General features: G+C 38.8%; 5 protein-coding genes across 5 annotated transcripts; 2 read left to right on the forward strand and 3 right to left on the reverse strand.

Annotated features, from left to right (window-relative positions):
- The first annotated feature begins 2,039 nt into the window (after positions 1-2,039).
- On the forward strand, positions 2,040-3,409 carry LOC106082545 (uncharacterized). Its single transcript, XM_013245115.2, has 2 exons — positions 2,040-3,070; positions 3,189-3,409. Exons 1-2 carry the CDS (start codon positions 2,063-2,065, stop codon positions 3,339-3,341), a joined length of 1,161 nt encoding a protein of 386 aa, XP_013100569.2. The 5' UTR covers positions 2,040-2,062; the 3' UTR covers positions 3,342-3,409.
- An 8,321-nt stretch (positions 3,410-11,730) lies between these two features.
- On the forward strand, positions 11,731-12,926 carry LOC106082547 (gustatory receptor for bitter taste 22e-like). Its single transcript, XM_013245117.2, has 2 exons — positions 11,731-12,699; positions 12,774-12,926. Exons 1-2 carry the CDS (start codon positions 11,731-11,733, stop codon positions 12,924-12,926), a joined length of 1,122 nt encoding a protein of 373 aa, XP_013100571.2.
- A 26,903-nt stretch (positions 12,927-39,829) lies between these two features.
- On the reverse strand, positions 39,830-41,479 carry LOC106082531 (uncharacterized). Its single transcript, XM_013245097.2, has 2 exons — positions 40,406-41,479; positions 39,830-39,991 (listed from the first exon to the last, which is right to left on the reverse strand). The coding sequence occupies exons 1-2, from the start codon at positions 41,477-41,479 to the stop codon at positions 39,830-39,832; spliced, it is 1,236 nt and encodes a 411-aa protein (XP_013100551.2).
- A 2,911-nt stretch (positions 41,480-44,390) lies between these two features.
- Positions 44,391-47,919, reverse strand: LOC106082530 (putative gustatory receptor 59b). The gene is made up of 3 exons (XM_013245096.2): positions 47,871-47,919; positions 44,668-45,626; positions 44,391-44,552 (listed from the first exon to the last, which is right to left on the reverse strand). Exons 1-3 carry the CDS (start codon positions 47,917-47,919, stop codon positions 44,391-44,393), a joined length of 1,170 nt encoding a protein of 389 aa, XP_013100550.2.
- A 6,130-nt stretch (positions 47,920-54,049) lies between these two features.
- Positions 54,050-55,323, reverse strand: LOC131997690 (putative gustatory receptor 59b). Its single transcript, XM_059368974.1, has 2 exons — positions 54,301-55,323; positions 54,050-54,202 (listed from the first exon to the last, which is right to left on the reverse strand). The coding sequence occupies exons 1-2, from the start codon at positions 55,321-55,323 to the stop codon at positions 54,050-54,052; spliced, it is 1,176 nt and encodes a 391-aa protein (XP_059224957.1).
- Positions 55,324-56,223: the final 900 nt, after the last annotated feature.

Consider the following 56,223-nt stretch of genomic DNA (forward strand, 5'->3'; position numbering starts at 1 on the left):
CTTTGGATCGTTCAGTGGCAGGGTATTCCCTCCCACAACCCCCTTGAGATATTGAAATATTAAGTGCATTATTTTCATCACATGATCATTTTAAACTATCTGAATATTGCAAGTAAATCTAAGTCTATAAGAACATTGAAATAAATTGATTTTTTTACCTTAAAGGATATGTGATGAGTCTGTGAGCAAAAATACTTCACCCTCTTTCCTTTACTTGTTTAAACTCTCCGATAACTATTTCATTCATTAAGTGCAAATTGTGGCCACACAATTAATTACTTTGACTCCTTTTACTTAAATTTTTAAATAAATGCGTTGCCAAAGTTGTATTTAACCGTTGCCATTTATTTAAACCGCCAACGTAATTGTTCATAGCCACAGCTTAAGCAACAGACTGACCTTCATGCCAAAGAACACCAAGTAGGGCAACACACATCACACCACCACATACCCGCACCCCAACAGCGACCTCTTTTACCATACTCTTTCTCTCGCACATACCAGTCACCTCACAAACTCTTCCCACTAAACTCCCATCAAGGGCTTTGCATTCACAAACAACTCATGCTTAAGTAAAGAGCAACCAAAATTTGCTGTGCTTCTGCTTCTTTATCCTTTATTGAAAATAATTCTTCAATTTCATGGCTTTTCTTTAGGTAAAATTAATTTTCATATATATTTTGCACATCTCTGGAAAAATATCTTTCGATTTATGGCAATTTCATCAAAATCCATTCAGACGTTTGTCCGTAATATGTAACACAAACTCGCCTTGATAAAACCCATCTACTGCATATGACCTGTGGCTAAAAAATTGTTTGTCTTGTGCGCGCTTGCAAAACATATACAAACAACAACAACAACAAATGCAAATGCCTCGCACGCCAAAGCCGAGCCTTAAGAAATTGGCTGACCTACATGCCAAGCACATCACACCCCCACAACACCCTCACCTAAATAGTGAAACTCTTTCTCACACACATCTACCAGTTGCTTCTCTTACTCTCACTTATCTTATGCTCCCACAATATGGCATTGCATTGCCAAGCAGGGCCACGCACATTAAACCCCCACAACACCCTCACTTAAATAGTGAAACTCTTTCTCACACACATCAATCAGTTGCTTCTCTTACTCTCATTTATCTTATGCTCCCACAATATGGCATTGCATTGCCAAGCAGGGCCACGCACATTAAACCCCCACAACACCCTCACTTAAATAGTGAAACTCTTTCTCACACACATCTACCAGTTGCTTCTCTTACTCTCACTTATCTCGTGCTTCCATAATATGCCATTGTATTGGCAAGTAGGGCAACGCACATCACACCTCCACAACACCCTCACCAAAATAGCGATACTCTCTCTCTCGCATTATTTGTTTCTCTTACTCTCAACACTAATACTCCCACTTAAGGCTTTGCTTTCACACCCATTACGAATGCTTGGAAAAAAATCAACAACAATTTGCTGTGTTTATGCTTCGTCTTGTTTTTTTTTTTAATTAATTCCTCATTTTCATGGATTTTCTTTAAGGAAAATTGGTTTTCATATATATTTGTCGTTTCTTTGGAAAAAATAGCTTTCGATTGATGCCAATTTCATTAAAATCCTTTCAGCCGTTTGGCCTTAATATTCACCACAAAATTGTGTTTATGAAACCCTTGAATTAAATGCCAAACATATGTGGAGACCATTTTAATAACTTTGCCGGAGGAGGGGTTAAGTTACAATACCATTAAGCTCTTAGCACCTTTGAACTGTGACAGCTAATTATAATTGGTAGATACGCTTGCATTAATGACATTTGCTAGACCTTTCCATTATGGGAGTCATTCATTTTAATTAGCCATTATGTTGAAAAAAGCAGGAGAGAGGCTTTTATCGATAATCGAAAATTGGTTTCCAATGTCACTAATTAGTTGTATAAATATGTACACATAAATACATGCATTTCCTTGACAGGTACATACATGCCATTACCTTAAGAAATATGAATTATACTTCATTATAAGTCGTCTAAGTGTCAGTTTTTAGTTGTCTGCAGTAGAGAACCCATCATGTGGCATCATTTAAAAACTGTAAAAAACCACTGCAAACAAATCATCCAATTTTATCCGGTATTTGTAGGATTGACTTCGTATTGGCATGACTATCGCAATGCAGAATTTAAACGGAATACCATATCGCGTCTACTCATACTGGCAGTCAACATTATAGGATTTTTGTGGATAATTAACCATGATACAATGGCTTTAGTTACTATTATTAAATACGACATAAATAAGGTGATGATTTATGCAGTATGGAGCAAATTTATGTACATTATTCTGCCGCCCATTTTTGCTTTCGTGCAAATCCTAGTTTGCGACACCCAATTTGTCAACCTCAAGAAGAGGTTGCAAAGTCTGGAACTGCAATGCCGCACCAGAATTGTTTCCTGCAAAAATGTCGAAACAGCTCTACGACCACTCCGTTTTTTCAAATATTTTCTTGTGGTCTTCATGCATCTGATCATAGGCTTCTGGGAATCTCAGTTATTTGAAAAGTGGTTGCTGCTCCCCATATTCTATGTGAATATAATGTCCTTGTCGAGTTTTTGGCTGCTCCAATATTTTGAAGTGATTGCAAAAATATGCCGTCTTTTCTATTACCTCGACAAACATATTCGGCAATTGACTCAAAACCTTACAAATGTCTCTGATGACATAGATGATAACATGGAATATCGCATGTGTTCGGAAGTAATCTGGATAAGGCAAAGGCATTTTGAATTATGTCGCCTTTGGCAAGAACTTGAGGCAATGTGCAATTGGCAGCTATTCCTTAAACGCCTAGTAAATCTCGTTTCATGCGGAACGCACTTTTATGCTACAATGGTGGAAACCCGACAATTGGGCTTATTCAATGCATTGTTTTACGATGTTGCCGATTATGGGCCAAAAGTATTGGATTTTTTTGTTACCGATTATTTGTGTGAACTTACCAAAAACACCTTCAGCGAGCTGGAACTAAATATAAGGGATTTGAATATGGTGAATCCTGCCCTAAAAAAGCTGAGTCGAGAAGTAAGTAAAAGTTAAAGATTTATGCCTATTACAATACACAACACCATCTGTCAATACATTTTCTGTCTGTCTGTCTCTCTGTGTTAAGGTATATTCCATCTCTACATTTCATTTACAGTGTGAAGACTTTTCGTTATATTTGCGCTGCCGCCAATTGATTTCATTTAATTCCAATTTTGTGAGCCTGAATCGCAGAACCTGGTTTGGCATGATGGCTGCCGTTGTAACTCTATCGATTTACTTAATTCAGTCACATTTTATTGTAGCTTAAGGCACTCGTATAAAAAGAAAGGAACAACAAGTAAATGCGTGCTATGAACGGCCTGGCCGAATCAAATATACCTTCCACCATGGATCGCATTTGTCAAGTTATTTGAATGAGTTTTTCTTACATATATGAGCTATATCAAGTGCCAGCGATATGGATTGTACATGTCATGGCTATAAGAAGTCATAGAAAGAAACAACCTCCAAAATTTCAGGTAAATCAGGTAAATTTAGTCATGATAAAAAACTTCATGCGCAATTTGGATAAGAATTGCGCCCTCTAGAAGCTCCAGAGGTCCCGATTAGATCGGTTTATATGGCAGCTATATAAGGATATAGACTGATTTGAACCATACTTGCACAGTTGTTGGAATTAATATCACAACAATATGTGCAAAATTTCAACCGAATTGGATAAGAATTGCGCCCTATAGTAGCTGAAGAAGTCTAATCGGGAGATCGGTTTATACGACAGCTATATCAGGTTATAGACCAATTTAAACCATACTTGCCACAGTTGTTAGAATTCATATCACAACGATGTGTGCAAAATTTCAGCCAAATCAGATAAGAATAGTGCGCTATAGAAGCTCTAGAAGTCTAATCGGGAGATCAGTTTATATGGCAGCTATATCAGGTTATAGACTGATTTAGACCACACTTGGCACAGTTGTTGGAAATCATTCCCTAACGATATGTGCAAAATTTCAATAATGTGCAAAATTTCAAATTAAATAAGAATTGCGCCCTCTGGAGGCCTAAGAAGTCAAGATCACAGATCGGTTTATATGGCAGCTATATCAAGTTATCAATCGATTTGAACCATACATAGAACAGCTTTTGTAAGTCATAACAAAACACCTCATGCATAATTTCAGCTAAATCGGATGAGGATTCCGCCTTCTAGTGTTTCAAGAAGTCAAGATCCAAGATCGGTTTATATGGCAGCTATATCAGGTTATCAACTGATTTTGACCATTTTTGTATTCTACTCACGAAAACCTTTCACTTGAGTCCCATATTGTCCAGATTGGCCCATTTCTTATTTTGGGCTATGCTCTTGGAGCGACTTACTCCCTAATTACTTGAATTCAATTTTTGACACCATATTCGCATTCTACTTCCGTAAATTTTTCACTTGAGTCTCATATGGTCCCAAACGGTCCACTTAGATTTGGGGTGCTTTTAGTATTTTCGGAGTGGTTTTGGGCTTTGGACGGCTCTCATACTCTATTCTCAAATACCTCTTATTTGAGTCTCACACTGTCCCGATCGGTCCACTTTTGATTTTGGGCGCTACTTTTGTGGAGGTTTTGAACCCCCAGGTCCTCCTAAGTACTTGGACCCAATTTTTAATGCCATACTCATATTAAATTCCCCATTACCTTTCATTTGAGTCCCATATTGTCCCAATCGGTAAGTATGTTCTGCTGAGGGTTTTTGGCGGGTGGGGAGGCCCCTCAGACCCCAAGCAATACATTTTTATGTCAGATTTGTACTCTACTTTTAAATACCTTTCATTTGATACCCATATTGCCTAAAGTGGTAAAAGTATCCTCTTGGGTGGTGTTTTTGGGGGTGGGGGACCGCACCAACACTTGGGGCGCTATTTGTATGCCAAATTCGCAATCTAGTCTTAAATACCTTTCATTGGATACCCATATTGTCCCAATCGGTAAACATGTCCGTTCGGATGGGTTTTGGGATGGGGCGTCCCCCCTGGTTATTTGATCCCAAAATTTTATAATATTTTCGTATTTTATAATAATTTTGTGTTTATTACCATAAATCGGTGCACCCATCTACGAGATCTAGCGTTTTTGAAAATTGTTTTAAGAAGGGTCCGGTCCACCTTCGGATATCAAAACATGTAGTACCCTATTTTCACATGGGGGCTTAAACTCTACCATCTGTGAAAATTTCATGAAAATTGGTTCAGCCGTTTTTGAGTCTATGCGGAACAGACAAACAAACAAAGCGCGACAATTTCATTTTTATACCCATCACCGTAGGTGGGGGGGGGGGGGGGGGGTATACCTATCTAGTCAATCCGTTTGTGACATCTCGAAATATGATCTAGGATCCCATAAAAGATATATCGTCATGATCGTCTCGATACTTGGAGTCAATCCATATCCGTCCGTCCGCCCGTCTGTTGAAGTCACTTTAGATGGCGAACGCGTAAAGTTTGCCGCTTGAAATTTTGTACAGATACTACCTATTGATGTAGGTCGTTGAGGATTGCAAATGGGCCATATCGATTCAGATTTGGATATAGCTCCCATATAAACCGATATCCCGCTTTGATATCTTGAGCGCTTACAGGCCGCAATTTTTGACCGATTTGGCTGAAATTTTCCATTTAGCGTTCTGTTGTGACTTCTAAAAACTGTGCCAAGTACGGTTCGAATCGGTCAAAAATCTGATATTGCTCCCATATAAACCCATCTCCTAATTTGACTCTTGAGCCCTTACAAACAACAATTTTTGTCTGATTTGGCTGAAATTTTGCACGCAATGTTCTGTTATCACTTCCAACAACTGTGTTAAGTACGGTTCGAATCGGTCAAGAATCTGATATAGCTCCTATATAGACCTATATCCCGTTTTGACATCTTGAGCCCTTACAAACCTCAATTTTTGTCTGATTTGGCTGAAATTTTGCACGCAATGTTCTGTTATCACTTCCAACAACTGTGTTAAGTACGGTTCAAATCGGTCAAGAATCTGATATAGCTCCTATATAAACCGATATCCCGTTTTGCCTTCTTGAGCCCTTACAAGCCGCAATTTTTGTCCCATTTGGCTGAAATTTTGCATGCAATGTTCTGTTATCACTTCCAACAACTGAGTCAAGTACGGTTCAAATCGGTCAAGAATCTGATATAGCTCCTATATAAACCGATATCCCGTTTTGACATCTTGAGCGCTTACAGGCCGCAATTTTTGTCCGATTTAGATGAAATTTTGCATGCAATGTTCTGTTATCACTTCCAACAACTGAGTCAAGTACGGTTCAAATCGGTCAAGAATCTGATAAAGCTCCCATATAAACGGTAACCAGATTTGACTTCTTGAGCACTTACAGCTCCCATAAAACCCGATCTCCAGATTTGACTTTTTGAGCCCTTACAGGCCGCAATTTTTCTCCGATTTTGCTGAAATTTTGCATGTAATATTCTATTATGACTTTCAACATCATATAGCTTCCATATAAACGGGTCTCTCGATTTTTCTTTCTCGGTTCTAAGAAGCTTAAAATTTTGCTGGTTTGACAGAAGTTTGATATCTAGAATAAAATGATGACCTTCAACTAAATTTATTTTGTTAAAATTTTTAGCACATTCCATGATGGTGGGTTTCCAAGATTCGGCCCGGTCGAACTTAGCAAGCTTATACAATACTTGTTATATAATAGATTGCAACAACATTTACTAATTTTATTGAAATTGAAATTGGGCCATCATGTCCTGATATCTTAAAGCGTCATTTATTCGTTTGTCGTCAGGAAACTGTAAAATAATGATGATGTTCAATGCAAATCAATGCAATGACTCTATTGAAACATAAACACTTTCGATGGGAAATATGTTTGGGTATAGCCGAAAAACGATAAAAATATGTGGTTTGCAAGTGGAACACCCTTTCCAGCCATGGTGGCATCGCGCCAACGCTGAGTCCATATACAATTTATACCCACCACAATGCGTACCATAGTGGTGGTGTAATTGGCATACTCCCCCATTGTATTCAATGCGAATAATTGTATATACGAGACATTCAACTAGATGCCCTATGGCATCTACGCAGCATAGAAAGAATATCTGCTGAACAGCCACATATCATCTAATGATGGTTTGCGTTGTTTCAAATCAATCCTTAGGCAGCAGGTAGCAAGGAAAATGGGGAATTGATTCATTGTAAACTACCCGATGGTTGCTCAAAATGTTCAGCGGAAAACAACAAATGCCTACAGCAACTGTCAATTACTAAAATGTTTTTTTTTTTTTGGGAAAAAGAAGCGTTTTTCTTCCCAAAGTTCTTAAAACAATTTGTTTAATGCTTTGATAACATTGAAGATTTTATCGCCATCTTTTCGACACAAAGGCTAATTGGTGTTTGTATAGCCAAAAAGCTGAAGATAGGCAAATGTAATGTAAAGGCATAAATTAATTTTTTTTAATAGAAGTGAGTGAAGGTGAAGTGAGCATTTGTATTGACAAAATTCCTACTGTCGCTATCTACTGTCTTTAAACAAAACAAGTAAAAGGGTGCTAAGTTCGGCCGGGCCGAATCTTGGGAACCCACCACCATGGATTCTGTTAAAAATTGATACATAATAAATATATTCTTCATACAAAACTTCAGTTAAACCAGCAGATATTAAAGCTTCCAGGTAGAGAACAAGGATAAACAAGAGACCGGTTTATGTGGGAGTCGAATCGAAATCGAAGACATGTTCATTCGTTGCTGTCTCAACAATGACTGAAACCAAGAGAATAGAAACAAGTAACAAGTAAAAGCGTGCTAAGTTCCGCCGGGCCGAATCTTGGGAACCCACCACCATGGATTCTGCTAAAATATAGGAGCTATATCTGGTCATAGACCGATTTGGACCGTACTTGGCATAGTTGTTGAGAGTCATAACACAACACTATGTGCAAAATGTCAGCCAAATGGGATAAATACAGTACGGATGAGAACGAGTCACGTTAGGATGCGAACTAGGTACCTAGTCGCGTTAGGATGCGAACAAATCAGCGTTAGGACGCGAACCAGTTACCCATTAGCGATATAGTTCCCATATAAACCGATCTCCCGACTTGATTTCTTGAGCCCATGGATTTGGCTTAAATTTTTCACATAGTGTTCTGTTATGACTTTCAAAAACGGAGTTAAGTGCGGTCCAAATCGGTCTGTAACCTGATATAGCTCCCATGTAAACCGATCTCACGATTTGACCTCTTGAGCCCCAGGGAGCCGTAATTTTCATCCGATTTGACTGAAATTTTGTACATGGTGTTTTGTTGTGACACCCAACATCTGAGCCAAGTACGGATTAAATCTGTGTATAACCTGATATAGATCCCATATAAACGTATCTCCCAATAAGCATCAACGATAGTGTAAGGGGTATTTAAGCTATGTGCACTTCTTAACTAGTCGCTAGTTAAATGAAAATTTATTGAACCTCGCCCACCCAAGCAAGCTCCGCTGTGGCCTCTATTACAATACAAGGTACACAAATTTCCCTATATATGTAAACTTACAGATTTTTTTTTTTTTTTTTTTTTTTGTAAAATCGGCAAAGACCCAGATTGTCATAAACATGTCCCATTGAGAAGGTTTGGCAGCCCTTGAGGTACTTGGTCCAAAATTTGGATATCAAATTCATACTCTACTATGGAATATCTTAAAATAGGAACCCCAAAGTATCATATTATGGTTATAAAGGGTGATTTTTTTGAGGTTAGGATTTTCATGCATTAGTATTTGACAGATCACGTGGGATTTCAGACATGGTGTCAAAGAGAAAGATGCTCAGTATGCTTTGACATTTCATCATGAATAGACTTACTAACGAGCAACGCTTGCAAATCATTGAATTTTATTACCAAAATCAGTGTTCGGTTCGAAATGTGTTCATTCACCGTTCAGCGATGAGGCTCATTTCTGGTTGAATGGCTACGTAAATAAGCAAAATTGCCGCATTTGGAGTGAAGAGCAACCAGAAGCCGTTCAAGAACTGCCCATGCATCCCGAAAAATGCACTGTTTGGTGTGGTTTGTACGCTGGTGGAATCATTGGACCGTATTTTTTCAAATATGCTGTTGGACGCAACGTTACGGTGAATGAACACATTTCGAACCGAACACTGATTTTGGTAATAAAATTCAATGATTTGCAAGCGTTGCTCGTTAGTAAGTCTATTCATGATGAAATGTCAAAGCATACTGAGCATCTTTCTCTTTGACACCATGTCTGAAATCCCACGTGATCTATCAAATACTAATGCATGAAAATCCTAACCTCAAAAAAATCACCCTTTATATCCAGGTTCGTAGTTTACCTCTAAAACCTTCGCGATTTAGTGCCCCTTTGCCATGATCGAGGGTTTTAGAGGTTGCGATGACCCCCAAGGCATTGACACTTGATGGCATATTTCCATATAAAATTCGCTAGACCTTCCATTTGAGACATCATATGGCCATGATCGCGCCTTTCGTTGCATTACCATTAAAATCCCCGATACTATATGGACATACAAACAAAAAGAATTTTTTATACCCACCTAATCAGTCAGTTGCTTCTCTTATTCTCGCTTATCTTATGCTCCCACAATATGGTAATTGCATTGCCAAGCAGGGCTACGCACATTAAACCCCCACAACACCCTCACTTAAATAGTGAAACTCTTTCTCACACACATCTACCAGTTGCTGCTCTTACTCTCACTTATCTTATGCTCCCACAATATGGCATTGCATTGCCAAGCAGGGCCACGCACATTTAACCCCCACCACACCCTCACTTAAATAGTGAAACTCTTTCTCACACACATCTACCAGTTGCTTCTCTTTCTGTCATATATCTTATGCTCCCACAATGTGGCATTGCATTGCCAAGCAGGGCCACGCACAATAAACCCCCACAACACCCTCACTTAAATAGTGAAACTCTTTCTCACACACATCTATCGGTTGCTGCTCTTACTCTCACTTATCTTATGCTCCCACAATATGGCATTGCCAAGCAGGGCCACGCACATTAAACCCCCACAAAACCCTCACTTAAATAGTGAAACTCTTTCTCACACACATTTGTTAGTTGCTTCTCTTACTCTCACTTATCTTATGCTCCCACAATATGGCATTGCATTGCCAAGCAGGGCTACGCACATTAAACCCCCACAACACCCTCACTTAAATAGTGAAACTCTTTCTCACACACATCTATCAGTTGCTTCTCTTACTCTCACTTATCTTATGCTCCCACAATATGGCATTGCCAAGCAGGGCCACGCACATTAAACCCCCACAACACCCTCACTTAAATAGTGAAACTCTTTCTCACACACATCTACCAGTTGCTTCTCTTTCTGTCATTTATCTTATGCTCCCACAATGTGGCATTGCATTGCCAAGCAGGGCCACGCACATTAAACCCCCACAACACCCTCACTTAAATAGTGAAACTCTTTCTAACACACATCTATCGGTTGCTGCTCTTACTCTCACTTATCTCATTGTGGAATAACGGATGCTTTAGGAAAAAAAAACAACAACAATATGCTGTGTTTGTGCTTCTTCTTCTTTTATTGAAAAGTAATTCCTCATTTTCATGGTCGCTTTTCTGGAAAAATATCTTCCGATTGATGTCAATTTCAATAAAATCCATTCAGCCAAATTCGCCTTTATAAAACCCTTGGCCGTTTAATAATACCTACTATAATTCAATCAGGAAAGAAGAAGAAAAAAGAGTGAGTGTGGTGATTTTGTCAACAGATAGAAGTGGGTAAGAATTTCCATAGAAAAGTTTTTATAAATGTCCTTGTTTTTATGGAGTTTTTTGATTCTTTCTACAGAAAATTTGTTGAAAATTTGTCTATGAACCTTCTTCAATTAAGAAACAGCGGCAAACTTCGATGGGTAAATGCCCAAAAGTTATTTACTCGGTAAATTGGGTAAATATCCGGGTATTTACCCATTTATAGCAAAAAGGTGGGTTTTTTTTATTTTGTAGATATTTAGGGTATAAATCTTGATTTCTTGAACCTCGAGAGGGCTCAATTTTCACCCGATTTGGCAGAAATGTCTACAACGGATTCTCTCATGACTTTCAACATACGTGTCCAATATGGGCTGAATCGATCAATAGCTTGGCACAGCTCCCATATAAACCGATCTCCCGATATTGCTTCTTGAGCCCCTACAAGGCGCAATTCTTATCCGAATGGACTGAAATTTTACTCAATGACTTCTACAGTGTTCAGCATTCAATTCATTTATGGTCCGAATCAGACTATAGCTTGTTTTATTTTATCCTTTGTTTGCCTTAAAATGGATATCGGGATACGAGCTCGACTAATGCGATCTGTGGTGGAGGGTTTATAAGATTCGGCCCGGCCGAACTTAGCACGCTTTTATATGTTTTTTTTATATTATTGTTAGTCTTCTTTAATCGTTTTCCCCTATACCAATAACACGAAATTAATTATTTTAATACTCACTTTTTAGATATGCACCGGAAATGGCAGTGGTGAAGGTTTCTATTCAATCTTCCCCTTCAAGGTGTTTACATGAGTTATATAAGCCAATTTGGCCTGTCAAGCCAATTAACCATTGGCAGCCAACAGTTAGCTTTGTCCGCAACACAGAAAACGAAAAAGCAACATGTCGCGTGTGGCCCTTTTGTGGTTTGGCTTTCTTACCTATTTCAATTTCTACACCTGCTGCACCATTTTACGCATCGATTTGACAAAGCGTCGACTGAAAAATCCCAATCGTTTTATTAAGGCTGTGGTCTACTTTGGCAACATACTGCCCCTAGTCTCTATGCCATATTCATTGGCTTTGAATTTCGAACATACACAATTGTATGTGGCAAACCCTTTGGCCCTGTCTGCCCACAATGTCAATGCCGTGATGCGGTTCCTGGTGGTCACTGTAGTCATTGTTACTATACGCAATCGTGACGCAAGATTGACAAAATGGCTGGAGAAGGCAATGGAAATACAAGTGCAATATTTTGACCGTTTCAGCCAAGTGCCCAAGGATATTTCGCATCGCAAATGGCTCTATTTAAACAGCATAATCAGTGTGATCCACAATATCATTACCGCCATTTCAGCGTATAACGAAAGCAAAAAGAATATTCATGCTTTGGATGGGGCGGATTTAGATGGCCTATTTTGTATGGTGACGTGCCAGCACATGTATATGCTGCACCATGCCGCTTTGTTATGCTATATGCGTGAATGTCTTTCCACGCTGCATAATCAATTGCGCATAGGACAGTTTGATGCGGATTTGAGTTTCATTTACTACAACATTCGCAAACTTTTGCACGAGCTCAATGGCATCTATAATCCTGTCCTATTGGTGATTCATCTGTGTTTGATCATATCCAACTCTCTGGTGGGCTACGTGGTATTGCTGACCATGATGATACCCGAACTCAGCTCGGGATTGTTCCTCTACCTGTTTGGTGGTAAAGTCTATTTGTTGTTCCTGGTACACATGTACATCTACTACGAGCTATGCGATTCGGTGGAGAAGATGGTCAAGGAAACGGATGACATACTAAAGGAAATTTCTACTCCCAACACGAATAGCGAATACGATAAGCCTTTGGAGCGCCAGGTTAGCTCATGTTCTTCTTTAATGTATGTATGTTACCATACTTATTGTTGTTGTTTTCTTTTCTTTGCTTTCAGCTGGATATGATTGCCTTAACCAAGAGTTTGTATGAACGAGGTGTTAATGTCTGCGGTTTGTTCAATACAAACTTGAGCTTTCTATTTGCGGTCTTTGCTCAAACGGTCATGTATATCATTGTGCTCATACAAATCGATTATGCTAATCTATAAGCAAAAATTCTCTTATATAGCGAATGTAAAGAAAATATAAATGACAAGGATGAAATAAAAGCTTTGGGAAAATGTTCATAAAAATTTCCCATAGAAACGACACTACCATGGATCACATTTGTATAATGTATAAAAACGTCTATGCTACTGGAGCTCACTAAGGTTATAGATCGATTCGGACTATACTTAGTTTGCATGTTGGAGACTATTGGAGCAGCCATTGTGCCAGATTTCATCCAAATCGGCATGAAATCTAGCACTGGCCTATAGGCGCTCAAGAAGTACCCTGAAAGTAGTGTAATTGTCGCAGAAAAAAGTCTGTCATTACACAAAAACACATGCATTGGGAAAAAGTACAGCTAAATTAAGGAGAGTAGTTCACGCATACAGTCTTATTTTCATTTTGTGCACCACTGAACTGAAGTTTAGAGTTTAGACTCTTAAATTTAAAATTAAAATGATCTTCGCACTAGCAGACAAAAAAAACTTGAAAACATCAATATTTTTGTCAGATAAACCAATTTTCATTCAAAGATAGAATTATAAAAAATTATGTAGAGCAATTAACACATACAGTCCTATTTTCATTATGTACACCACGGTCTCTCTATTTCACCACGTTCATTGAGAGTCAATTTACACCACCACCACACACAATCATATGGTAGTAGTAGCATTGGCATGAAGGCATGTGCACCATTGGACTCAAGCCTCTCTAGTTCACCACGTTCAATGAGAGGCAATTTACACCACCACTACACACACACAATCATATAGGATTAGTATTAATGGCATGAAGGCAGGAGCTATATAAGGTTTGGACCGATTCGAACCATACGAAGCACGTATGTTAGATATTATGTGGAAATTTCAGGCAAATCGGATAAGAATTACGCCCTCTAGTGGCTCATGAAATATGATAGGAAGATCGGTTCATATGGGAGCTATATCGGGTTTAAGACCCATTCGGCCTGTATTTTGCACGTACGTTAGAGGACATAGAAAAAGTCACTGGAAAAATTGTCAGCCAAATCGGTTAAGAATTACGCCCTCTAGAGGCCAATCAATATGATCGGAATAGCGGTTTAGGCCGATTTGGACCATACTTGGTGCGTAAATTGGATAGGAATTATGCACGCCGTTCGGACTCGGCTATAAAAAGGTTTTCGTGCGTTCCACAAACAAATAGACGGACGGGCATATCTCAACCGAAATAATATGTCATGGCGAGAATATATATGTATACATTATGGGGTCTAAGACCAATATTTCGATGTGTTAAAAAATGATTGACGATATTGGCATATAACCCCATCCTATGGTGGGGTACAAAAATACAATACGTTTGAGATTATACGTGCCGATTAGAGTGCGCTCTATTCGTAGTTGATATATATAAAGAAAGTATTATGCTTACAGAAAGTTATGGCACATATCGTGTGATAACAGCTTAACCAAACATATCACAACTGACACATAAATAGAATAATGCCTAATGCCCATTGGTTAGTCCCCGAACCGACTAGGAACAAACAAACAAACAAACATGTAGAATAATTCATCACAAAATGTAACCTCACCTCTTAAAACAATCGTTTGTGAACACAGTTGTTTGTAGCACCCTCAATGCCCTTTCAAAGAACCATTAAGTTCAGACTTTTTTCACAGTTTGTTGATACAACAACAAACAACAACAATTAAACGAGCAATGTGAGCAACAACACACACACACTACTATTAGAACATGGGTATTCTAACAATGCCACGAAGGCATTTCACTCACCTTTTACCGAAGAGACACGACTATTAATTAACTGACCCGCATGGAGTAGGTCGTATACAACATGTGTATGGTGAATGTTACTCTCTTATATTATGCTAATTGGTCTACATAACGGTTTAAGGCGGTTTGTATTGTGGGAGTGGGGAGATAATTAAGGAGAATTTTGTTTTGGGAGTGGGGAGCACACATGAGAAACAAAGGTTTCATTCTCATAATTAGAAATATGTTGTGTTTACTATCTATTATCAGTTATGGGTGATTTACTTAAAAAAAGAGGTCTATTAGGGAAATTAAAAAGCATTTAATCCTTGCAGCGTTAATGAAAACGGCATTTAAATGAAAGCAGAGGTAAGGGAATTCTAAGGAGTTAGAGTCAGTAGAACGTCTGCTTTCAATCGTCTCACTATGAAATCGCAATTGGAAAAAGTTTTGGAGTGGTGCAAGGAAATCGGTAAATTTGTAGCCATCTTCTTTGGATTCACCTCCCATTGGTATGACTATGAAAAGAAAATTTTCAAACGCAACGCCTTTTCACGCTTAGCAATGATAGCCGTTAACATCATTGGTTTGGCATTGATGTTTCGTGGGGACTCGCGTTTTTTGTCAGCCTTTAGTCGGACCGATTTAAACCCGGCTATGAAAATTGTGCCTTGCAGCAGATTTCTATTGATAACACTGCCGCCTGTTTGTACTTTTGGGCAAATCATCTTTTGTGACCGCCAGTTAACCAACATAAAGAAGAGGCTGCAGTTTTTGGAAATGGAAAGTTTAACAAAAATTAGACGCTGCAGTGAAATCGAAGGAACATTAAGACGATTAAAGTTTTTCAAATATTTTCTAATTATCTTCATGTATCTGATGACAACATATGGAGAATCGGAATCATTTAAAGAGTTATCAGCCTTGGCAATTTTCTATGTAAACATTATATCTCTATCGAATCTATGGATGTTGCAATACTTTCTTGTAATTGCAAGAGCTTGCCGTCTGTTCCGTTATTACGATTTTCAAATTCGTCAAATGGTTAAAGAGTTTGAAAAATCCTTGCATGACGTCAATCAAAATATGGAAGATCATGCATGTGCGCAGTTATATTGGCTAAGATGTCAACATTCTCAATTAAGTGGCATTTTAAAGGAATTGCAGTCATTCTTTGGTTGGCAACTATTGCTGAAGCGTGTGATCAGCTTGATTAATAATGGAATGCTTATCTATTCAACAATATTTGAAACCATACAGTATGAGTTTATGTATGTGTTCACACACGATATACCCGATTACGTTTCAGTTATTTTGGATTTCTTTGTAACCGATTATGTGAGTGAGCTGACCAAAAATACTTTCAATGATTTGCAGTTAAGTTTGAATGAATTGACAGAGTTCAGTTATTCACTCAAAAAACTAAATCGAGAGGTAAGAGTCACTACAAACTTAAGGAAATTCTCAACAAATTTATTATATAAAGAAGAGAATTTTAAAATTTCATATCTGAATATTTTCCAAAAATGTAATTTAAATGAAATTTTTTAAAAGCGAAATTTTTTGAAAATTTTCTTTAAAATTTAATTCTTAGAATATTTTCCGAAACTTTGATTATTTATTAGAATATTTTCTAAAAACCTATCTATTTTTTATTTTCTTAATCTTTTCTCTACTTTCCTTTTTATTTTCAGTGTGAAGAATTTGCATTGTATTTGCATTGTCTCAAACTGAATTTACAGCAGTCCACCCACCTAAATATGGATCGCCAAAACTGGTTCGCTATGATGTCGGCTGCAGTAACAATAACGATAGTCTTTACACAGGCACATCTTGGTCAAAGCGTTTGAGGTAAATTACGATTGAGATACAAATATAAGAAACATATACTTCAAATAAACCCTCCATCGTAGTAAATTTCTATAATCAATTCATTAATCTTTCAATTGGAAAAGAGTATTTTCATTACCCTCTCCCTTGGAAAAGGGTACTTTCATTATCCTTTAAATTGTTATACCCTACACCACTACTGGATATAGCTCCCATATAAACCGATCTCCCGATTTGACTTTTTGAGCCCCTGGAAACCACAATTTTTGTCCGATTTAGCTAAAATTTATCACATAGTGTTACGTTATGACTTTCGACAACTGGGTCAAGTACGGTTCAAATCGGTCTATAACCTGATATAGCTCCCATATGAACCGATCTCCCGATTCCACTTCTTCAGCCCTTACAAACCGTAGTTTTTGTCATATTTGGCTGATATTTTGCTTGTAATGTTCCGTTATAGCTTCAAATAACTGTGCCAAATACGGTTCAAATCGGTGTATAACCAGATATACCTCCCATATAAACCGATCCCTCGATTTGAATTCTTGAGCGCCTGGAAGCCTCAATTTTCGACATGGTGTTCTGTTACGACTCCTAACAATTGTGCCGATAACGACTTAAATCAGTCAAGAACTTGATATAGCTGCCATATAAACCGATCTCCCGATTTCACTTCTTCAGCCCATACAAGCGCCGATTTTCATTTTCAATAACTGTGCCAAGTGCGGTTCAAATCGGTCTTTAATCTGATACAGCTCCCATATAAACCGATCTCCCGATTTGACTTCTTGAGCCCTTATAAGTAGCAATTTTTTCCGATTTTGCTGATATTTTGCACTCGGTGTTTCGTTACGACTTCCAAAAACTGTGCGATACTTTTACTTGTTTACTCCGGAGTCGGAGTCGAGATAATTTTCTGTACTCCGAACGTCTCGATTTTTTAATTTTTTTGAAATAGCAAGTTGTGTAAAGTTTAGCTTTTGTTATGCAAAATAATTTGGAACTTAGTCAATTTGCTTAGAATTTATATTGACCTAAAACAAATACAAATTAAGTACCTTTTTTGTCAATTTACTGACTTTTGAGTACAATACCAACATGAGAGGTTTCACACACCACTCACCTATGTAAATAAATGACAAAGCGCCTATTACCAACCAACACACATCCCCCATTGCCTCTTATTCTCCTCAGTAAAGCCATGCATTCCATTGAATAGTAAATAGTATAGCCTGCTCTTAATCAACAACTGAACAACTGAAGCCAACAAAATTGACACATGTATCGATGGAATGGAATGGCTCACGCTCATTGGTTAGTCCCCGAAGTATACACAAACATACACACAAATTCATCTTTCAATGTAACCTTATCTCTTAAAACAATAATATGGCTGCCCAACTCTAAGCCACAAAAACAACAACACACTCACAGTCTCTTTAACAGTTAGTTAATACAAGTATAACTACAACAATGTTACTCTTGCATTCAACCACCTCATCACACAATCATATGGAGGAGGCAAGGGTATGGTAGTAATGTCAATAAGGCATTTATTCCCATTTGGTATTATATCTGTTGGAAAAACAAATACAAATTGTGTACAAAATATTGTAGCAAATCATCACGATTATCAATTAATTGTACTACGAGGAAAACACCAAAAAGAGGGGCTGTACACAGCTCTCACCTATGCGTATATACATATGTATGTATAGAGTCTATTGCCTGCCAAAACTCATCGCCCATCGCATTTCAATTCTCACCACTGGTGAGAGTTTGCATTTTAGAATGGGGGAGCACACAAAATAAACAAAGGTTACGCTCTTACATAAGTCCTAAATTGGCGTTGTTGTTATTGTTGTTTCTATGTCTTGTGGGTGTTTTAGTTCAAAAGAGAGGTCTATTAAGGTAATTAAAAGGCATCTAACTACTTGCAGCGTTAATTAAAAAGATATTTTAATGAAAGCAGAGGAAAGACAACTCTAAGGAGTTAAAGTCAGTAAAACGTCTGCTTTCAATCGTCTCACTATGAAACCGCAATTGGAAAAGGTGTTGAGATTGTGCAAGAAAATTGGTCAATTTGTTGTCATCTTCTTAGGACTCACCTCCCATTGGTATAACTATGAAAAGAAAATTTTTAAACGCAACGCCTTTTCACGCTTAGTGATGGTAGCTGTTAACATCATTGGTTTGGCACTGATGTTTCGTTTAGACTCACGTTTTTTGCCAGCCTTTAGTCGAACCGATTTAAATCCGGCTATGAAAATTGTGCCTTGTAGCAGATTTTTTTTGATAACACTGCCGCCTGTTTGTACTTTTGGGCAAATCATCTTTTGTGACCGACAGTTGGCCAACATAAAAGAGAAGCTTCAGTTTTTGGAAATGGAAAGTTTAAACAGAATCAGCCGCTGCAGTGAAATCGAAGGAACATTAAGACGATTAAAGTTTTTCAAATATTTTCTAATTATCTTCATGTACCTGATGGCAATAACTTGGGAGTTGTATGTGTTTCAAATGTTGCCGGCTTTGGCAATTTTCTACATGAACATATTATCTCTATCGGATCTATGGATGTTGCAATACTTTCTTGTTATTGAAAGAACATGTCGTCTTTTCCGCTATTACGATTATCAAATTCGTCAAATGGTCCTAGAGTTTAAAAAATCCTTGCACGAAGTCAATCAAAATATGGAAGATCATGCATGTGCGCAGTTATATTGGCTAAGATGTCAGCATTCCCAATTAAGTGGCATTTTAAAGCAATTGCAGTCAATCTTTGGTTGGCAACTATTTCTGAAGCGTGTGGTCAGCTTGATTGATTGTGGAATGCTTATCTATTCAACAATATTTGAAACCATGTATTTTGATTTTAAGTTGGTGTTCACACACGATGTAGCCCATTATAGTTCAAAAATGTTGGATTTCCTTGTAACCGATTATGTGAGTGAGCTGACCAAAAATACTTTCAATGATTTGCAACTAAGTTTGAATGAATTGACAGAATTCAGTTATTCACTCAAACAACTAGATCGAGAGGTAAGAGTTACTTCAAACTTAAGGAAATTTTCAACAAATTAAATTTTTTATATAAAGGAAATTTTTAAAAAAGAATCAAATGTGTTAATTTAAAAAAATTTCTTAATTTTTATATATAAAATTTTTCATTTTCTAAAAATATTTCTTAGTTTTCTTTCCTTTACTTTTAAAATTCTCTCCATTTTGTTTTTCTAAAATTTTCTGAATAAAGTCCTGAGCCTCATCGTTTAGATTTTCCGAACATATTGTCACATCTAAAACCTTGTAACGTGGTTTTATCTACGGCTGAGGTAGGCCAGTAGTCATCCAGGTACAATTCGAAATGATGTTCTAAGCTCTTCGGTGCAGGGTGTTGGCTGGTGTCGGTTAGTGAGGCGCTTTAGCCGGGTAGGATGCGAACCAGTTGCCCAGTCGCATTACGATGCGAACTAGTTTCCTAGTCGCGTTAGGATGCGAACCAGTTTGGGTTAGAATGCGCACCAATTGCCCAGTCGCGTTAGGATGCAAACGAATCAGCGTTAGGATGCGAACCAGTTGCCTAGTCGCGTAAGGAAGCGAACATGTTTGCGTTAGGATGCGAACCAGTTCTCCAACCACGTTATTATCGTACTTGTACTTGACACAGTTGTTGGAGGTTATAACGGAACACTATGTGCAAAATTTCAGCCAAATCGGATAAAAATTGAGGCCTCCAGGGGCTCAAGAAGTCAAATCGGGACATCGGTTTACAATCTGTAGGATACGTCAGTCACCAGATACGCTATATCGGTGACAAAATTCAAATTGTCTTAAAGAAGTCTTTGAAGACAATGTCATGCTAGACATTTGGACTGCTGGGCTGTTTATACAATTATAACTACAACCATTTTACTCTTAGGGAAAGCATTAGACCACCACATCACACAATCATATGGAAGCCAAGGGTATTGTAGTATTGTCAATAACGCATTTCTTTTCATTTGATTTAATAGCTGTTAGAAAAACAAATATAAATTGTGTACAACATATTTTGCCAAAGAACCATATTTATCAATTAGCTGATAGGTGAGAATAACACCACCGTAAGTGATTGTACACAACTGACACCTATAAAAATATATGACAAAAAAGGCTATTAGCTACAAAAGCTTATCGTACATCACCTTCAATTAGCAAGCGTTCGTAACACTTAATACTCGTAGAAACAAATATAACCCACTCTAAGTGCCTCATTGGGCACATTGTTAGGCTATCCTAGGCATCTCAATTTTTCTCTGTTTATCTCAACTTTAATCTCTTTATTTATATAAGGGGTATGGATATCAAATAAAAACGTTATGCTCTATAATACTCTCTCTCTCTCTCTCTGTCTCTCATACACACACACATTGTGCTGATTGGTCAACATGTCTATTTGGGGGAGGGGTGATTGTGGGTATAGGTTTGAGTTATTAGTATGGCGAGACTTTGCGTTCTATGTTAAGGCTGTAAAAGGGGTGGGGGGGGGGGGGGGTGGGGTTTGGTTTATGAGAATAATAAAATATTTTTACTAATCGGCCAAGGTTTTAAGAAAGTCGATTTTGTAGTTCATATTACTGCCAAACGGCTGAATGGATTTTAATGAAATTGGTATCAATTTAAAGGGACAACATATAAGACTGAACATGAATATTGGTAGACATGTTTTTGGGCTTTGAACGATGAACTTCAATTTGATATTAAATCTCATATAATTCACGGTGGCTCATTATGGTGATTTTTTCTGTAAATACACATTGTAATTACTTATGAATTGTTTCCTCTTTGTAAATTGAAATCTAAAAGGAGAGAAAAACAAATTGTTACCGCTCATTCACATGCTTTATTGCAATTTTCATTTGGTAAATTAAAGCATTAGCACATAAAAATTAAAGAAAACATATACACACCTTTGGAAAAGATTCAAACTTTTGTTTTTTTGAGCCCCAGAGGTTTTCAATAAGGTCTAGATCCCATGATTGCGATAGGCGTTCCAAACTCGGTACAGAAAGCTCTTGGAACTAGAAACTTGGAAATTTGCATTTACTTTTGGGGTAAGGGGGAGGGTCCCCCCATCCGAATTCAAAAAATTAAAAAGCCAATGTTTCCTTCCAGATCAACCAACACAATCTGTAATCGGTTCAGCCGCTTTTGACTCTATATGTCTGTTTTGGAGAGTTTTGGTACTTAAAACCATATTTAATTTTTTAAAACCATATTTGTGTTCTACTTTCCAATACCTTTTATCTGATACCCATATTGTTCCGATCAGTCTACTTTTGATTTTAGGTGGTGTTGTTGGGGTAAGGGGGAGGGTGCGCCCACCCTTCCGATATCGAAAAATTATATTATTAAGTCTATATGTAATAAACAAAAAAAGGAGTGATTGGCTAATACGCCCATTTGGGGCGTTTTTTTGATGGATGGGGTGACCCCCTATACTTCGACCTCATAATCCACTCCCGAATACCTTTCATTTGAGTCCCATATTGATAGGAACGTTTAATTTGTGTGCTTGGAGGAACTTTAGGATTAGGGCGACATCCTGGCTACTTGGACCCAGTTTTTAAAACCATATTCCTATTCTACTCTCCAATACCTTTCATCTGATATCCATATTGTTCCGATTGGTCCACATTTGATTTTGGGTGTTGTTTTTGGGGTAAGGAGGAGGTGACCCCCCACAAAATTATTATTGTATTTTTTTAAAAAATCTTTTTAATTTTGAATATATTTTATAACATTTTGAGAAAATTTGATTTCTATAATTTTGGTTTGTTGTTGATTTCATATGTTTACAAAAATTAATACATTTTTCTTAACCATTTTCTTTGCTTACTTTCTTTTCCTATTTTCAGTGCGATGAGTTCTCACTGTATTTGCGTTGTCTTGAAGTGAATTTACAGCAGTCTGGTCATCTAAAAATGGATCGTCGAAACTGGTTCGGTATGATGTCAGCTGTAGTTTCTTTGGTGATAATTTTAAGTCAGGCATATATTGGTCAAGAATAAACTACCTCAAAAAAATATTTTTAAAATAAAAATCTTGATATATACCAAATAAAATAATAAAAAAATAAAATTTATATTGTAACAACCCAATATTTACAAGAACATGTTTAATGCCACCAATAACTCCACTGTATAACATCTCAATGTTAAAAATAACCCCTTAATGCACCTGCTCTTTTGTGTTATGTTAAACTCTTGTCAATGTTACTCTCTTTTTAATCCGTATCTATTGCTGTCTCACTCTCTATTGTTTTACATAATTTATACTCACTCTCTCTCTCTCTCTTTTCAAAACTCAATGTGATTGTAACCTCATGTACTCTCTTTTGCTCATTTCGATGGTTAAGTATAATGGTTTTTGCAATTCTTTCGAACACCTAGATTTTGTTGTCACTTTCAATGGTTTAAATGATGCTGTAAAAGAATTAATGATGATGTACTTATTAAGCAAAATAATCATCATTCTTGTCCGACTATTGGAGAATAAAGTTGAAAAACCAAAAATTCGCTATTTTACTTTGCAGGCATTTAAAATTAAATATTATAAAAATTAGCAAGGAAAATACTGTGATGTATTGCCTTAGTCATGTCTAGGCATAAAATTATAATTATGATATGATATCTTTCAGATGAGATGACACCACACAGGCTGGTATCTTTCAGATGAGATGACACCACACAGGCTGGAATAATGAGGTGCGATCTGTATGGTGTTCATGGTTGTCATGAGAAGCTTAGCTGCGAGCTACCTGTGGTAGCGGTGGACGCTGGCAACATTTGTGAGGTACTTACCATGTAAAACTTCTCTCCAAAGAGGTGTCGCACTGCGGCACGCCGTTCGGACTCGGCTATAAAAAGGAGGCCCCTTATCATTGAGCTTAAACTTGAATCGTACTGCACTCATTGATATGTGAGAAGTTTGTCCCTGTTCCTTAGTGGTATGTTCGTGGGCAAAATTTGCAATTTGCATGATGCTCAATATGGCAAGTCCAGTTACTGGCGCTTTTTAATAGCCAATGGCCAACCTGTTCCCATGGCGACCAGTCTTTTGGCTACCACAACAACATTCCATACCAAATTTCCTGCAAATACGTTGAAAATTGTAATAAAATATTTAAAAATCGTGCATATTATATGTATGGCAGCGGACCCTCCCCCTTACCTCAAAAATACTACTCAAGAATAAAAGTGGCCTGATCGGGACAATATGGACCTTAAATGAGAGGTATTCAGGAGTAGAGTAATTGGGTCCAAGTAACTGGGGGGGGCCGCCCCATCCTCCAAACCCCCTAAAATAAGTTTAATTTGTTGATATCGGAAGGGGATGGACCCTCCCCCGTAACCCCAAAAACACCACCCGAAATCAAAAGTTGACCCATCGGGACAATGGGTATCACGTAAAAGTTGTTGGAGAGTAGAAAACGAATATGGTATTAAAATTTGAGACTAAGTACCCATTGGGCCGCCCTAACCGCAAAACTCCCCCAAACAGACATACACAATCTGTGAAAATTTTTAGAAAATCGGTTCAGCCGTTTTGGATTCTGCGGAACAAACAAACAAACCGAATCCCATATAGTCATGATTGGTTCATATGCTCAATTGAGGCGTTGTCAGGAGATGGGGTGACCCCCTATAATGCGATCTGATTTTGTATGTCAGATTCGAAATCTACTCTCGAATACCTTTCATTTGAGCTCCATATTGAAATGGACGTCCAATATGTCTGTTTGGGGGAGTTTTGGGGTTTGAGCACCCCGATGGATACTTAGACTTAAATTTTAATACCATATTCGTATTCTACTCTTCAATACATTTCATTTGATACCTATATTGTCCCAATCGGTCCACTTTTGATTTTGGGTTGTGTTTTGGCATTAGGGGGAGGGTCCGTCCCCTTTCCGATATTGAAAAATTATATATTGTAGGTTATGTTTCCTTCCAGACCAATCTACACAATATGCGAACATTTCGAGAAAGTAGATTTTGCCGTTTTTCAGTCTATACGGAACAAACAAACGTGAGTTTTTGTGGGGGTGGGGCGAACCCCTACACTTCGACATGAATTTGTATGCCAGATTCATTATCTACTCCCGCATCCTTTTCTTTCATTTGTTACCCATACTGTCCTTATCGGTCCACTTTTGATTTTGGGTGGTGTTTTTGGGGTAACGGTGGAGGGTCCCCCCCCCTCCCCCCCCTTCTGTTATCAATAAATTATAAAGCCTATTCCTATTTCCTGACCATATTCGTACTATACTCTCGAATACCTTTCATTTGAGTCCCATAATGTCATGGTCGTCAAATAAACCTATTTTAAGGGGTTTTAGGGCTGGGGCGGCACCCCAAATACTTGGACCCAACTTTAAATGTAAAATTCGTACTCTACTCTTGAATACCTTTCATTTGAATCGCATATTGTCTCTATCGGTCCAGTTTCATTTTTGGCTTGTACTTTTGGGGGTAAGGGGGAGGGTCCGAACTCCCCCTACAAAAATGGTATATCGCTTGACTTACAGTATAACAATACAACTGCCTTTATCTGAATCCATATAATCTTAATTGGTCTATGAATTCACTCGGAGGGTTTAGGGGCATTCTTAAACGATTTTATTTGAGCACGATATTCTCATGGAGATTTTGGGAGTGGGAAGGCACCCAGGGTGGTGGTTGGTGGGTTAAGGGTGTACTGTGAAACCCAAAAACGTGGTCCCGAAAGTGAATATCAATTTGGTTCTCTACTCCCAAATACCATTCATTTGAGCCCTATATTGCAATGGTCGGTAAATATATATGTCAGATTTAGGGGTGTTTTTTGGGGGATGGGGTGGTTCCCCAGAAATACCATTTATTTAGACCTCATATTTCTATTGCTTTAAGGGGAGTTTATGGGATTAAGCGTCCCAATTAGTGGTTATGAAATTAGTTTTCCAATCTCAAATACCTTTCAATTAAGCCACATATTATCATGGTCGGTAAATTTGTATTCTTTGAGGAAGGGGCGGTGCCCCAAATACATGGTCACACATTTGGATATAAGATTCGTATTCTACTCCGAAATACCTTTATTCGAGCCCCATATGGGAAAGGGGGGTAGACCTCCAGAAAATTGGTCCCGAAAGTGGGTATACATTTTGCGCTCTACTCCCCAATACCTGTCATTTGACACCCAGAAGCTCTTAGCCCCAAAAATGATCAGCATCGTGAAATACTCTCAAATATCATTTATTTGTACCCCACATTGCCATTGGTCTAAAAATTGGATATCAAATTCGTTTTCTAATCTCAAATGCCTTTTATTTAAGAGGTATGGGCCCTAAAAACTATCAAGAGCGACCTCCACTCTCTTTAAGACCCAAAAGGACATGGTGAGAAAATACGTCCTATTTGGGGTTGTAAATGGTGTTGAGACGTCCCTTGGCCAGTTGGTGCCGAATGTTGATATCAGATTCATGGTCTATTCCCAAATACCTTTGGGAGCCCCATTTTTCCATAGTCGGCAAACATGTTCGGTTTGGGGGGTGTTTTGGGGGAAGGGGCGGCCACTCAGTGTCTTGCTTCTGAAATTATATATCAGATTCGTGTTCTACTCTAAAAAACCTCTTATTTGAGCCTCAAATTGCAATGGTCAGCAAATACTTCCTATTTGGATGATGTTATGGGGGTGTGGTGGCCTCATAGACACTTTTCCCGAATATTGATATCAGATTCTTGCTTTACCTCCAAAGACCTTTCATTTGAACCCCATATTGCTATGGTCATACATTTGTCCTCTTTGGGGGATATTCTCGGGGATGAGCGGCCCGCAAACACTTGGACCCACATCTGGATATCAGATTCGTGTTCTACACTCAAATACCTTTTATTTAAGCCTCTTATTGCGATGGTCAGTAAATAAGTCCAGTTTGGGGGGTGTTTTGGGGAAGGGGTGGACCCCCAGAAGATGGTCGTACATTTGGATATAAGATTCGTATTTTACTCGCAAATACCCTTTATTTGAGTCCCATATTGTCATGGTCGGTATATATGCCCGATTTAGAAGTGTTTTGGGGGTTGGGGTGGTCCCCCAAACACTTGGTCCGACTTTTGGATATTAGATAAGTTTTCCAATCTAAAATACCTTTCATTTGAGTCCCATATTGTCGTGATTGGTGTATATATATATATATATTTGGTAGGTTTTGGGGGTGGGGCGCCCCCCTACGTACCCTATCCGAAATGTCAAATTTTTGTTTGTAGGTTTCTATACGAGAGCACATAAAATTTCGCTTAAATCGCACCACCCATCTCCGAGTTCTAGCTTTCCAGAAAATTGGGGTAAGGGGGAGGGTCCGCCCCCCCTTCAGATTTCAAAAAATTTAGTACCCAATTTTCACCACGGGATCTGTGAAAATTTCAAGAAAATTGATTCAGCCGTTTCTGAGTCTATAAGGAACACACAAACAAGCAAACAAACACAAATTGCTGTATATATATAAGATTTTTCATATTTACAGGATTTTTTGCCAGAAAAAAAATCCCATAACCATATGTATAGGAATTTTGTCAAAGATCTTCTCCCCTCCTTATAACCAGACTATTATGCGAATTAGTTAAATTAAATTAAAGGCCAACCATATGGGGAGACTAATTTAAGGAGAAGGGGCTTATAGACAATGCCATTAAGCTCTTAGCACCTTTGAACTGTGACAGCTGAATATAATTGGTGCGTATGCTTGCCTTAAATCCATGTGACACACGTTCCTGTTTTCGGAGTCTTTCGAATGTGTTAATTAGGCAGTATATTGAAAAAAGTGGGGGTTAATCGATAAGCGAAAATGTTTTTACAATGCGACAAATTGGTTGTCTAAATAGATCTAAAAGATAGACAAGTTCTTGATAGTTAGTTAGATAAGAAAAAGGAATCGTACTTCATTATAAGTCTTCTAAGTGTCAGTGCTTAGTTGTCTGCGGTAAAGAGCCCACCATGTGGCACCATTTAAGAACTGTAAAAAACCACTGCAAACAAATCGTTCAATTCTATCCGGTATTTGTAGGATTGACTTCGTATTGGTATGATTATCGCAATGCTGAATTTAAACGGAATACCATATCGCGTCTACTCCTAGTGGCAGTCAACATTATAGGATTTGTGTGGATAATTAACGAGAATGCATTTCTTTTTGTTAAGACTTTTTATAAAAATCACTTAAATAAAGTGATGATATTGGCAATTTTGACCAAATTTATATTCATCATTCTGCCCCCCATTTTTGCTTTCGTGCAAATCCTATTTTGCGACACCCGATTTGTCAACCTCAAGAAGAGGTTACAAAGTCTGGAACTGCAATGCCACACCAGAATAGTTCCCAGTCAAAAAGTCGAAGCAGCCCTAAGACCACTACGTTATTTAAAATATTTTCTTGTGGTCTTCATCCATGTGAACATAAGCTTTCGGGACTTTTTTCTATTTGAACATTGGCTGCTGCTCCCCATATTCTATGTGAACGTATTGTCCTTGTCGAATTTTTGGCTGCTCCAATATTTTGAAGTGATTGCAAATGTATGTCGTCTCTTCTATTACCTCGATGAACATATTCGGCAATTGAGGCAAAACCTTACAAATGCCTCTGAGGCCATAGATGAGCATATGGAATATCGCTTGTGTTTGCAAGTAATCTGGATAAGGCAAAGGCATTTTGAATTATGTCGTATTTGGCAAGACCTTGAAGCAATGTGCAATTGGCAGCTATTCCTAAAACGCCTGTTCAATCTCATTTCATGTGGAATGCACTTTTATGCGACAATAGTGGAAACGCGATTTTTCGGCTTATACAATGTTTTGTTTTACGATGTTGCCGATTATGGGCCAAAAGTATTGGATTTTTTTGTTACCGATTATTTGTGTGAACTCACCAAAAACACCTTCGGCGAGCTGGAACTAAACATAAGCGATTTGAATATGACGAATCCTACCCTACTAAAGCTGAGTCGAGAAGTAAGTCGCAGCTTTATGCTTATTATTGGGTTACCCAAAAAGTAATTGCGGATTTTTTAAAAGAAAGTAAATGCATTTTTAATAAAACTTAGAATGAACTTTAATCAAATATACTTTTTTTACACTTTTTTTCTAAAGCAAGCTAAAAGTAACAGCTGATAACTGACAGAAGAAAGAATGCAATTACAGAGTCACAAGCTGTGAAAAAATTTGTCAACGCCGACTATATGAAAAATCCGCAATTACTTTTTGGGCAACCCAATATATAATGTACCATACTTTTTCTCAATACATTTTCTGTCTGTCCGCCTCTTTGTCTGTCTGTCTGTCTCTCTGTGTGTTAAGGTACATGACATCTCCATTTTTTTTTATTGCAGTGTGAAGACTTTTCATTGTATTTGCGCTGCCGCCAATTGATTTCATTTAATTCCAATTTCGTGACCATGAATCGCAGAACCTGGTTTGGCATGATGGCTGCTGCTGTAACCATATCGATTTACCTAATTCAATCACATTTTATTGTAGCTTAAGGCACTCAAATAAAAAAAGAAAGAAACCAAAATGGAATCATAGAAATATGAAGTTGTATTTCGACTCGACATTCTGATTCGATCTAGCCATGTCCGTCCGTCTGTCTGTCTGTCGAAATCATGATAGCCGTCGAACGCTTGAAATTTTACACAGACACTTCCTATTGATGTAGGGCAATGGGGATTGGAATTGGCCATATCGGTTCCGATTTGGATATAGCTCCCATATAAACCGATCTTGGATCTTGGCTTCTTGAGCCCCTAGAACCCGCAATTTTTGTCCGTTTTAGCTGAAATTTTGCACTTAGTGTTATGTTATGACTTCCAACAACTGCGACAAGTTGGGTCCAAATCAGTCGAGGATCTGATATGGCTTCCATATAAACCGATCTCCCGATTTGACTTCTTTTGCCCTTGCAAACCGCAATTTTTATACGATTTGGCTGAAACTTTGCACATAGTGTTCGGTTATAATTTCCAACAACTGTGTCAAGTACGGTCCAAATCGGTGTATAACCTGATATAGCTGCCATATAAACCGATCTCCCGATTTGACTTCTTGAGTCCTTACAAGCCTCAATTGTTTTACGATTTGGCTGAAATTTTGCACATAGTGCTCTGTTACGACTTCCAACAACTGTACCAAATACGGTGCTGCTGATGTAAGGCCAGATCAAGATTGAGGTTCGATCTGTGTGGTGTTCATTGCTGTCCAGAGGTTGCGGATTGTGAAATGCTCCATCGGAGTAGTTGCAACGTCAGCAGCGGACAGTCAGCGGTATTGAGCGAAGAGTCTCAGTGAGAGGTCGGGCGGCACCGAATCTTGCACAATAGCGGTGAATAGCTGCCAGCTGAATGTGTTCCTTGGAGAACGACCGTCTCCCATTGCAACTGAAGAAATTGCCCTCCCCCGGCAAACCAATTACGAAACGGCAGATGGAGGCCACCGTAGCGCAGAGGTAAGCATATCCGCCTATGACGCTCAATACCGCTGATTCTCCGCTGCTGGCGTTGCAACTACTCCGATGGAGCATTTCACAATCCGCAACCTGTGGACAGCACACAGATCGGACCTCAATGTTCACACACCACACAGATCGGACCTCAATAATCCAGCCTGTGTGGTGCTTACAGCTATCCCGTACCGGGATCTGTGTGGTCCCCAGTCATCTTGTGGAATTTAGAGATAAAATTTCGAAACACCGAGGAGTGAAACAGGGAGTTCCTCAAGTCGGGGTGATAATTCGGTACTGTTTAACCTCTACTTATCCTCCATTCCTCTGCCTGCAGATGGCATAAAGATAGTATCATATGCGAACGATTGTACGATCATGGCATCAGACCCCCCAGCCATTGGGTTCGAATCCTGGCAGGAACATCAGAAAATATTTCAGCGGTGGTTGTTCCCTCCTAATGCTGGCGATATTTGTGAGGTACTTTGCCTTCCCGTTTGTAACCTGGGACACACGTCACCTGCTTAACTGCCCAGCCAGACCCATTCGTCCCAGACCCAGATCCCTCTGGACGTACCCCATTTTTATCGCAGAGTTCCTTGATCTGGACACTAAACAGAATCAAGCAGACGAAAGATACAACACAACACACTGCTACAAGAACAACAACAAATCGCCTCACCCTAATATATATGGAGGAAATACAGAAGAATTTTCAAAAATTTCGTATTTATAGAATGGTTTTCGTATTTACAGGAAAGGAATTTTGTCAAAGATCTTTTCACCTCTTTGTACCCAGACTATTATGCGAATTAGTTAAATTAAATCAAACCAGTAAGGAAAGGTAGAAGTCGGGCAATGCCGACCTTATAATACCTTACTCCTACACTATAGGTACAAAGTGGGAGCTATATCTAATCCTGAACCAATTTGATGGTCCTAGGCGGATGTTTTCAGATGGGTTATTAAACAACCCAAATTTCGAGAAATCCTAGTCAAAATCTGAGGAACATATATATGGTTGCTACATCTAAATCTGAACCGACTTTGACCAAACTTCTTGTGGTAGGCATCGAGGAAAGATTTTCCGTGCCGAATTTCGAGAGAATCGGTTAATAAATGACCATTTTATGGCATTATTACTGGAAATCGGACGAACATATATATGGGAGCTATATCTAAATCTGAACCGATTTCGAGTAAACTTTATAGATGTTGTGAAAGTCGTCGAGGAAAGCATTGTACAAAGATTTGGGAAGATCGGTCAATAAATGCCCTCACAGTGGCTCTAGGAGTGAAAATCGGGCGATATATATACATGAGAGCTATATCTAAATCCGTACCGATTTCTATGAAATTCACCAGTAATGTCGAAAGTCATAAGAAAATCCTTACTGCCAAAATACGAGAGAATCGGTTAATAAATGACCATTTTATGGCATTATTACTGGAAATCGGACAAACATATATATGGGATCTATATCTAAATCTGAACCGATTTCGAGCAAACTTATTGGATACTGTGGCAGTCGTCGAAGAAAGCATCGTACAAAGTTTTGGGAAGATTGGTCAATAAGTGGTCAAACAGTGGCTCTAAGAGTGAAAATCGGGCGATATATATACATGAGAGCTATATCTAAATCTGAACCGATTTCTATGAAATTCACCAGTAATGTCGAAAATTAAGAGAAAATCCTTTTTGCCAATTTTCGAGAGAATCGGTTAACAAATGACCATTTTATGGCATTATTACTGGAAATCGGACGAACATATATATGGGAGCTATATCTAAATCTGAACCGATTTCGAGTAAACTTTATAGATGTTGTGGAAGTCGTCGAGGAAAGCATTGTACAAAGATTTGGGAAGATTGGTCAATAAATGGGCTTGCAGTGGCTCTAGGAGTAAAAATCGGGCGATATATATACATGAGAGCTATATCTAAATCCGAACCGATTTCTATGAAATTCACCAGTAATGTCGAAAGTCATAAGAAAGTCCTTAGTGCCAAAATACGAGAGAATCGGTTATCAAATGACTATTTTATTGCATTATTACTGGAAATCGGACGAACATATATATGGGAGCTATATCTAAATCTGAACCGATTTCGAGCAAACTTTGTAGATATTGTGAAAGTTATCGAGGAAAGGGTTGTACAAAGTTTTGGGAAGATTGGTCAATAAATGGGCTTGCAGTGGCTCTAGGAGTAAAAATCGGGCGATATATATACATGAGAGCTATATCTAAATCCGAACCGATTTCTATGAAATTCACCTGTAATGTCGAAAGTCATAAGAAAATCCTTACTGCCAAAATACAAGAGAATCGGTTAATAAATGACTATTTTATTGCATTATTACTGGAAATCGGACAAACATATATGTGGGAGCTATATCTAAATCTGAACCGATTCCGAGCAAACTTATTCGATACTGTGGCAGTCGTCGAAGAAAGCATCGTACAAAGTTTTGGGAAGATTGGTCAATAAGTGGTCAAACAGTGGCTCTAAGAGTGAAAATCGGGCGATATATATACATGAGAGCTATATCTAAATCTGAAACGATTTCTATGAAATTCACCAGTAATGTCGAGAGTTAAGAGAAAATCCTTCCTACCAAATTTCGAGAGAATCGGTTAACAAGTGACTATTTTATTGCATTATTATTAGAAATCGGACGAACATATATATGGGAGCCAAATCCAAATCTGAACCGATTTTTTCCAATTTCAATAGGCTTCATCTCTAGGGCGAAAAACATGCCTGTAGCAAATTCTAAGATGATTGAATGAAAACAGCGACTTGTAGTTTGTACACAAATTAACATGGACAGCCAGACGGAAGGACAGACAGACGGACATAGCTAAATCGAATCAGAAAGTGATTCTAAGTCGGTCGGTATAATTATCTATGGGTCTCTCCCTCTTCCTTCTTAGTGTTACAAAAAACTGCACTTAGTTATAATACATGGTACCAAAGAAGTGGTGTAGGGTATAAAAAGGAAGGGCTTAAAGACTATAACATCAAACTCTTAGCACCTTCGAACTGTGACAGCTGAATATAATTGGTGCGTACGCTTGCCTTAAAGCCATTTGACAAATATTCCAGTTTTCGTAGTCTTTCGAATGTGTTAATTCGGCATTATGTTGAAAAAAGTGGGAGGACAGCTTTTGTCGATATTCGAAAATGTTAGTTCAATCTAACAAATTGGTTGTATAAATAGATCTAAAAGATAGACAAGTCCTTGATAGTTACAGATAACATACCACAAGAAAAAGGAATCGTATTTCATTATTAGTCTTCTAGGTGTCAGTGCTTAGTTGTCTGCGGTAAAGAGGCCGCCATGTGGCACCATTTAAAAATTATAAAAAACCACTGCAAACAAATCGCTCAATTCTATCCGGTATTTGTAGGATTGACTTCGTATTGGTATGATTATCGCAATGCTGAATTTAAACGGAATACCATATCGCGTCTACTCCTGTTGGCAGTCAACATTATAGGATTTGTGTGGATAATTAACGAGAATGCATTTTTTGTTAAGACTTTTTATAAAAATGACTTAAATAAAGTGATGATATTGGCAATTTTGACCAAATTTATATTCATCATTCTGCCCCCCATTTTTGCTTTCGTGCAAATCCTATTTTGCGACACCCGATTTGTCAACCTCAAGAAGAGGTTGCAAAGTCTAGAACTGCAATGCCGCACCAGAATTGTTTCCTGTAAAAATGTCGAATCAGCTCTACGACCACTTCGTTATTTCAAATATTTTCTTGTGGTCTTCATGTATCTGATCATAATCTTCTGGGAATCTCTGTTATTTGAAAAGTGGTTGCTGTTCCCCATATTCTATATGAATATAATGTCCTTGTCGAATTTTTGGCTGCTTCAATATTTTGAAGTGATTGCAAAAATATGTCGTCTTTTCTATTACCTCGATAAACATATTCGGCAACTGAAGAAAAACCTTACAAACGCCTTTGAGGACTTCGATGAAAACATGGAATATCACATGTGTTTGGAAGTAATCTGGATAAGGCAAAGGCATTTTGAATTATGTCGCCTTTGGCAAGAACTTGATGCAATGGGCAATTGGCAGCTATTCCTAAAACGCCTAGTAAATCTCGTTTCATGCGGAACGCACTTTTATGCTACAATAGTGGAAACGCGATTTTTCGGCTTACCCAATGTTTTGCTGTACGATGTTGCCGATTATGGGCCAAAAATATTGGATTTTTTTGTTACCGATTATTTGTGTGAACTTACCAAAAACACCTTTGGCGAGTTGGAACTAAACATAAGCGATTTGAATATGACGAATCCTACCCTAAAAAAGCTGAGCCGAGAAGTAAGTCGCAGCTTTATGCTTATTATTGGGTTGCCCAAAAAGTAATTGCGGATTTTTTAAAAGAAAGTAAATGCATTTTTAATAAACCTTAGAATGAACTTTAATCAAATATACTTTTTTACACTTTTTTTCTAAAGCAAGCTAAAAGTAACAGCTGATAACTGACAGAAGAAAGAATGCAATTACAGAGTCACAAGCTGTGAAAAAATTTGTCAACGCCGACTATATGAAAAATCTGCAATTACTTTTTGGGTAACCCAATATAATGCACCATACTTTTTCTCAATACATTTTCTGTCTATCCGCCTCTTTGTCTGTCTGTCTGTCTCTCTGTGTGTTAAGGTACATGACATCTCCATATTTTTTATTGCAGTGTGAAGACTTTTCATTGTATTTGCGCCGTCGCCAGTTGATTTCATTTAATTCCAATTTTGTGAGCATGGATCGCAGAACCTGGTTTGGCATGATGGCTGCTGTTGTAACCATATCGATTTACCTTATTCAGTCACATTTTATTGTAGCTTAAGGCACTCCGAAAAACTCAATCTTGAAAATTGTATTTCTGCAAAATAAAATATATTTCAGTATGTTGCAAACAGAAAATAAGAAAATTCAAATGTTGACAAAGGATATAAGCTACTCACTTTATTTGTGTTATAAATTACACTCTGTATTTTCTGTACACTATTGATTAAAGCTTTCGTAGTCTTATGTGTCCCGTCATCATACCAATAGCTATACTGACCTCCTTCTTACTTCCTTTCAGTAATAGCCTCGTCTTCTCACAATCTGGATCCCCCATAGGATTTTGCCATCCTATTGACCGTTTCGATATTCCACATGCTGGTTGAATGCGCTTTTGTCGCCCACGCCTGCGTCGACCCGAAAGGCTTCGGGTTAACCAAGTTTATTGACGAAAGTCCCCTGGCCTTCACTGCCAATACGTCTGCCCTTTTCATTCCCCCTTACTCCGTTATGGCCCTGCAGCCAGACGATGCCGATTTTGCCATCCTCAGAGAAGGCGTTAATCTCCTTCTTACACTCCAAGACTGTTCGTAACCTTACCCTCCTGTTTATTATAGCCCTTATGACAATTTTACTGTCCGTAAAGATGTTCACACTCGACATCCTCGCATTAGCACCACACCACCGCACCACCTCATGCATTCCATGATCGCCCATATCTCTGCCTGCAGGACTGTATTATGGTCAGGCAGTCTAAAACAGATATGATTCCCTGGGTTCTCAATGTAGACCCTCAGTCCCATTCTGTCCTTCCGTGTAACATGGTCTTCCAGATGGCAATACTAGGGTTCCATCAGTCTGAGACTGTGCCGCTGGCAACATTGCCTCTCACTCGACCTCAAATGTTGTCTCAGTTATCCCATCGGAAACCTCTTCCCTTCCTTCCGGATTTCCTATCGTCGCCTCGATTACACCGCGATGGTATGAGCTGCTCCCATCCTCAATCCATTCTTCCATCGCCTGAAGTCTCATAGCCGCAGTGGCTGCCTCACACTTAATCAGTATGTCAATGGTTCGGTTACCTAGAATAGTCTTCAATGCCCTACCGCACGTGGTCCTTATCTCTATGCCAAGACAACATGTTCTCTGAACTGTTATGTGGTCCCAACGCTGCACTTTTTCTCCATAGCTTACAAATTTTTTTGCAAATTTCGCCCGTGAACTTTAACAGGGGCAAACTTCTCACATATCAATGAGTGCAGTCCAATTCAAGTTTTAAGCTCAATGATAAGGAGCCTCCTTTTTATAGCCGAGTCCGAACGGCGTGCAGCAGTCCGACACCTCTTTCGAGTGAAGTTTTTATATGGCATAGTCCCCTCACAAATGTTGCCAGCATTGGGAAGGGAAAACCACCGTTGAAAATTTTTGCTGATGGTCTCGCCAGGATTCGAACCCAGGTGTTCAGCGTCATAGGCGGACATGCTAACCTCTGCGCTACGGTTGCCTCCTTTTCTCCATAGCAGTCCACCAAACTACTGAGGCGTAAGTAAGTATTGGTCTCATCACGCTCCAATAGAGCCATTAAACTATCCTCGGATTCAGGCCCCATTTGGAGCCTACGGCCCTTCTACATAGGGCCCAACATCTGTGAGCCTTCTCAGTACGCTCCTGAATGTGACACTTCCAATTCGGTTTCCTGTCCAAGATCACTCCTAAGTATACGACCTTGTCAGATATCGAAATCGTCTTATTGAGGAAACGTGGTGCGTTAAATGGGCCCACCTTCGTCTTCCTCGTGAACAGGAGTAACATTGAGTAACGTTACACTCTGGAGTAACATTGAGACCCCTTGGTCTAGCTCATTCATATGCCATATGCAAGACCCTTTCGGTCCTTCGGCCGTGCTGGTTCGGATCCTTACCCCTAAGAAGCATTATAACCTCGTCTGCATAGCAGGCAGGTTCAAATCCTTCCTCAGCCGGCATCCGTAATAGGTTATTTATGGTGGTCAACCAAAGGAGTAGCGGTAAAATGCCCCCTTGTGGCACATTCTACCTTATGTTTATGTAATGGGACCCGCAATTTATCTCACTGTTCCTTAGCATAGGGTTTATGCAGTCTCTAAGGACCGGATGCACCCGGTATTGGTCTAACGATTGGATCAATGTGCCATTTCGCACATTTTTAAACGCCCATTCGATGTCAATACAAACCGCCCATGTGTACGTCTTGGCATCGAAGGATTCTTGTATTTTATGCACAACCTTGTGTAGAACAGTTTCCACCGACCTTCCCTTGACATAGGCATGCTGTTTATATTTAAGCAGTTCGCTGGATGTCTTTCTCTTTATCATAGTATCCACAATGCTGATAGGCCTGTGGGCCTTTGGTGACCCATAACTTGCCTAGCCGGGTTTGGGTATAAACACCACCCTTTCCTCCTGCCAGGCTTTCGAAGTATATGCAAGTCCTAGGCACACTGTGAAAATAGTGGCCAGATGAAGCGCCAGATAGTCGGCCTCCTTTGGCAGGCCCTTACCCACCCTTACCTCCTGCCATGCTTTCGGAGTTTATGCAAGTCCTTGACACGCTGTGAAAATAGCTCCCCGATTAGGCGCCAGATAGTCGGACTGATTTTGTAGTAACGACGGAAATATTCCATCAGGTCCGGGTGACTTGAATGGTTTGAAGCTCCCCAAGACTTCCAAATTGCAAATTTTGCCCATGAACATTCCACTAAGGAACAGGGGCAAACTTCTCTCATATCAATGAGTGCAGTCCGATTCAAGTTAAAGCTCAATGTTTTAGCAGAGTCCGAACGGCGAGCCCCAGTGCGACACCTCTTTGGAGAGAAGATTTTACATGGCATAGTACCTCACAAATGTTGCCAGCATTGGGAAGGGGAAACCACCGTTGAAAATTTTTGCTGATGGCCTCGCAAGGATTCGAAGCCAGGTTTCAATGTCATAGGCGGACATGCTAACCTCTGCGCTACGGTGGCCCCTAAGGCTTCCTTGACCATAAATTCCGTTATGATAAGCCATCGGTCAACCTCATTATTCCAAGATTCCGGTGTCTGCGTGAGCCCCGTCATATCCTATATCATATAAATGGGCCAAATTCATTCATGTTTTGATGTTGCTGCCATATAATCCGATCTTCAAATTTGACTTCTTGAGCCTCTAGAGGGCGCACTTCTTATCCGGTTTGGCTGAAAATTTCCACGTAGTGTTCTGGTATCACTCACCACAACTGTGCTTATTGTTGGAAGTGAAGGAAGGAAGGAAGGCAGTTATATCGGTTCATAACCTGATATAGCTGCCATATAAATCGATCGCCCGATTAGATTTCTTGAGCTTCTAGAGGGCGCAATTGTTATCCAATTTAGTTGAAAGTGTTTTATTATGACTTCCAACAACTGTGCTAAGTATGATTCAAATCGGTATTTAACCTGATATAGCTGCCATATAAACCGATGTGGGATCTTGACTTCTTGAGCCAATAGAGGGCGCAATTCTTATCCGATTTGGCTGAAATTTTGCATGAAGTGTTTTGCTATGACTTCCAACAACCGCGCTTAGTTTGGTTTAAATTGGTTCATAACCTGATATAGCTGCCATATAAACCGTTGTGAGATCTTGACTTCTTAAGCCAATAGAGGGCGCAATTCTTATCCGATTTGGCTGAAATTTTGCAGGAAGTGATTCGTTATAACTTCCACTAACTGTGTTAAGTATGCATCAAATCGGTTCGTACCTGATATACCTGTCATATAAACTGATCTTGGATCTTGACTTCTGGAGTCAATTCCTATCCGATTTGGCTGAAATTTGGCATAAGATGTTTTGTTATGACCTGAATCAGTCCATAACTTGATATAGGTGCCATATAAACGGATCTGGGATTTTGACAACTTAGGCCTCTAGAGGACGAAATTCTTTTCCGATTTGACCGACCTCCCAGAAACTGGGAACGGCATATTGCCCGATTTTACTAATATTTGGATCAATGAGCTGTGCTAGATAAATTTTGATATACCTGTCATATATGCTGATCTCCCGATTTAAGGTCTTGGACACACAAAAGGAGTATTTATTTTTCAAGTTCACTGTAATTTAGCACATTGAGTTTTATTAGGCCCCTGATTGGGCTGTATTTGGATATAACTACCATATATACCGATCTCCCCATTTAAGTTCTTGGGCTCATAAAAGGGGTATTTATTAACCAATTTCGCTGAAATTTGACACTGTGAGCTACATAAGGCACCTCAAACTGAGTATAACCTAGATCGGTCTATATTTGGATAAAACTGCCATATATAGCGATCTTCCGATTAAAGGTCTAGGGCCCATCACATTTGCCCGATTTTGGTTCAGGTCGAACCATATTCAGATATAGCTGTCATATATATCCATCCCGCGATTTGAGGTCATTCACCCATAAAATGCTTACATATGACTCGATTTTGCTGATATTTAGTACGGTGAGTTGTTTTAGACCCCTGCACATCCTTCCCGAATATGGAGCCAAACGTATCATGGAAATGGATAGTGGGCATAAAAATCAATCTTTCGATTTACGTTTTTGAACCCACATATCAATGAGCTTAAACTTGAAATGGACAGTTCTCATTGATATGTGAGAAGGTTGTCCCTTTTTCGCAATGCAATATTCATGGGCAAAGTTGCAATTTACATTTGAACCCACAAAAGGCCCATTTGTTGTGCTAAATTTTGGAACAGTAAGCTGCTTTAGATCCTCGACGTTCGTGCTGCTTTGGGTCTATATCGGACATTATTTCGATATAGCAAGGAACGGGTTTATAAATGAACCATTTTCAGCTAATTTTAGTCGAAATGTGGTCAATAGATATAGCTAAGGTGGTGGGTATCTTAAGTTCGACACGGCCGAACTTAATGCCCGCAAACAAACATGTTTTTGCAATTCTTTTCACTCTCAGTCACACTGTTGATGTTTTTATCTATCTTTTCAAAGAAGTACTTAAATGAGTCTGTATTAAAACTATGGAATACATGAGTAAATTCGACATCATATAGAACCAAGATTTGCGATCCAAATTTAAGGCTCCAGCTAATTTTAAGTACAACTTTCGATGGCAGATATGTAGTGAGAACTCTTCGCACTGTAAATAAGGAAAAGAGAGATAAATAAAATGAAAAATATTATTCAAAATCATGATTTTTTTCCAAAATTAAAATAGTTTCGTCTATTCTACAAAGTATTGGGTTGCTCAAAAAGTAATTGCGGATTTTTCATATAGTCGGCGTTGACAAATTTTTTCAACGGCTTGTGACTCTGTAATTGCATTCTTTCTTCTGTCAGTTATCAGCTGTTACTTTTAGCTTGCTTTAGAAAAAAAGTGTAAAAAAGTATATTTGATTAAAGTTCATTCTAAGTTTTATTAAAAATGCATTTACTTTCTTTTAAAAAATCCGCAATTACTTTTTAGGCAACTCAATAATAATAAAGTAATAATTAATTGACTCTCATTCATAATTGCCTTATTGCTCTTTTTATTTTGATTATTTTTACTTACCAGCTGGTCAAATATTTTCCACTCTCGATATATGCCATTAAAATCCTTCAAAGCCAATTCCAGATCATCAAAACTTTGAGCAGTCACATCGCATATATAATCGATAAGAAATGAGTCCAGCGTAAGCAGCAAATATGAGAGAAATGCCACACCAACAAATATCATGGAATCGTAAATAGTTTTATTGAAGACAAAAACAAAATAGGTGGTTATGCTGTAACTGGCCATATTGGACAAGCGACTAACAAATAATTGCCACTTAAAGTTTTGTTCAAATTTCAGCAAAAGTCCACACAATTCGGAATGCCTCATCAATAGCCAGGACATTGTTGAGCAGGCTTGTGGCTCGTTATTCTCAAGCTTCACTCTTCTGATAACATCGCTTAAGCCCTCTTCTATTTGATACAAGAGACTGCATAGTTTCCACAATAATTCAAAATACTCAAAAAATACAAAACTCCATTGGGACAGGAAATTCCCATAAAGAAAGGCCAATACAAATTTCATTATGCCCATATTGCCAGGCAATATGTAGAGGCCCAACACATAAGTTGTCAGATACATGTAGAGCAGCAAAAAGGTTTTGAGCCAATACAAATATTTGAATCTTTTCTCCAGTGCTGGACAGGCATATTTTAGTCTTTCTAGGCATTTCCTTTCCGCAGCCAGCAATAGCATTTTCAATTGAACAATGGCCTGGTCATGCAGCAAAATATGGCCAACTGTAAATGCCCCCAGAACACTGCGACTTATGGGACTCACATATGAAACCCATTTCATAACAGGATTAACATATGGAACCTTTCCGAAGAGTTCTATATAGCCAGCTAAAATGAAATTGGTGAGCACAGTGCCTGTCAAGTTGGACAACAGCATGACTAGGTGTGACAACCAACTTCGTTTATATTCCAAACATTTGACATCGTACCAGTAAGCAGTCAAACCCAAAAATATGGGATAATAACGGCCCAGGTGTTTTATATTCCTGAGTATCCTTTGCAAGGAGTCCTGGAGTGTATTTTGCAACTTAATGGCTGACCACCAAGATGAATTTTCCGTTTCATATTCCCACATTTATATGAAAACAACTGAAACGCCATTAGGTTATATTTGTAGATGTCATAGCAGTGACTACACATTGTCTGGTATCTGCCTTTGTATCTTCAATGGGGATCAAACATTTTGTTGATGGTCTCTGTTTGATATTTACTTACGAATAATTTATTCATGACAAGTACTTAAGAACCCTTAAAATACCTATACACAAATATTAGGTTGATTGCTGGCTACTAAAGTTCAAATGGTTGTGTAATAGGCTGTATCGATACACATATGGAAATATAGTAAGTAACAGGTATGTTATTAAAGGATGCCCCTTATCATTGAGCAATCATTGATATGTGAGAATGTTCATAGGCAAATTTGCATTTTTTTACTATATTAAGCACCTGTTACCTTATTAGGTATCAGGTACTATATTTAGTACCAGGTACTATATTAATTACCAGATACTATATTAAGTACCAGGTACTACATTAAGTACCAGGTACTACATTAAGTACCAGGTACTTTATCAAGTACCAGGTAACATATCAAGTACATGGTAATATATAAAGTACCAGGTACTATATCAAGTACCAGGTACTATATCAAGTACCACCTATTTTATTTAGTACCCGTCAATACCAGGCACTTTATTTAGTACCAGGTACTTTATTTAGTACCATGTACTTTTTTTAGTACCAGGTACTTTATTTAGTACCAGGTACTTTATTTATAACTCTATTAAATACCTGGTACTCAATAAAGTAACTGGTACTAAAAAAATACCTTGTACTTGATATATTACTTGATATGGTACCTGGTACTTAATATAGTATCTGATACTTGATATAGTACTTGGGTCTTCGTAAAGTACCTGGTACTAAATAAAGTACCATGTACTGAAAAAAGTACCTGGTACTAAATAAAGTACCATGTACTGAATAAAGCAACTGGTACTAAATAAAGTACAATGTACTGAATATAGTACCATATACTGAATATAGTACTCTACTAAGTACCTGGTACTATATTCAGTACCAGTTACTGCATTTAGTATCAGTTGCTTTATTTAGTATCAGGTACTTTATTTAGTACCATGTACCATTTTAGCACCAGGTACCTTATTTAATACCAGGAACTTTATTTAGTACCAGGTCATTAATAACACTCGCCTTTTCCTCGTTCAACTTTAACGAAAACCCTCTCTTTTAGACTTCCTTTCTTCTTTCTTGTTGACTGCCAGCTTAGCTTATAAATTGGGTTGCCCAAAAATTATTTGCGGATTTTTTAAAAGAAAGTAAATGCATTTTCAATAAAACTTAGAATGAATTTTAATCAAATATACTTTTTTAACACTTTTTTTCTAAAGCAAGCTAAAAATAACAGCTGATAACTGACAGAATAAAGAATGCAATTACAGAGTCACAAGCTGTGAAAAAATTTGTCAACGCCGACTATATGAAAAATCCGCAATTACTTTTTGGGCAACCCAATACCTACCACTACCAGCTATAAGATGACTACACTGATTGACGCAGTTACAATATCCTATCCACATTTTCGATCTTTCGATTCTGAACAAAAAAAAACAACCGCCCTCGACTGTAGCAGATCTCTCAACGAGATGGCTTCTCTCTGGCTACTTCTTTGTAAACAAATCGATCGGCTGGATTTTTCCATCATGACCTCCAGGGACCTTGTCGCAGTAGTTCCCATAGCCCCAGACTTGAATTACAAGGCAACCCTATTAACCTTGTCTAGATCAGGCACATGTGTCCCGGCCCCCAAACATGAGAGCCACACGTCAGAACTGGCTTTGCCATCGCCGAGTACAGCCAGTGCACCAACATAGGTAATAGACCCCACTTACTTCTTAAAGTTTCTGACAGGAGTAACGAGCCGCAAAGGCCTTCTTCACTGGCGAGCTAGGCCTTTTTTATATTAAGCTATGAAGTATAGTAGTTATATTTATAGAAGATCTAGACAAGCCCGTCTGTCTGTTTTTTTTTTTAATCACTCTGCAATCAAGAATTCAAAGATGACCCATATCCTCATATAGCACCCTTTGTACCGATCTTGGTATAAGAAATCATGAGTTCTAAAAGCCGTATTTTTGCCCCGATTTCAATGAACAATCATGCCGAGTTTGGAAAAAATGATCTTCCGATTAAAGGGATTGAGCCAAGAAATGCGCTGTAACAACCTTGTTTACAGTAAATTGTATGGACCCTTCAACACCTGAGTATGGACAAGATCTGAACATATTTGTGTGCAGCTGTCATATAGCCTCGCATTTTTTAACCAGAATTTACGAAATTTGTAAGAGATCCCGTAACACTGTACCATTTACAGTCAATATCAAAACTAACTTTCTTTTTTTCTGAAATTTAAAGCAGTGAGACTGCTTATGGCAGTATTGTGCCCCTCGACATTCTCGGTTTTATTTTCCTCTCATAACAGGGGTTGCCCCCTGCATTTTTCTTTTAAATTAACTTTGTATCGTAATGTTGGAAAAACCTAACAAAATTAAGGTCAGCCTACCAACCTACCAAGGGAATAAAATCCTACCAATTTTAGTGGGAACCTACCAGAAACGACGATACTGGTTGTGATTGCGGGCTGCTTGAATAGCAAAGGTAAAACAAAAACAAAAACAGTGCACTTGTAAATTAAACCACCAGCCCATGTTGCGTATGAGTGCTGTACAAAAATACTTGCAATAAGTATACGCACGGTGGGTAAAATTGGATTAAGGCAAGGAAAGTAGGGGAGAAATCAACTAAGCTAAAGACCTTCATAGCGATGTTTTATTACTAAAAACTATCAAAAAGACATTTTTCAATGGAATATAGAAATCAACAACCATTACCTAAAGCCTAACTTACAAACATAAGCTTTCGACGAATCTCTTTAAACTCAAACCAATTTATACTTTTATTAATTATTCGTCAAACGAAGTTCTCAGATGACTTTGTATTAAGACAATGGCATTCATGACTAAAGCAGACATCATAGAAAACCAAGATTGGCGATTCAAATTTAAGGCCCCAGCTAATTTTAAATTCAGTTTTCGATTACAGACATAGAACGAGAACTCTTCACACTGAAAATATAAATGAAGATTACACAGAGAGCAAGACAGAGAGAAGGAGAGAGAGAGAGAAATAAATTTTTTCAACGAGTGTAAACATTTTAAGAAATTTGTTAAAGAATTTTACCTCTTGATCCAGCATTTTTCCCTGATAATTGATGTTATTGAAAACCTTCAAAGCCATTTCGAGATCATCAAAACTCTGAGCTGTCATATCACACAAATAATCATTCAAATACAAGTCACAGATAAGCATTAAATAAGTAAGGCCTCCCGAATACAGAATTCCCACCGAGTCATAAAGAGTTTTATGAAAAGCAAAGGCAAAGTAAAGGGTAATGCTATTAGTGGTTATATTGGCCCAACGGGATATGAGCAATTGCCATTTGAAATTACGTTCAAGTTCCTGTAGTAACCGACACAGTTGCGAATGTGTCACCAATAACCAAGATAACTTAGTGCAAGCCTGCTTTTCGCTTGTATGATTTCTGCATGTATCATCATATCCCTTGGCCACATCACTCAAATACTCCTCCATTTGGTAGAGTAGACAGCATATTTTCCATAGCAATTGAAAATACTGAAATAATATCATACACCATTGGCTCATGGTATTGCCATACACAATGACAACGAGAATTTTCCTTAAATCTATGTCATTAGGCAAGGCAACTAGGCCTACTCCAAAAATGGCCATGTAAATGTAGCTGACCAAAAAACACTTTAGATAATACAAACGTTTGAATCTGACCTTCGTTTGCAGACTGAGCTTAATAATTGTTTGACATCTCTGTTCTAAGGCCTCCAATTGCATTTTTAATTTTGCTATGGCTGCATCATGTTGCAAAATGTGACCCAGGGTGAAGGCCACCAGTATGATTCGGATTTGAAAGTTGGTGGAAGTCACAAATTTCATTAGAGGATGTACATTTGGAGAATGTTTAAATTCTTTCATGTAATCCGCAAGTATGATAATGATTAAAATCATACCACCCAAATTAACAGAGAACACCAGTAGACGTGACATCAGGTTTCGTTTATATTTGCAAGTTTTCACATCATACCAATGGCAAGTTAATCCCAGTACTATGGGATAGTAATTTTTTATATTTTTAAAACATTTTATTATACTTGGCAATGGAATTTCCTTAAAGGAGTGTAGGCAACTGAGAGCACTAAAGTAATTTCTTATATTTGGTCTCATTTAATTGAAGACGATGCAAGAAATACTAAATGGTTTCTATTGAATGAACTGCTGAACAGGATATTGTTTCTCCTTATCGGGGATCCTTCAATATTCTGTTGACTCATTAATACTTAATGATGAATTCGCCATTAGATGGACATGTCCTGTCATAATGTATTTATTGCTTTTTTGTTGCAAATGCCACCTGGTGTAATAGGTTGTACTGACAAAGAAAAATTTATGTCGCTCTGCGACTCGCCATTCAAACTGGGCTATAAGCTTTTTTATAGTCTCTAGCATAGAATGGGGATGTACTTCTTTCCTTTTATGCGTGTCGATTTCGCGTCTAACCGATACCGGCACTTAGGTGGGGAGACAATACCAGACATGAACTAACTTAGGGGCGCGGCATGGAAAACAATTAAGGAATTTGGAAAGTAGCACGGCATTTTCTTTTTCGAGGTTACGTTTTTTTCGTATTTAAAGCGCACAAAAAGCCGATTACTGGCTAAGGTGTATGTCCATAGTGGCATGGGGCGTATTAATGTCCGCACGCTCATTTCAACCTAACCTAATTTCCTTATACCGTTTGTTACATTTCGAAATATTGGTCTGAGATCCAACAAAGTATAGATATTCTTGATTGTCTTGACATTCTAGGTCGATTTAGCCATGGCCTTCCTTCTTTCCGTCCATCATTCTGTCCGTCTGTCTGTCAAAAGCCCGATAACTTCCAAAGAAGTAAAGCTAGGCGCTTGAATTTCTATACAAATACTTCCGATTTGACTGAAATGGCTCGTAAAGCTTGGCTATGACTTCCAACAGCCATGCCAAGTATGGTCCAAATCGGTTCATAATCTGACATAGCTCCCATATATACCGATGGCCCGATTTGACTTATTGAGCCTCTAGAGGGCGCAATCACTATCCGATTTGGCTGACCAAACCTTGGTTTTGATTGATTAAGACTTTTAGTATGCTTTTTATGCTTTGATGAATACCGTCGCCTTTTTGAGTCCATGTCCATTTTTCTCACCAAGTCGAACTTTGCGCCCTGCCAGGGAGTGTGGATACTTCCAATGAGCTTTGTAACGGCATCAATAAATTCTGCTAACGCAAAGCGCAGCATCAAGATGTTCCCAATATACTTGCATCTCATAATTTTTTTGGGTGGATCCTACTCAGAGTTCAAGACATGTTTCAAAATACGCTCGTTAACCAAATCCTCCACATGTGACTGATTATCTGATGCAATCCCACCGTATGTACTTCTGATAGCGATGACTGGATACGTCAGCTCATCTCTGTTGTGCTTCCTGGCCACTTTGGTGTAAGATGACAGCTTCTTACCTTTTTCGACAACCATCTTTCCCTTGCGAGATGGCGGTGGTGTCCTCCGTAAAGACACAGGGGCCGTGTGCGCTTCCTTCGTACCTGGTCCTACTTGGTCTCCCTCCCTGATGGAGAGCTAGCTTAGTCTTCGCAGAGTACTTGAAGAAGGGGAATCATTTTTTATTTCAAAGGTTTCAAAGTGTTCTGCTCTGCAAGAGATGTGATTATCTTTCCAATTTCCGTTGAAGTGTTTGGAATGCCACTTTGGCGTAAGATGGCCGCTTCTTACCTTTTTCGACGACCATCTTTCACTTGCGAGATGGCGGTGGTGTCCTCCATGAAGACTCAGGGACTGTGTGCGCTTCCTTCCAAAATACGCTCATTAATCAGATCCTCTACTTGGGACCGATGATCTGGGGCAATTAAACCGGATGTATTTCTGCGTATGACTGCGTACTCAGTTCATTTCAGTTGTTCTTCTTGGACACTTTGGTGCAAGATGGCAGCTTCTTACCTTTTTCGACGACCATCTTTCCCTTGCAAGATGGCTGTGGCGTCCTTCATGAAGTCTCAGGGGCCGTGTGCGCTTCCTTCTTCGTACCTGTTCCGACTTTGTCTCCCTCCCTAGGATACTGTCTGGAGTCTCCATTGATGGAGGGCTGACTTAGTCTTCCCAGAGTACTTGAAAGCGGGGAACCCTTTTTAATTTCAGCGGTTACGAAGTGTTCTGCTCTGCGAGAGATGTGATTCTCTTTCCCATTTCCGTTGAACTGTTTGGAATGCCACTTTGGCGTAAGATGGCAGCTCCTTACCTTTTTCGATGACCATATTCCCTTGTGAGATGGCTGTGGCGTCCTCCATGATGAGTCAGGGGCCGTGTGCGCTTCCTTCGTACCTGTTCAGACTTTGTCTCCCTCCCTAGGAAACTGTCTGGAGTCTCCATTGATAGAGAGCTAGCTTAGTCTTCCCAGAGTACTTCAAAGAGGGGAACCCTCTGAGAAACCTGATTCTCTTTTCAGTGCCCGTAGAAGTGTTTGGAATTTCAATTCTAACCCTACGAGCACGCTGCACTATCGCCCGATTGGGCTGCCAGCGCCTACTCCTCACTCTCCTTTGTAGTGACCCCCATTGCTTTCTGGATATTCTTGTAAGCTTAGCAAAGCCATCGCTTAGTGGTGCCTTCATGCCGCTGCGATAAACTTTTTATTGGTGGCCACCGTAACGCAAATGTAAGAATGTCCGCCTATGATTCTGAACTCCTGGATTCGAATCGGTTGTTATCCCCTCCTAATGCTGGCGACATTTGTGAGATACTTTGCCATGTAAAAACTTCTCAACAAAGAGTTAACGTACTGCGGCACGCCATTTGGACTCGGCAATAAAACGTAGACCCCTTATCATTGAACTTAAACTTGACAACCAGACTCATTGATATGTGAGAAGTTTGACCTTGTTCCTCAATGGAATGTTCATGGGCATATTTGTATTTTTGACTGTTTCATTGGTGCTGTCCCTGTTTGAGTTTGAATCGGAAACACCACCTTTCGTTCATTCGTTAGTTTGACGATTGGTTGTGTGCTTCCTGTTTTACTTTCGACCAACATGGCACAACTGTAAAAGAAGCAGACAACATGCTACGGTCTAATGCCACCATCCAAAACTTTTGGTTCTTTGGAGTCCATTCTGTGCCTACTCCTGGCGTTTAGATCTGCCCTACCAATGGAAACAGTCGCTTATCACCAACCGCCCATCCGGTATGAATAGCTGTGAGCACCACACAGGCTGGAACATTGACGTCCGAACTCTGTGGTGTTCATTGCTGTTAAGAGAAGCTTAGCTGCGAGCTACCAGGCACGTCCACAGGTTGCGGATAGTGGAATGCTCCATACGAAGTAGCTGCAACGGCATTCGCGGACAATCGGCTGTGTCGAGCGGAGAGTCTGAGTGAGAGGCTGGGCGGCACCGGCTCTTGCACAAATACTGACTGCCTATGATGCTCAATATGACAAGGCGAGTTATTGGCGCCATTAAATAACCACCTCCTCATGACAATGTGGCTACAACAACCACAACAATAACCAACCGCCTATCCGACACGGGAAAGCTGTGAACGTGGTGTTCAGGCTGGAACATTGAGGTCCAATCTGTGTGGTGCTCATTGCTGTTACGAGAAGCTTAGCTGCGAGCTACCGGACGTGTTTACAGGTTGCGCACTTCACCCCCAAAACTGACATATATACCAACCACATGGCAATATGGAGCTCAAATGAAAGCTCTTTGGCAGTAGAGTAGAGCAGCAATTTAAACCCACATTTGAGACTTTTGGGAGTCTCTGTGTACCAAACGGGGCATACTATTTACCGACCATGGCAATAAGCGTCAAGAATTTGACATCTATATTTTAAGAGAAATATCTGGGGGACTTCAGACCAAAATCGGCAGATCGGTCTATATGGCGGCTATATCTCAATATAGTCCGATCCGAACTATATTTGGGTGGGAGTCCAGAAAGCTTACAACAACTCTCTGTTTCAAATTTCATCGAAATTGGGTAATAAATAAAGCTTTTATGGGTTTCAGACCCTTTATCGGCAAATCGGTCTATATGACAGCTATATCTAAATATAGTTCGATCTGATCCACATTTGGGTCGGATGTCGGGAAGCCTACAACAACTCTCTGTTTCAAATTTCATCGAAATTGGGTAATAAATAAAGCTTTTGTGGGTTTCAGACCCTTTATCGGCAAATCGGTCTATATGACAGCTATATCTAAATATAGTTCGATCTGATCCACATTTGGGTCGGATGTCGGGAAGCCTACAACAACTCTCTGTTTCAAATTTCATCGAAATTGGGTAATAAATAAAGCTTTTATGGGTTTCAGGCCCTCAATCGGCAGCTCGGGCTATATGGCTATATCTAAATGTAGTCCGATCTGATCCATATTTGAGTCGAATGTCGGGAGGCTTAAAACAACCCACCACATCAAATATCAGCAAAATCGGGTAATAAATAAAGCTTTTATGAGCTTCAGACCCTAAATCTAAATATAGTCCTATCTGAATATACCCCCTATCCTATGGTTGTGGGTAAAAATATGTCTACTTTATAGCTTGGGACAGTCTAATATACATGCCCCAGCTAAAAATTTGAATTGTGGCTATATCAAAATTATATTTCTCTTTCTTAGCACTTCAGACCTTTAAAAGATTTCTGGTGCTTGTGGCTATATCAAAGTCATATTTCTCCTTACTAGCACTTGGGGACCTTTGAAAGGTTCATAAAGGTTTCTGGTGTTTGGCATTGCCATTAGGGCTGTTCTCACCTTAAGCACTCTCGCACTTAAGGTCCATGCCACTCAACTCTTCTTAGCTGTCAGCAATGGGAGGGTTTGCCAAATTTTTGGCGGAAATAAGCCAATTTTTTTATCAAGAATCAAAATAAGTACACGCATGCCTAGATCTGGTATGAGAGATAATTGCATGACGCATAGAAATATTTATTAGTCATAAACGAGGCGTCATCCTTAAATGTTTCGCTGGCAGCCATTAGTTGGTTGCAATGAACAATCCACCAAACATGTGGCATCAATGGGGAATTTTGAAAAACCACTGCAAACAATTTGGGCAATATTTTCCGATATTTTTGGGGCTGACCTCCTATTGGTATGACTACAAAGTGAGTGAGTTCAAACGCAACGTCATATCATGTATGTTGTGTATGGTCGTCAACATCACTGGCCTAGGCACCCTGTTTTACTGGAATAACGATATTATCGAAATCTTCATTGATAATCCAATTAATATTGTGATGAGGTATGCCACAACGGTAAGAGTTCTGTTTATTTTTCTGATTTCCACTTGTGCTGTGGCACAAATCTTGTTTTGCGACAGCCAACTTGTTGGCCTCAAAAAGAGTCTGCAGACTTTGGAACTGGAATGTAGAGTCAAAATAACCATCAGCAATAGAATTGAGGCAGCCCTATGACCAATCTATTATTGCAAATATTTTCTTGTCATCTTCATGCATCTGACAACAGCCTATTGGCAAAATTTTAATTTCAAAAACTGGCTCCTACTGCTGCTGCAAATATTCTACATAAACTATGTTTCCTTGTCGAATTTTTGGATGCTGCAGTATTTTGCAGTGATGGGGAAAATATACCGCCTTTTGTATTACTTCGATAAGCACCTTCAAAAGTTGGTGCTAGAAGTTACGAAGGATGCCTTGGATGGCATGCATGAAAATATGGAATATCGGCTATGCTTGCAAGTGTTCTGGTTAAGGCGCAAGCATTTTGAATTATGTCGCCTTTGGCTAAGGCTGGAGTCCATGTCTAAATTTCAGCTTTTCTTAAAGCGCCTGGTCACCTTAATTACATGTGGAATGAGTATTTATGCAACCCTGGTTACCGGTTCATTCTTAGGGCCTCGGAATATAATTATTTTGCTCTTGCCGGATTTTGTGCCAAAAATTTTGGATTTTTATATTACCGATTATTTGTGTGATCTTACCAAAGCCACCATTGGGGACTTGGTGTTAAGCATTAGGGAACTGAATGCTGCGGCGAATCCTGGGCTGGCAAAGCTAAGTCGAAAGGTAAGCAGAATATTTATGGAAAATATTTGTATTTTTTTTTTTTTTGGTTTTCCTCTCTACTCTTTTGCAGTGCGATGATTTCTGTTTATATTTACACTGCTGCAAATCGATTTCATTTAATTCCAATTTCTGGAGCCTGGACCGCAAAACCTGGTTTAGCATGATGTCTGCTGTTGTAACTCTATCGATATATTTAGTTCAGTCACATCTTATTGCAGATTAAAATGTGTAAAAGCAAGACGTTGCACAGTGGGTTTCGAATGGAAAAAAGAATTAGTAAAAATCTGCCATTTGATAACGGGTAGAGATAACTCTTTGAAATTTTTATTGTTTAGAGCTGAGTTGTTAACGAGATAAGATGCAACATTTGAAAAATCCCACATTTTCTAACTATTGGTTGCCCAAAAAGTAATTGCGGATTTTTCATATAGTCGGCGTTGACAAATTTTTTCACAGCTTGTGACTCTGTAATTGCATTCTTTCTTCTGTCAGTTATCAGCTGTTACTTTTAGCTTGCTTTAGAAAAAAAGTGTAAAAAAAGTATATTTGATAAAAGTTCATTCTAAGTTTTACTAAAAATGCATTTACTTTCTTTTAAAAAATCCGCAATTACTTTTTGGGCAACCCAATAGATGGTCCGGGCAACTCTTGGCACACCTAGACATTGCAAAAATTTCTTCAGGTTGCTGTTGTTGCCAAATCTTCACTTGTGGTCCGATTTCTATTTTTTTTTGTTGGATTTTAAAATCCCCTCAAAAAAATCTCCAGATTTAAGTCTACAAAATATGTTCTAATCTCTGGGAATTTTTGATTTTTTAATTAAGATAAGCGACAAAGTCTTGGATTGACGGGATCCTAGTATTGCCATCTGGAGGATCATGTTCACGGATGGACCAAAGCTAGAGGACACAGTGGGCCTGGGGGTCTATATTGAGAACCCAGCGACTGAGATCTGTTTTAGACTGCCTGACCATAATACGGTCCTGCAGGCGGAGATCCGGGCGATCACGTAATGCGTGAGGTGGTGCGGTGGTGTGTCCGTCCGTCCATCGAAATTACCATAGCGGTCGAACACGTAAGGCTAGCCTCTTGAAACTTTGCACAGATACCAGCTATTGATGTAGGTCGTTGGGGATTACAAATGGGCCATATCGGTTCAGATTTGGATATAGCTCTTATCTAAGCCGACCTTCCGATTGACTTCTTGAGCCTCTAGAAGCCGCAATATTTGTTCAATTTGGCTGAACTTTTCAACATTGTGTTCTGTTATGACATCCAACAACTGTGCCAAGTACGGTCCAAATCGGTCTATAACCTGATATAGCTCCCATATAAACCGATCTCCTGATTTGACTTCAGATATCGCTCCCATATTTTAGCAGAATCCACGGTGAAGGGTTCCCAAGATTCGGCCCGGCCAAACTTAGCACGCTTTTACTTGTTTTTTGGAACATTTTATTTCTGTTGAGAGGAGGCTATCGTAGCGCAGAGGTTAGCATGTCCGCCTATGACACTGAACGCCTGGGTTCGTATCCTGGCGAGACCATCAGAAAAAATTTTCAACGGTGGTTTTCCCCTCCTAATGCTGGCAACATTTGTGAGGTACTATGCCATATAAAACTTCTCTCGAAAGAGGTGTTGCACTGCAGCACGCCGTTCAGACTCGGCTATAAAAAGGAGGCCCCTTATCATTGAGCTTAAAACTGAATCGGACTGCACTCATTGATATGTGAGAAGTTTGCCCCTGTTCCTTAGTGGAATGTTCATGGGCAAAATTTGCAAATTTTATTTCTGTTGAGATTCCATTGCAGGTTATTGTCCAGCTATAGACCATTTTGTTCAATGCTCTCTATTCAGGGAAAGGCATAGCAAAGAACTCTAAAGTGTTGCTGTGTGTTCTCCTGCAATGGAGTCTCAATAAGATTTTAAGACCAAACAAAAGGAATGAGCAAACAGACAATTTCATTTCCGTACAAAACTTTGACTTAACATTATTTCCACAGAAATTTTATTTTAAAAATTTAGTATTATAGAAAATTTTGTCACTAATTTATTAAGGAAATTTTCTTTTCAATTATCTCTCAGGAAATATTCTCAAAAAATGTTTAAATATTGGGTTGCCCAAAAAGTAATTGCGGATTTTTCATATAGTCGGCGTTGACAAATTTTTTCACAGCTCGTGACTCTGTAATTGCATTCTTTCTTCTGTCAGTTATCAGCTGTTACTTTTAGCTTGCTTTAGAAAAAAAGTGTAAAAAAAGTATATTTGATTAAAGTTCATTCTAAGTTTTATTAAAAATGCATTTACTTTCTTTTAAAAAATCCGCAATTACTTTTTGTTAATTATTTTTTTTTTCTTCTCAGATTTAAACTTTGGTTTTTTTGATCATTTATGCGCTTCGTAAATGGGCTTGTATTAAAACTATGGAATATGTGGCAAAGGTCGACATCAGCGATAACCATGCCTTACGATCCATATTTAAGGCGCCGGCTAATTTCAGATTTACCTGACGATTGCACAAATATATGGAGAATTCTTCGCACTGAAATAAATTTGAAATAAATATTTAAGAAATAAGTTTGAAATCCTACATATAGCTCGACCCACCCCAATATAAATAATATCTAAAGAAATGCTCACCTGTTGATGAAGTGTTGTCCAAGTTTGCTGTAGACCATTGAAATTCTTCAAAGCCAACTGCAGACCCTTAAAACTGTTTACAGCCATATCGCACATGTAATCATTGATATACAAGTCCAATGTTAACAGTAAATAGGTGAAGGAGCCCATAACCAATATGACCAAAGACTGGTAAATAGTGTCAGAAGAGATAAAGGCATACAAAATGGTTGCACAATTGCTGGTCACATTGACCAGGCGACTGAGAAATATTTGCCCCTTAAACATATGTTGAAGTTGCAGCCAATATAGGCATAATTTCGAATGCACTCTCAATGACCAGTAAAGCTGTATAACTAAATCTTCCAATGGAGCCCCCGTTGCATCGGCTTCTTTGGCTATATAGCATACATGCTGTTCTATGTAATAAAAGAGACAGCAGATTTTCCAAATGATTTCAAAATATTGAAACAATACAAAATACCACAGTCCACTGATGTTCACAAAAGCAATGGCCCCCATTATTTGCCATATGCACAAAGCGTTGGTGGCTTCTCTTACTGACGCCACTAACATTACAATATGAATGTAATAGAGCATAAAATATTTCAAACAAAATAAAAATGTAAATCTTGTCTCAATAGCTGGCCTCAAAGTGATCCTTGTCAGGCAATGGATTTTCAACTGTTCAAGCTCCATCTTCATGCTGGTTATTAGCCGGTCATAACGTATGACATGCAACACAGTGTGGGCCGCTAGACAAATCCTTAGTCTGCCATTAATTTCGTATACAAGCAATATTAAGGAATTCCAGGCATGATCCCTTCGAAACTCCTCTAAATAATTCTGAAGTTTAATACACACCACCACCATACCCAGAACATTGATCACAACCAGAACTAGGCGTGAACACATGTTACGTTGATATTTATTCTTCTTCTTGCAATACCAATAGGAGGATAGGCCCATAAATATGTGGTAGTAAGAGATTATTTGTTGGCCGAATTTGCATAAACTTTCCTTGACTGTTGTAGAAAAAACCATTTCTATGTCATAAAGGTTGAAATACAACTGAGCACATAGTTCAGCCTATGTTGTTCTCCAAGACCTTACATTTTTTATTAGATAGATACTAAGATATGTATCTTATGCGCTGTCAAATTGTCTAATTGATTACATTTGTATTGAAAATGGCTAAAGCCATGATGAGTGGCGACCTAAAAGGTTAACGGGCATTGAGTTCTACAACGAAAATGGCAGTAGAGAGGAAACCAACTCAAATGGCAAAGACCAAAAGCGCCAGACGGACTGTAGAAAAGTTCTCTTCAGTCAACCACTTCTGGCATCGGAGGCCACCATAGCGCAGAGATAATATGTCCGCCTATGACGCTGAACGCCTGGGTTCGAATCCTGGCGAGAACATCAGAAAACAAGTAAAAGCGTGCTAAGTTCGGCCGGGCCGAATTTTATATACCCTCCACCATGGATGGCATTTGTCGAGTTCTTTTCCCGGCATCTCTTCTTAGGCAAAACAGGATATATGAAAAGATTTGCTCTGCCATTAGAGCGATATCAAGATATGGTCCGGTTTGGACCACAATTAAATTATATGTTGGAGGCCTGTGTAAAATGTCAGCCAATTCGAATAAGAATTGCTCAAGAAGTAAAATAGAGAGATCAATTTATATGGGAGCAGTATCGGGCTATAGACCGATTCAGACCATAATAAACAAGTATGCTTATGGTCATGAGAGGATCCGTCGAACAAAATTTCAGGCAAATCGGATAATAATTGCGACCTCTAGAGGCTCAAGAAGTGAAGATCCCAGATCGGTTTATATGGCAGCTATATCGGGTTATGAACCGATTTGAACCTTATTTGACACAGTTATTGAAAGTAAGAATAAAATACGTCATGCAAAATTTCAGTCAAATCGGATAGGA

Source organism: Stomoxys calcitrans, chromosome 5, assembly GCF_963082655.1.
Source record: "Stomoxys calcitrans chromosome 5, idStoCalc2.1, whole genome shotgun sequence".
NCBI classification, from domain to species: domain Eukaryota; kingdom Metazoa; phylum Arthropoda; class Insecta; order Diptera; family Muscidae; genus Stomoxys; species Stomoxys calcitrans.

Bases quoted from the DNA above. Each gene is read 5' to 3' on its own strand.
- LOC106082545 (XM_013245115.2), top strand. From the start codon at position 2,063: ATGTGGCATCATTTAAAAACTGTAAAAAACCACTGCAAACAAATCATC. The intron at 3,071-3,188 runs GTAAGTAAAAGT...TTTCATTTACAG, and splicing joins TAAAAAAGCTGAGTCGAGAA to TGTGAAGACTTTTCGTTATA.
- LOC106082547 (XM_013245117.2), top strand. From the start codon at position 11,731: ATGTCGCGTGTGGCCCTTTTGTGGTTTGGCTTTCTTACCTATTTCAAT. The intron at 12,700-12,773 runs GTTAGCTCATGT...CTTTGCTTTCAG, and splicing joins ATAAGCCTTTGGAGCGCCAG to CTGGATATGATTGCCTTAAC.
- LOC106082531 (XM_013245097.2), bottom strand. From the start codon at position 41,479: ATGTGGGAATATGAAACGGAAAATTCATCTTGGTGGTCAGCCATTAAG. The intron at 39,992-40,405 runs GTAAGTAAAAAT...CCTTATTTACAG, and splicing joins GGAAAATATTTGACCAGCTG to TGCGAAGAGTTCTCACTACA.
- LOC106082530 (XM_013245096.2), bottom strand. From the start codon at position 47,919: ATGGAGGACGCCACAGCCATCTCACAAGGGAATATGGTCATCGAAAAA. The intron at 45,627-47,870 runs GTAAGGAGCTGC...ACTATCCCATAG, and splicing joins GAATATGGTCATCGAAAAAG to TACTGGGATTAACTTGCCAT. The intron at 44,553-44,667 runs GTAAAATTCTTT...TTATATTTTCAG, and splicing joins GAAAAATGCTGGATCAAGAG to TGTGAAGAGTTCTCGTTCTA.
- LOC131997690 (XM_059368974.1), bottom strand. From the start codon at position 55,323: ATGGTTTTTTCTACAACAGTCAAGGAAAGTTTATGCAAATTCGGCCAA. The intron at 54,203-54,300 runs GTGAGCATTTCT...AATTTATTTCAG, and splicing joins GGACAACACTTCATCAACAG to TGCGAAGAATTCTCCATATA.